Source organism: Ruditapes philippinarum, unplaced genomic scaffold, assembly GCF_026571515.1.
Source record: "Ruditapes philippinarum isolate M1 unplaced genomic scaffold, ASM2657151v2 ctg536_1_1_1_1, whole genome shotgun sequence".
Classification (NCBI taxonomy): domain Eukaryota; kingdom Metazoa; phylum Mollusca; class Bivalvia; order Venerida; family Veneridae; genus Ruditapes; species Ruditapes philippinarum.
Window position 1 is genome coordinate 1 of NW_026855775.1, and position 72,089 is coordinate 72,089.

The 72,089-nt window shown below is 32.2% G+C and overlaps 3 protein-coding genes across 4 annotated transcripts in view; 2 read left to right on the top strand and 1 right to left on the bottom strand.

Annotated features, from left to right (window-relative positions):
- The first annotated feature begins 8,568 nt into the window (after positions 1–8,568).
- On the top strand, positions 8,569–34,915 carry LOC132744338 (BTB/POZ domain-containing protein KCTD3-like). Of its 2 annotated transcripts, none has more exons than XM_060733023.1 (19): positions 8,569–8,668; positions 16,360–16,413; positions 16,901–16,946; positions 18,862–18,935; positions 19,307–19,365; positions 20,737–20,817; positions 21,560–21,650; positions 23,834–24,069; positions 24,517–24,607; positions 25,103–25,296; positions 25,746–25,861; positions 26,804–26,891; positions 27,713–27,829; positions 29,106–29,276; positions 29,822–29,977; positions 30,340–30,436; positions 31,005–31,213; positions 31,903–32,169; positions 33,496–34,915. In XM_060733023.1, the coding sequence occupies exons 1-18, from the start codon at positions 8,628–8,630 to the stop codon at positions 32,145–32,147; spliced, it is 2,166 nt and encodes a 721-aa protein (XP_060589006.1). In that variant the 5' UTR covers positions 8,569–8,627; the 3' UTR covers positions 32,148–32,169; positions 33,496–34,915. The 2 variants fall into 2 exon arrangements, with proteins under 2 accessions (XP_060589006.1, XP_060589005.1); XM_060733022.1 differs by having other exon boundaries at positions 31,903–32,132.
- Positions 34,916–43,552: 8,637 nt separating this feature from the next.
- On the bottom strand, positions 43,553–65,443 carry LOC132744339 (uncharacterized). The gene is made up of 13 exons (XM_060733024.1): positions 65,320–65,443; positions 57,892–58,558; positions 56,090–56,127; positions 55,431–55,634; positions 54,981–55,121; positions 54,135–54,300; positions 51,363–51,626; positions 49,611–49,666; positions 47,370–47,600; positions 47,075–47,230; positions 45,428–45,596; positions 44,963–45,172; positions 43,553–44,783 (listed from the first exon to the last, which is right to left on the bottom strand). Exons 2-13 carry the CDS (start codon positions 58,544–58,546, stop codon positions 44,680–44,682), a joined length of 2,394 nt encoding a protein of 797 aa, XP_060589007.1. The 5' UTR covers positions 58,547–58,558; positions 65,320–65,443; the 3' UTR covers positions 43,553–44,679.
- A 112-nt stretch (positions 65,444–65,555) lies between these two features.
- Positions 65,556–72,089, top strand: part of LOC132744340 (uncharacterized) — a 12,895-nt gene continuing 6,361 nt past the window's right edge. Inside the window, exon 1 of the mRNA XM_060733025.1 lies at positions 65,556–65,694. The gene's annotated coding sequence lies outside the window, so the exon portion shown is untranslated. The remainder of the gene's footprint in view (positions 65,695–72,089) is intronic.

Genomic DNA, 72,089 nt, shown 5'->3' on the forward strand with positions numbered 1-72,089 from the left:
AAATAGAAAAACATGTTATGCATTACTCGTAGATAGCAACCCCTGCGCATTACTTTTGTATTCTGTGTTAATTGCATAGAATAGCAAAAAGGTATCTATGTATATATTTTGTTTAAAATAGTTTGTTTCTTTATTTTTAGCATGATATATTATAGAACCTATTGTCAGGTAAAACATCTATACAGAAGCCTTTAATGGAGAATAATACTTTATTACTACTGTACATGTAGTAGAAAAGTTTTAGTACGTAAAATAGACTCATCAAACAAATATCACAGACAATTGGGGTGTGGAACTCTAAAACGCCTTAAAAATTATTATAGACGTTGATTTATTTTCTTGTTCAGCGTTCATTAATATATGTTTTAGGTTTTTGTACTGGGATTGACAAATATTATAATTAAAATTTGATTTTAAGGCGTTTGGAAACTCCACACCACAAGTATTTGGTGATTTGGGCGGGGCAGGTCGCAGGGGGTGTTGATGTGAATATCTTTGAACGATTAAGTGTCGAGGATGGGAAAACTGTCTTTTCCCCAATCTATATACATTAATTATCTTACTTTTGTTAATCCGTGTATATTGAAATTATTTGGGAAGACTAGCTTAAACACAAGGGAAATGGAAATTAAAAACTATTTAAAATGTAAATATATTTAGGGGTTTTTGCCTAAAATACGAAAGTGACTTTTTTGACGAAAGTGAGCGAAAGTGACTTTTCAAAATATGAATTATAGCGTTTAATAGACTTTTACAATAAAATTGCAGGTTGTAGACGTATATTATTAGAAACTGGATTATATTTATTATCGAAAAATATCATTATTGATTTACGCGCTATTTGTTTGCATAATTTCTATACACAAGTTCTGAGATCTTCATTTCACTTACATTGAAAACTACGAAAGTGTTTATAAAATATTAAATGTACTGTTTAGATTGAATTTTTTTTTACTAATAATGCACTAAGCAGACGTATATTATCAGAAATTGATAATATTTACTTTTCAAAAATAATCATTATATGATTTACTCGCCATTTATTTGCATAATTTCTATATACAAGTTCACAGATCTTCCTTTTGCTCACATTAAAAAAGAAAGGTGACTTTAAAAATATCAAAATATAGTGTTTAAAGACTCATGTTTTCAGAAATGAATAAAATATATTTTTAAAAATAATCATTTTGATCATTTAACATCCATGTATTTTCATAATTTCTATATAACTGTTCAGATATCTTACTTTCGCCCACACTAAACAATACGAAAATGACTTAATCGGACGAAAGTAATTGTCAATATTCATAAATGTTTTTTTAAATAAATAATTAATGAGTCATTTTCATTGTTAATTACGTTTGCAGGGAGACACATACAAAATTTTCATTTCTTTGTTTTGAATTTTTCATTCATTATTCTGTAAATGTCCTCAAAATGAAAACACTAGGCGGTCACAGGAACAAAAATATTCTCCATATAAAGAATAAAATGGTGGTTTTCTAGCCTGACCCACGTCGGTCAGGTTAGAGTGTTAAGATTTTGCAGAAGTGTCACAGTGAACTCTAGAAACGATAAAGAACATGTCAAATGAATGGCTTAGATTTGTTTCAATCATACAATATCCACAATATCTTTGATTGTAACTTCCAGGGTTCGTTCAAGTCACATGACTAGTTTTAAAACAACTCGATGATTCTGTCGGCGCCTAGATTTCGTTCAACATTTATAGATATATTTACGTTTAAAATGCATAGAATTTATACAGGAATTCATGCTGGTACATTCAGAATTGCCATTTTAATGTGATTTGAGTACATAAGATCATTTATATATTTTTGTCATTAATTTGCCTGAGTATCCCTTTGACAGCCACTTGAAATTATCATAGATATATATTAAAGTGACATAACTTTCATTTTATCTTTGCCAATTTATGTTTAATTATGAATTTATTTTAAAAGATTCACATTTATAATGGTGGTTGACCTATATATGATGATGAAATTAAATGACTAGCATAAAGTATTAAAAAATCCTAACTTATAAAAAGATTGCCCCATTTACTTTACCGATACATTTAGTACGATATTTATAGAAATTTCCGTGGATTACTAATTTCTTTTTTTTCTTACTGAAATATTATTTTAACACAATGATGGCAAGTAAAAAGTTATTTTCAAATTAACATGTACGTTGCCCATTTACACTTGGATGAGTATAATAAATGTCACTTAATCTGCGCTTTTATATGGTGGTGCAGAAGAAAAGTTAATTTAATTGTCCACTGAATAAACAACGGGCAAGTGTCATCAGTTACATAATATATACCTTCACTGATGATTGGATTACAAAAGTACTTTAGCGATATTAAAGCGGGCGTGATATACTGTCAATTTAAGTGGGTGCGAAAATGATATGACAACACGTGTTTGCATACAAGGTGGGAAGACGCCTTCCCAGAACAAGGCAATGTACAAACAGTTGGTATATTTTCAATGTTAAGGCTTATGATATAGAAAAGAAATGCAAATAAAGAATTATTTCTATCAAAAGTACCGATTTACTAAAAACTTATATGCATAATAACATATCCTGGACATGATTGTAAAATTGTAAAACAGAATAAATTTCTGGAACAACTGTTAAAAAGATAGGGTAGTAAATGCCGAGTAGACAAGTTTGCATACCAACGAAACAGACGTCTAGCGTTTGTTTAACTTTAAATTTAAAATTTACTGAATACGGGAGATTTGTTGCTCTAACATTAGTTTGAAAGTCGCAAAATAACAAATTTTTCTTGAAAAAAAAATCGATTATAAATATTAAAAAAGTTTTTATGGTACAGTTGAGTTCACACTAAAGGTTACACAAAGTGCACTAGGAGTGCACTAGATGTGCACTACTAGTGCACTACAAAGTGCACTAGTAGTGCACTACTAGTGCACTTCATAAGTGCACTTTGTAGTGCACCAGACCTATTATATGTATTAAGCAGTTACCTTTTATTTCACTGAATAGCAATTTGACTTTTACAAAATTGAGATAGAAAATATAGATATCTGTTTAATAGTTTTTCAATAAAAATTAATTTTGAAATTGTGATTATTGGATTTTGTAAAATATGGCGTAAAATATTAGAACAATAAATTTCAAAGTCATTAATTTTACTGATTTTGTAATTTAAAATTTAATTGTTAGAATAAGTAATTTAAATATAAATAATTATAACTTTAATGTTGATAAGTGCATAAATAAACAAACTTAATTGATATTTAATATGATTCTATTTTATTATAATCTGGTAATGAAATATGAAACATTGAAATGCTAATCAAACAAAATTAAGTCAGTTCTTTTTTGGGGGGGAGGGGGAATTATACCGTAGTATTAGTTATTTTTTATCTTAACTCTATATGGTTGTTTTAGTTAAAGGTAATGATTTTAAGCATTAATAGCCTTTAATACATTAAAGAATTAATATGTTTATAATTGGCCTAAATTTTGTCAATTTTATTTCATTTATAATCTCTCTTACCTTCTCAAACTGAGATTTACCTAAGATTAATATAAATGATATATATTATTCTGAAAATAAATATTTATATATAATGGTGGTATGTATTGATATGTGTGGATTAAGTATTGATATGTACCTGTGGGATACTAGTATACATAATTAAACTGACATGGATATTAACAAAAAGATTAGAAAATCTGTCAATTCCATTTTTTGAGACGACACCAATCTTTTTTCCTTCTTTTTTCATGCATTGTAACATTATTATGCAATATGATTAATTTTATGAGTTTATTATAAATTGCAAAAATATTCATTTTTCTTTTTGTACTATTTGTAATGAAATTTATTTGCACCAACATCCAGAGAATACAGAATTTACATCGCCTAATCTGGCTTATGTTATTTACCCTGAGGGGCTCTCTTATCAGCAGGGTACTATATCAAAACACCTATACACAGCATGACTTTTGACACTTTAATCTCCTGTAACTGTTTTCTGCTCATGTATGATATTAAATTTAAAAAAAAAGAAAAACTGACAAGGCAAATTTGTCAAATCTATAATAGAAAAAAATAACATTTCCCAGTTCAAAAACTAATAGATGCTGCAAATTTTAATGCAGAATTGCAATAAATGTGAAAAAATATTGATACAAAGTCAGAAGTTTGTAGAATAGTTACCACTGACATTGGTTTTAAACCAGTTTTTTATAATAAGATTAGAAAATTCCACTTCAAAGACAATAAATGACAATAATATCTAACGTGCGTATATGACATTAAGATTATTTTTTACATTTGATTATACAAAAAGTATAGTCATTTATCGATGACTTACATGTATTTTGGGGAAAAAAAGGAAATTTTCAATAAATATTGCATACATTTGCATTTTTGTTATTTACCCTGAGGCCCTCTTATCAGCAGGAGACCAGTGTAATGAAAACAGTCGCTCTCAAAAAAATACCAATACACAGCATGACTCGAGACTAAGTTCCTCTTGTATAAAAACATTCCCTCTATACATTTTTTTAATGTAGAAATCTTGAATAAAGTTATCAATTTTATTTATTTTATGGAAAAATTTTGATTATATATATCTTTAAAAAGTATGCAAGCATTTTATGGTTGAAAAATATAATATCACAGTGGTATAAAATGTTTTAAATTCAATGAATTATATTCGTCTTTCAATCTTGAACATGAGGAATTGCCTCTTAAGTTATATATTATCACGGATTTTATTAATAGATATATAGTAATATAAATCCGTGATATTATAATGCAGAATGGCAAGAATGTGGATAAATGGAATACATATAGAAAATTCCGCTTTAGAGACACATAATATCAGAGACATAGATAACATCTATCTATGTCTTCTGATAATATCTATTATGCATTTTATGCCTTTATGTTTTTTTGTATATTTGAATTATACAAAAATTATTGGTCATTTACTGAGTTCGCCAACGCCTGATGAATCCCAGGCTTATGTCTAACAGTGCATTTTGAGGAAAACCAGGGAATTTCAATGCATTCTTATAAATCTGCAGAAATTGACTGTTCTTTGTTATTTACCCTGCAGGCCCTCTTTATCAGCAGGAGAGTGGGTAATATTGAAAAACAGTGTCCCATCTCAGAAATACCAATACAGCATGACTGTTAAGATTTTCCTCTTCAATAAAAGTATTTCCCTTTATACATTAAATTTTTAATATTGAAATAAATGAAATAAAGATATTCAAATTTATTTATTTTATGGATAATATTGAAATTATTTGCATAAAACATATGCAAGCATTACAAAAGTTGAATACTAAATTTATCACAGTATATTGATTGTTTAAATCAATGTTATGTAATAATCCTTTCAATATTTGAACATTGATTGAATTGTCTCAAGTTATATATTTATAGAAATTAATATTTTAGCTTTATATATAACCTTTCCTTGATTTAGTTTGAGCTTATGAAAAAAAGTTTATGGATGTAACAACTTAAATTTTAATTGGGCCAGAATTATCCCACCATTGATTTAATACCATTTGTACACTATAAAAATTGAAATAATTATGGGCCATTAAAAAGCTTTTAAAAACACTTATTTAATTATCCACTTACGGATGCCATATTTAATTTAACCTTATTAAATTCTATAAATTGGATTTTAAGGGTATATTATTTTTCACATTACAGTTAATACTGGTTATAAAAATATGATTACAATAAATGAAAACAACATTTTCAATTTTAGCTTCACATTGATAATCACCTAAAATGTTTAAAACTGCTGATTTTAAAATTTACTTATTTATATTCATTGAATTAGGCCATAATATATTATTTCCATTTTTTTTTCTTCATACAGCAGCGTAACAATTGGATGCCCTCCCCCCCACTTGATATACATGCAATTATTCCATTTAGGTGTCACCTTCCCTGGCCAGCACTGGTCAATATGGGCTTAAGTGCACTAGGAAGTGCACTTCTAGTGACTTCTAGTTCTCAGCTCTAGTGCACTAGAAGTGCACAAAGGTGGGAAGCTTTAGTGTGAACTCAACTGTATATGGTAATATGTAACGGTTCTTGTTCATTTTACATGATTTAAAAAGGTAATAAAAAGAGTTTTATAATCATTACCAATATGTCTGTCAAATATAGCCTTCTTAGATAGTCACGAAATTCCAGGAAATAGCTTTTCTCTTTCAAAAAATTTCTCGGGAGCAAGGCCGCCCCGGACCCCCTCGCTAGGAGTTACATATCAAAAATAGCTCAGTTACGCCCCTAGTTGGTCTGAAACATATGAAACATGCGTCTACAAACTGTTATAATTATATTATAAATTCAAATTAAACGGTATTCAATATTTTATAAGTCACTTTCGTATTTGTTTTTTTAAATGTGAGCGGAAAGAGAAGATCTTCTGTACGTAGTGTGTATAGAATCATTATGCAAATTCACGAATTCGAAAACCTAGCTAAAACGCCGTTTTCCGGGTACTTTCTGTACATAGCTCTGGGGAATTTACCCAATGGAGTGTAATAGCGAACTCGATTTTTCGGTCGTTTTTTAAAATCAAATTGAAATAAAGTAATTATTTCTTTATAAGAAAATAATTAGATATCATTGTATGAATAATTCCATACAAAAAATAAAGTAAATACACAAGTTAACGCAGAAAATAACCTTATTTATTAGCAATCCGGTCAACTCGTCCCCTGGTCAACTCGTCCTCTGGTCAACTCGTCACCTTTTTGGTCAACTCGTCCCCTACTTTTGGTCAACTCGTCCTCAAAGAGTCAACTCGTCCCTAATATGGTCAACTCGTCCCCTACTTTCGATTTTCTTTTTCGTCACTATTATGTTGTAAACCAATGTCTTTAAATAGTTCTTTTATGTAAAATTAATAATGAATTTGATTGATATCGAAATATTAATAAAATAACGTCTTTTTTACGAACAATTTTAATGATCTTTTATCTAAGCGCACGTGCATAGCTTTGATGTAAAACTACAAAGAAAGGTAAGTTTGCAAACATTCAATTAATGTTTAATCAATCGGATTTTCAATGTTAATTAAAACTAAAAATTAGGTCCAACTCTTTGATTTTTAGATTGTATACACGGTGGCAGTCATACTTCTCATACATAAAAAAATAAGTCTTAGACAAAATTGTAGCGAATTTGAGAAATGCCTTCATGGATTCATACATCACCGCATTAAAGAGATAAATATATCTATAATAGTTGACCAGTGCCTATTCTTATTGGTATTGTTATATACTTCTATTATTTTATAGGATGGCTTAGAAGACTGAATGGGAGGGCCGGGGAAACGCCTCCATTCTACCTTTTTGGTTAGACTTTTGTACGATGAGGCCCAGGCAGCGGTAAGGAACTCTGAATTGGTTAGTGAAGGGAGACTTCGCCGCTACCAACGGAAAAAATACACCTTTCTCCAGGGACAGACGCACCAGCTGTGTGACAGGCACAGGAATGGGGAGTTGTCATCAACGGGACTTCTGAAAGAATTCGGGAACTTATTATAAACCCCAAGAGTCGTAAGATGTCAACAACAAAAAAAAGGACAATGAAATATGTGCATGCAAAAAAATGAAAAAGTGAAAGTGAATATATATGACATAATATTGACAAAAAAAGACATAAGTACTATATGATATTTTTTCATTGCATATGAAACATATTTTTATACATTTAATGTTGTTTGCTATTGATAGTCTTTGTGTTGTTTTTTTTCTGTATGTATTTTAATCAGGAATTATGCATTATATATACTTATTATTAGAAAAAAAACTCCAAATATTCGCATACAAAAAGCGTCAAAATATGTCCAATTCAGTCATTTTATCATATATTTTAACAGTCTATAATAATTTATGAAATATATGATAAACAAATAATAATAAAATATAGGGGACGAGTTGGGCACGAGTTGACCAGGGGACGAGTTGTCCAAGGGACGAGTTGACCAAAAAGGTGACGAGTTGACCAGAGGACGAGTTGACCAGGGGACGAGTTGACTCTGAATCATTTATTATGGAAGATTCCACTACGTCTGTTTGAATTTTATTGATTTTCATTATAAACAATTTATTTTTTTGAATAATTTGGAATAGATATTAAAGGAATATTGATAATTTTCAAAAACATCAATTTTTTTCACCTTAAACGGTTAAATACTGATAGAAAAATCGAAATATCACGTAACTGTGTTATGTACTTCATTTGATGTAATTCCCCAGAGCTAAAACGGTAACGTACCGGAAAACGGTGTTTAGCTAGGTTTTCGAAAAGGTCAATAAATGGCGTTAAGGACAATTTTGCGGGAGGAGATATTAATTTCTTTATATATAAGCCTATGTTTTTATATATTTCATGGGAAAATATTTTTAGTTGGTAAAAAAAAATAGTAAATAAAAAAAATCCATCCTAGCATGCGCCGTCCACGGAAGGAAAACATTTGATGGTAGTCAACCTTGATATTGATTTCCGGTACAACAACAACAAAGTTGTAATAATAATTAAATTTAGAATTTTTCAGGAAGAAACGCTTTTAAGTAATCTAAACTTTTTCAAGCAGATGCCAGGTGATATAATTCAGCTGAATGTTGGCGGTAAGAGGTAAGTTTCGAGGTAATAAGTGCCACTGAAGGAGTAACGGTAGACCATCCAAGTGAAAAGTGTACGGATAAATTTATTTTCGGATACTTATAAGTGCATTTATTAGGTAGTCAGACTTTTCTCTCCCTCTCCAGTTCTTCCCTCGATGTTTCCTCCCTGACGGTTCTCTCCCTATTTTGGGGGAGAACCGTCTGCATATTTGCAAATAACCAGACAGTTCCTCCCATATTTTATTTTATACTAATACATTATTATTGAAGTATTTAGATGTTAAATAAATGGGTAAGTTTATTATCAATTAATAAATTAGAAGAAAAAAAAATAATGAAGTGTTTAGATGTTAAATAAATGGGTAAAGTATTTATAAATTGATAAAAATATAGAATTTTTTTTATTGAAGTATTTAGATGTTTAATAAATAAGTAAGTTTATTATCAATAATACACCCATAAACACTTTCAATACCATCTACGTAAATAACCGAGGTATATCGAGTGAAAAATACGAGTTGCTTCCCTTATCTTCGAGTAAAATCGATACCGCTTACAGAGATCTGCCGAGGACGCGATTTTGCGCCATTGGCGCTAAAAAAATGAGAATGGCGCAGGAAAATCGGCAGCAAAGGGCCATTGGTGCATCTAAAATCTGTGCCAGACTTATAAGAAAACAAAACTGTCTGCTGGGTTATTTAGTCATCCAGTCAAAACTGGTACCAACAGCAACATGTTACCCATGCTCCTGTAATTACGCATATTCTTTAGTTTATCCATTCCCCTATAGCTTTTGTCCATGTTATCTACTTACCGCATTTCTTCTCATAATCCCTTTCCCACACAGATACTCATTTCTACTACCGTAAATTTAATCCAATAAAACAAACAAACAAATTATACAACTACTTAATATTAAAATGATTATCGGTAACTGAAAAAAAAGTGTTGCTATTTTAAGAAATGCTGTAAGTTACAGTATAATCTGACAGGTGTTCAACTTGATCAACCCTAAGGTCACTCAAGTTCACGCAAGTTTTGGCTGATGAAGTGTAAAAAAAGATTATATTTCGTCATCAGAATGTTTGACAGGGTGATTAACCAATCAGAGAAACATTATGCATGACTTTTTTCATGATCAAAAGGTTTGTATGCAAATGTCTTTGATGTATGCTGTCTACACAGAGGCATACAAGGGGCAATAAAATTCGTCAATATACATTGGTAAGGGACATTTTGTGCAAAGTAGGAACAATTAAATGGATAATGCACAATATAAGACATTACAAGTAAGAACCAGCAATTATGTGAATAAATTTGCATATCAAATTTTTGAGCAGCCATTAAAAAAATATTTTCATTTTTGCCTGCAATTAATATTAGTTAGAAAGTTACCATGTAGGCATAATTTTTAATTATTGGTAAAGTACTGAATTATAAGTGAACCACTTGTCATAAAATATGATTTAAGTTTTATTACCGGGGAAATTCAATTACATGTATCTACAAACTTTTTAACAGTTATTTTGGTCAATGTTTACTTATTTTCCCAAGGCCCATACTTTGGTAAAAATGGCCCATCATTTTCAGACCAAGTGGGCCCAGGGCCCAGTACTTTCAAATTCTTGGCAGATCTCTGCCGCTTATGCTAAAACAATACAAAATAAGCCATTTTTAAACCGCTGGTTTGTTGTGATTAAATGTCCGATTTTAAAATGTATTACACCAATAGAAAGCTTTGGATCTTAGCTTCATCACAGTATAAACTTCAACACATCTTTTGACTCCAAAGTATTTAAATTAACTGTTAAACCTATCATATGTCAGACCATTTTACATACGATTTATACAGTGAAATACGCAACCCGTTATCTTTACTCGAAATACCACTGATAAGAATAGCCTGTCGTCTGCTAGTTCTGAAAGTGTTTATCGGTGTATTCAATTGATATAGATTAGAAAAAAATATTTTTATTAGATCATATGTATACATTTTAATGTGTTTAGTCATTGAAAATAATTAATGAATAATTTTCTTGATTATTAGAAATTAATTATTGTGTGTGTGTTTTTTTGTTTTTTTTGATAAATAAAAAAAATTTATAAGAAAAAATGATTAATGAATTTAAATGCTAAATATTATACTTTTGTATAATGAAGAAAAGGGAGTTCAATTCACATGTGCGTTAAGTTTGCTGTCAGAGATAATTGAAAGAATCAAGGTGTTGATTACGTTAAAATAGCTGTCAAAAGGTGTTGATGGATAAGTATTTTGTTAGACCTGTGTATATCGATCACTGTCCAATAATCTTAATCTCACAAAATATGCAATATGAAGGTGTTGATAGGATTAACATACCCGAAAAAAAAGGTGTTAAACTTTCAGATAAAACATAAAATGCACTAAACACATCCTTTTAATAATCTTCACTAAGAAATATTATTAGATTAAGTCAAAACTAAAATGATATCTTATTAAAAAAAATGGGGGGAGAACTGTCTGCATATTTCAAATTAGGGAGAGAACCGTCAGGGGAGGAAAGGGTTTGGGGGAGAACCGTCAGGGAGAGGAAGTGGTAAGGGAGAGAATAGTCTGTCATTCTATTTATTATACTCACTCTGCTATTAGCCAATTAACCCATTTGTTTTAATTTTTCCGTTTGGATACACAAGTTATAATTTGGGTTAATGATTTAATGTACACTATGATAAGCTATTTAAATAGAATTTTCGATTTAGAGTCAAGTCGTCCCATAGTGAGAAATTAGAGTAAAACACGTCCCGTAGTCAACTCGTCCCCTTACTTGTCCCCTATTTCTATTATTAATTTATTCTAATATTTGATAAATTATCAGAGAGTTTAAGATATACCTTAAACAAAAACTTGCAAGAGAGATGACAGAAATTGACACAGGGACTCATTTTTTTACCCTACCATGTGCTGTGTTAGTATGTACCTTTATTATATATTAATATAATTAAGTTGAGGTTTATCTTTACGCAATCATAATTATATGCATTATCTGACTACTTGGTTATTTTATCAACTTACAAACAACAGCTACTCATGTGAAATTCAATACAAAGCTTTGCAACTAATGATTTAATGATATTTGGATATCTGTTGATTTTTATACACCCTGGCGGGGGACGGTTGGGCAGCTGGGCGGTGTCCAATTTTGTCCAGAGCATATCTCCTACAGTACACCCATGGAGGAATTTTAATGAAACTTTCATAGAAATGTTCACACGGCACCCACATGAACCAGGTCTCTGATCAAAGGTCAAGGTCACACAAGGTCATTGAAAAAACGCTTGTCCGGAGGAAAACTTCTACATGCCATCGAGGGGTTTCAATATAACTTGGCACAAATGTCACCATTGTAAGGCAGAGTGTCGGATCCCTAAGGCCAAGGTTTAGGGTCACAATAGGAGACAAAGTTTCAGATAAAAATAGGAATATGTGTATTTGTACCATTTAGTTATCATTTTATTGAGGGATGAAAACACAAATGGTCATTATCATGCTGCTGTTGTGAAACATGTGTAATTAAGGTTAATATATCAGTGTTCCCATTCACGCACAAATGTACGTGAATCACGTATAATTTACAAAAATCACGCATGAAATTACAACTAGGTGCGTGCATGCACGTATAAAAATTGAAGTAAAACTGCAAAAAAATTATCCGCAAAGTCGAAGCACAAATCAATAATCTACTCGTAAATCTCTGAAATTGTTTGCAAGACCGTAATTTAATCCGATCAGTCATAACTTAGGTCATAACTCTGGTTTCCCAGCTGTGCTATTTTTAGCTCATGGACTGGTTTATAATTATTAACGACGCTTCTTAACGACAAGTCTACATCCGGGCAATACAATTAAGCCGTCTGAAATATTAAATAATCGCAGGAAAAGTTATTGAAAATGCAACGCAATTTAAATGAATGGTTTCATAAAAGCGATTCCAGCGAAAAATCGCCCACCCTTACTCAATCCTCTAGCGCAAATCAAGAACCAGGCCCTAGTGAAAATAGTGATGAAACCCCCCTAAAGAAACATTGCAACGATTTCAGAACTCCTGGTTGTCCGAAATTTTCATGGCTTAGATTTGACAAAAGACAACGGGAAAATGTTTTTGCTTTAACATTCGAGACATATTTGAAAAACAACTAAAAAAAGTCTGAAATCCGCGTTTACAATTGGGACTAATAATTTCCAGCGGTCAGCATTAGTTAGACACCAGAAATGCGACGATCACAATGTGTCAAGCAATGCCAAAAGCAACAATCTTACATGACTGCTGCTGTAAAAAAGTTCTGAAAAAATAGAATCAATCTTAGAGGCACATATTCTGTGAAGTGTACCCCCAAAAATATGACCTAGGGGGTACATGTACCTCAAATTTAAATTCTAGTGGGAACACTGTATATTCAAGGTCACTAGAAATGATAGTGAAGGTCACTAAAGATGATAAAAAATTAAATATAGAGATTTTGTCCATAGCATATCTCCCACACATATGGAAGTTCGTACAAATGTTCACCATTATAAGAAACAGTGTCATGCGCATGGGGTACCAATGCGCATGAACTAGGTCTCCAGGTCAAAGGTCAATGTCACACTTAGAGGTCATTGAAAAACGCTTGTCCAGAGCAAAACTTCTACATGCATAGAGGGATTTCAATATAACTTTGCACAAATGTTCACCATTGTGAGGTGAAGTGTTGCGTGCAATATTATTAACAGAATCCTGATAAACAAAAATGACAGATGTTAAACAGCTTGCCTTTCCATTGGCATTATTAAAGTTAAAATTTGGGAAACAATGATATTTGTTCACAGGAGAATGGTGGTTGGGCCCATGAAGAGGGGAAAAACAAACACACAGAAATGAAGCTGCCACAGTTTTATTGGAATTGCTGGTTTTTTTTTGAAAGAATGACAATATACATGTTGTATAATGCAGTTCTAATATACATGCTGATGCAGTTTTAAACTTCATTTAACCCTTTCCTTCATGAGCATATTGTGAAAAATGGCCGTTTTCATTGAAAAGCCTCCCGTTACAAGTTCAAACTGCTATGAAACTATGAAAAATGCTTCAATACTAATCAAAACTTGGCACAAAATGTTGACTGGACCATTGCCTTTGCAACAACATGCTCAGTCTTAAATTTCCTGTTACCATGGCAACGAGGGGACATCTCAAAATTGCCAAAAATCACTATTTTGCCTCGATTTTTTCCATCAGTATTTATTTCAAAGTGCTGCAACTTCTCAAGGGATTGAGATAGAGTCAAAGGCTTTTCAGCGTTGGTTACACGTTACCTTATGATCGACCCTGGGGTCATGTTTAGCCTCTCACAAGTCCAAAATTTTCTTGGCGATGAGGGGGACTACCACCACCCCCTTCAAACCGCCCAAACAGAAGGGGGCACATCCCCCTTCTGGCAACCCCCTGATGTATCTTTTGGATGGGGGGTGGTGCCGAAAAGTGCTCACTTTTTTAGCAACATTTCTCAAACAAAAACATGTGTTTGGGGCCCAAATAGGACATTTTTTCACTATTTGAGGCCTAAAAGGGGGGGGGGGGGGTCGAAAGTGCGTTGTTTCGCGTATATGTGAGGTAATGGGTTAAATGTTTAAAAACTTACTAGTCATTTATAAATGCATGCCTACACTATAATTTTTAAACAGAAAATTGTTTGGAATAATCCACTTGCTACTAATGTTGGAGATGTCACAGCTGACATGGGAATGTTATGGTGAAAGTCCACTTGTAAAAATGGGCAAACTTTGGGAACATTTTTACGGCTGTACTTTTTGTCTTATATAATTTAGTATTTTGCATAAGTTTAATTTGATTTTATTTCTTGCATTATTATCATTCTCACTGTAAATTTATGATTTCAAACATGCTTGTAATGATTACATGTACTATAATACTTTCTATATATTAAATCAAATTTTGTTTTTTTTTCTATGAAACCACGTCTAGCCATTTTAGCCAAAATTTATAGCTGCATGTAAGTCGCATATGGCTAACCCAAGTACAAGCTAGTTACAGTTATAAGACATGTTTTTTTTTTTTTTTTTTTTTTTTTTTATGCCCCGCCATGTAATGGCCGGGGCATATAGTGTTACCCTGTTCCGTCCTTCCGTCATTCCGTCCTTCCGTCCTTCCGTCATTCTGTCATTCCGTCATTCTGTCATTCCGTCATCATCAGTTTCCGTTCATTATCTTAGTAACGGTTGCACACATTCAACTCAAATTTGACATATGGATATGTCATGAGAAAATACAGGTCAAGTTCGAATTTGGTCATGGTTCGATGATTTTTGGCAGAGTTATGCCCCTTTTACTTTGAAAATAATATGAAATTTTCAGTTTCCGTGCATTATCTCCTCAACGGTACAATACATTCAACTCAAACTTGACATATGGATATGTCATGATAAAATACAGGTCAAGTTCAAATTTGGTCATGGTTCAATGATTTTTGGCAGAGTTATGCCCCTTTTACTTTGAAAATAATATGAAATTTTCAGTTTCCGTTCATTATCTCCCCAACGGTACAACACATTCAACTCAAATTTGACATATGGATACGTCATGATAAAATACAGGTCAAGTTCGAATTTGGTCATGGTTCGATGATTTTTGGCAGAGTTATGCCCCTTTTACTTTGAAAATAATATGAAATTTTCAGTTTCCGTTCATTATCTCCCCAACGGTACAACACATTCAACTCAAATTTGACATATGGATACGTCATGATAAAATACAGGTCAAGTTCGAATTTGGTCATGGTTCGATGATTTTTGGCAGAGTTATGCCCCTTTTACTTTGAAAATAATATGAAATTTTCAGTTTCTGTTCATTATCTCCCCAACGGTACAACACATTCAACTCAAACTTGACATATGAATACGTCATGATAAAATACAGGTCAAGTTCGAATTTGGTCATGGTTCAATGATTTTTGGCAGAGTTATGTCCCTTTCACTTTGAAAATAATATTGATACATCTGAGGAATAAGCAGTTTGAATTTGGTCGTGGTTCAATGATTTTGGACAAACTTATCTTTCTTGAATGTTGGAAAAATTTTGAACTTTCAGTTTCAGCACTCATACTTTTGTGGAAATGTATGTAGCCATTATTTTGGCTACAAATATGAAATATGATATTTTCAAAAGGTTAAGACTGAATAATTTCAGTGCCTTGAATATTGTATGGAAATGGTTTGTGTTAACATTGAAAAGTTTTAAGGGCTTTGAACTTAAAATGAAATAATTTGTGCAAACAAATTTGGAACTAAATATTATAACATCTGAAATTTTGGCTGCATGCGGGGGCATCCGTGGCATGATGACACATTTCTAGTTTTTTTCATGAACTGGTGTTTTTTTTTTTTTAAATGCTTTATCAGATAATGTTTGGTAATTTTGTGTGAAAGTTTGAAAGAAAATCAGAATGTCCAAAGATACATGTATATACATTAATGGAAGAGCGTTATGTAATTTTGAATTTTTGAATTTAATAAACAAATTTTGCAATTATATAATGAGTAGTTTAGAATTTAATATTTGAGTGAGATAAATCAAAATTCAAATTATGATTTAAAAAAAAATAAAATAAAAAAAAGTTAAAGAATTGCATGCTTATTATTTTAAATATGGTAAAATATCATTACAGGTTTGCAACATCCAAAGAGACCCTGACATGGATTCAAGATTCGTTTTTCACAAGGTATGTGTCATTGTACAACTACAAAAAAGAAATTTGTTGAATTTCTACTAATGTGTATTAGAATTCCTATATCACAAAAACAAGAAAATGGCTATTCATGTATAATACAATTTTTACGTAGTCAAAGATTTATGAAAATTATCCTCATGGTTTGAATTTTAGCTTGCATTCTTATTTTGGGAGCTCATTAGAACATTCTATTATCTGCTATATAAATACATATAATATCAGATTATGTATCTCACAATTGCCAACAACTTCCTTATATGGTTCTTTTGTGGTTTGTTGTTATATCTGAAAATAAATACTTTCAATGTAATTATTCATTGTATTACAGACCTTCCATTATAGACCAATTCACTTTAAACATTATTTTAACTACATGTATAATCTTTTTATTTACATATTAAATTACATATAAATGACTTATGATATGCTTACAAAATGTTTCAATTTGTTGTTTTGTATATTTTTCTATTATTTTCAGTTTACTAAGTGGAAGAATTTCTTCCTTAAAAGATGATAATGGAGCAGTAAGTATATTCTTTTTGTTTTTTTTTTTCATATAAGAGAGCAATAAATATACCTGTCACATTTATAATTTATGACTTGTATTTATTATACCTCGACCCAGTGATTTTTTTCACTGTATTTTACAGCCGGATAAAGGCTGTTTCCCCTAGCCCAAAATAGGTATATTTTCCCCTAAAAATGCATATATTTTCGCCTAAAATGCCTCATGCTCTTCCTTACCAGAACCATGACTTAATATCACAGGATAACATTTTTGTGTGTATTGGGTAATTACCATTTTGTTTTGTGATCTATTGGGTTTTTTTTCTATTTTCTTTGAGTTACTTCTGTATTTTTTACCCTACCCCTCTAACTAATTTGGGTTATAAAGCATGAGTTCATGTATTTTAACCAAAATTTCTGACCTACATTGTAGACTGTTGTTAGGTTTTGTATGGTTATAAAAAGCTACTTATTACTTTGCTTTATGGTTTATTGGCCTAGGAGATTTCCAAGCTGCCTGAAATAAATTTAAAGGTTAAAACAGTATGAAACAGTATGATCTGCCTGATGTACGCAATAAGTAATAATTTACATCATTACGCACCAGTTCAAATGTAGTTTGCATAAATAAGAATTCATTTACTTTTTCTTACCCTTAGTTATTATTTCTATCGGGTTTTTAGACATTTTAATTGGGTAATAACGCAAATACGCATGTTATTTGCAGCCCTGATATCATCAGCTAGAAGACAGAAATCTGTCCCTATAGATAGCGTCTGCTATGTAACATGTATGTTAAATTGAATATTTTCTCCTTCAGAAAGCCACAGGTTGTTTTGAAAATTGGAAAAAAAATCACTGCCACCAAACCTAGTTTCTTTGGGGGGAGGGGGGGGGGGGCTCTATAGGAATCACTTTGTCTTGACCCATCTCGAAAACCGGTGGAGGTATTAACTTGAAACTTGGTACATCAAAGTAATATCACAATGCAACTGTCTCCATCAAGTTTCATAACTCTTATATTTAGTTTGACAGAATTATGTCCCTTATAAACTCAGAAAATATCCCAAAGATGTATCAAAAGTGGCTATTGCTTTGAAGTAAATGACTGAATTTGTCTTCATACTTGAAAACAACAATCCTTTTGAAACATCATAAAATATAGTTCCAGTTTTTAAATTTGGCTGCAGAAGATAATGAAGTTAAGGTGGTGGGTGGGGCATGAATCACGTTTCAGTAATAGTTCTAGTTATTATAATGATGGCTTGATCTTTTCTAGCAAAATGATGGATAATGAAAACATACATGTATAAGTGCCAGGATGCAGACTAGAAAAATTGTAATTGTAAACCAGGGCTGCCATTAATGAAAGTTTGGGAGTCATTTACTCCTTGATTTTAGCTTGGGACTTCTAAAAGCTAATACTTTTCCTCCTTACCTATATAATGTGACTTTCAATATCAGAGAATTTGCAGTCTCTAACTTCCAAATTTTGGAACTTAATGTAAGCCCTGTTTAACTTGAATTAAATTAGCATAGATTTGTTTTCCAATGGACATTTCCAGTGTTTACAGTTTGATGTAAATTGGCTGACTGGCCGTCCGATAACTAAACTGGCTGGATTAAAGCATTGTTACTAGCTCACTAGTTGACCTGGTTAACACAAAAAAACATGGTTTTGTTTGTGATACTGTTTGTGAACAGTGGACCTATATGTTGTAATGAATGGTAAAGGTGGGGCTAAAGTTTTCACAGCTAGAAATCTTCCTAAGCTTACTGGTAAATAAAAATGTCTGTGATACAAACATGAAATTATCAATTTCCCCATCAGAGCTAGCTACAATTTATAACTCTTATTGTATCACTTCTTTCTGTATCAGAATATATTTTTTGAAGCATATTTGAAGCGTAACTTTTTGCTTTTTCTTCCAGATATTCATTGATAGAGATCCAGCCTTATTCACTGTGATTTTAAATTATCTACGGACAAAAGAAGTTGATTTAAAGTAAGTTATAGTTATCACTATTTTGTTAATAAGATTGTAGTTTATTTTAACATTGATTCTTAAATTTGCACATTCATTTTAAAGTGAGTCAGTAATTCATATATTCTACAAAAAGAGGGGCATTATGTCATGTATGTTATCAATAATTTATGTTTTAAGAGTTTTTTGTTGTTGCTTAGATGTTTAAATGATGTTTTATGTGAAAAATGTGTAAAATTAACATTAGTATTATTACTATTTGCATAAATCATGGAGTTAATGGGAGAAAACTTAAAAAATAAGCCAGGAAAGTAAGTTTTTTTTTTCTTGATATCAAGTATTGAATTTGGAATGAATATGTTTGATAAGGTTTATTTTATCTTCAATTTCAGCAATGTAGATATCAGTTCACTAAAGCATGAAGCAGAATTCTATGGTATCAAACCTCTAGGTATGATGTTTATTATTTATTTGGTATATCATAATTTTATACATGAATTAAAAAAATTTCTGCAATATTATTTTTTCGAAATAGATGAATGCGAAATAGTTGTCAGTATACTGGTTTTGCCTTTGATAATGTTTTTATGCCCCCACAGAGTGGGAGCATATAGCGTTGCACTTGTCCGTCCGAGTGTCAGTCCGTCAGTCCGTCCCGAAATCTTGTGAACGCAACTCCTCTTAAACCGGATGGCAGATTTTGCTTAAACTTACAGGGATGAACAACCTTAATGTGTAGATGGTAGTAAAGGAAGGAATTTTTGCTGCTACCAGATTTAACAGAATTATGGCCCTTTGTTGATTTTTTCACTAGATACTATGAAGAAATTTTGTGAACGCAACTCCTCTTAAACCGCATGGCAGATTTTGCTCAAACTTACAGGGATGAACAACCTTAATGTGTAGATGGTAGTAAAGGAAGGAATTTTTGCTGCGACCAAATTTAACAGAATTATGGCCCTTTGTTGATTTTTTCACTATATACTATGTAGAAATTTTGTGAACGCAACTCCTCTTAAACCGCATAGCAGATTTTGCTTAAACTTACAGGGATGAACAACCTTAAGGTGATGATGGTAGTAAAGGAAGGAATTTTCGCTACGACCAAACTTTACAGAATTATGGCCCTTTGTTGATTTTTTCACTATATACTATATAGAAATTTTGTGAATGCAACTCCTCTTAAACCGGATGGCAGATTTTGCTTAAACTTCCAAGGATGAAACGTTTATGTGTAGATGGCAGTAAAGGAAGGAATTTTCGCTGCGACCAAATTTTACAGAATTATTGCCCTTTGTTGATTTTTTCACTATATACTATGTAGAAATTTTGTGAATGCAACTCCTCTTAAACCGGATGGCAGATTTTGCTTTAACTTCCAGGGATGAACAACCTTAATGTGTAGATGGTAGTAAAGGAAGGAATTTTTGCTGCGACCAAATTTAATAGAATTATGGCACTTTGTTGATTTTTTCATTATATACTATATAGAAATTTTGTGAACGCAACTCCTCTTAAACCGGATGGCAGATTTTGCTTAAACTTCCAGGGATTAACAACCTTAATGTGTAGATCGTAGTAAAGGAAGGATTTTTTGCTGCGACCAAATTTAACAGAATTTTGGCCCTTTCTTGATTTTTAGTTTTCAACTTGTGGCACATGAAGTCCAAAAAATATTTGACCTAGAGTCATAAGATTGACAGAACAGTGGCGTGTGGGGGCATCAGTGTCCTATGGACACATTTCTAGTTTTTAATGAGTGAAATGTTTGTGTTTGTGTGAGATAAGTGCATTGTTATACCAGTATGAATACTTATTACAGTTCGAAGGTTGTGTCTGTGTGAGGAATTAGATGCAGCTTCATGTGGGGATGTTCTCTTTCATGGCTATCTCGGACCACCTTGTAAGTTGTTTTATATAACTCTGGTAATATAATTATTTAAGGATATAAGCTTTATATTAAACAATACTTATAAGGTGATCTATTTTTGTTTGTTTAATGTTGGGTTTATTATGAACAAACATTTAAAGTGCATGCTGCAATTTTAGTTTATACAGAATTTTAGTTCAGTTGTAGGTTGCTATAAGCTTATAAACACACTTTGGAAACTAACCAGCACTGAGCAATGGGTGTAAAGTTTCTTGCTCAAGGAAACAACACCTTGCCCCCAGGGTTTGAACCCACGTGACATCTCTCTCTAACTTTCCTTAGATTACTAGTCCAACCATTTACCATGTAGCCACTTAACAATATTGCAAATGTTCTTTTGATTTTGATATTCAGTCAATAAAAAAAGGTGACTTTGCAAATACTTATAGTGTAACCAAACTAAAAACAATAACTTTTATTCAGAAATTTTACTTTTTAATTCTTTTGATTAACACTGAACCCATTCTGTCAATGTAAGACATTTCCATTACACAAACTAGACTCGTAAGGTTTTAAGTGACATGCTCAAAAGTTATGTATGATAGATAAACAGAAAACATTAATTCCATCCAAAACATTTAAAAATGATTTATTTGATTGGAACCATAATTAAAATTAAGAAAAAATGCAATTTTGGCAATTTTTCAGCTTTGATTTTTATAAGAAGTAAATTACTCATTGGCTTAATCAATTTATTATGTTGTTTTTTTCACAGGTCCCCCAGTACCAGATTTTATGAGAAGTAGGTCACAGTCTATTATTAGCACTGACAGTCACCATGCTATTAGAGGGGCGACACCACAAAGGTATTTATGTATTTGTAACTGTTGTTTATTGTATTTGTAATTATTGTTTATTGCTAAATTAAAACATTCAATTTTTAGCTCACCTGTCACAAAGTGACAGGGTGAGCTTTTGTGATCGCTTTTCGTCCGGCGTCCGTCCGTCCGTCCGTCCGTCGTCCGTCCGTAAACTTTTGCTTTAAATGACATCTCCTCATAAACCACTGAGCCAATTTCATCCAAACTTCACAGGAATGTTCCTTTGGTGGTCACCTTTAAAAATTGTTCAAAGAATTTAATTCCATGCAGAACTCTGGTTGCCATGGCAACCGAAAGAAAAATCTTTAAATATCTTCTTTTAAACAACCCTAAGAGCTAGAGCTTAGATATTTGGCATGAAACATCTTCTAGTGAGTGTCTACCAAGTTTGTTCAAATAAAAGCCCTGGGGTCAAAATTGGCCCCGCCCCAGGGGGTCATTGATTTTCCCTATATGCATATAGTAAAAACTTAAAAAATCTTCTTTTAAAGAACCCAAAGAGCTAGAGCTAAGATATTTGGCATGAAACATCTTCTAGTGAGTGTCTACCAAGTTTGTTCAAATAAAAGCCCTGGGGTCAAAATTGGCCCGCCCCGGGGAGTCATTGATTTTCCCTATATGCATATAGTAAAAACTTAAAAATCTTCTTTTAAAGAACCGTAAGAGCTAGAGCTTAGATATTTAGCATGAAACATCTTCTAGTGAATGTCTACCAAGTTTGTTCAAATAAAAACCCTGGGGTCAAAATTGGCCCCGCCCCAGGGGGTCATTGATTTTCCCTATATGCATATACATTGTAGTAAAAACTTAAAAAATCTTCTTTTAAAGAACCCAAAGAGCTAGAGCTAAGATATTAAGCATGAAACATCTTCTAGTGAGTGTCCACCAAGTTTGTTCAAATAAAAGCCCTGTGGTCAAAATTGGCCCCGCCCCGGGGGGTCATTGATTTTCCCTATATGCATATAGTAAAAACTTAAAAAATCTTCTTTTAAAGAACCATAAGAGCTAGAGCTTAGATATTTGGCATGAAACATCTTCTAGTGAATGTCTACCAAGTTTGTTCAAATAAAAGCCCTTGGGTCAAAATTGACCCCGCCCCAGGGGGTCATAGATTTTCCCTATATGCATATAGTAAAAACTTAAAAAGTCTTCTTTTATAGAACCTAAAGAGCTAGAGCTAAGATATTTAGCATGAAACATCTTCTAATGAGTGTCTACCAAGTTTGTTCAAATAAAAGCCCTGGGGTCAAAATTGGCACCGCCCCAGGGGGTCATTGATTTTCCCTATATGCATATAATAAAAACTTAAAAATCTTCTTTTAAAGAACTCAAAGAGCTAGAGTTTAGATATTAAGCATGAAACATCTTTAAGTAAATATCTACAAAGTTTGTTCAAATAAAAGCCCGGGGGTCAAAACTGGCCCTGCCCCAGGGGTGTCATTGTTTTTAACTATATGTGTATAGTAAAAACTTTAAAAATCTTCTTTTAAAAAACCCAATGAGCTAGAACTTAGATGTTTAGCATGAAACATCTTCTTATGGGTGTCTACCAAGTCTGTTCAAATAAACAAATAAAAGCCCTTGGGTAAAAATTGGCCCGGGGGTGGGGGGGGGCCTATATACAGGTGAGCGACCTCAGGGCCATCATGGCCCTCTTGTTTAAATTGAAACTTTTGACAAAAGTTTTGGTATTAATCTTTTATTCTTTTTAGTTACCTGTGAAATATTATTATTTAAAGTGTGAAGATAGCTGTAAGATAAGACCTTTTTTAAGTTCTAGGTTTTATTAAACCTTATTTTAGCATACAATAATGAAATGTGCATCAATAATCTATACATGTATAATGACAGAAAATTAGGAAAAGTTATTTCAATATGGTTTTGATTAATTTATCTCTGGTTTTCAAAGAAAACCATGAATTTAGTTAAAATAAAATCAAAAAAGAAATCAAGGGAAGACTTTTTCTGCAAACATACAAAAGGTATATAAATATTTTATCTTCTTAAACACCTGTTTTTGCTCTGATTGGGCAGTTGAAGTGTTTCTTCACTGAGAAAGCTGGATAGTTGTGGTATAGCACATGTATTATGAACGTTTGTGTCATTTCATCCCATGAATCTAAATTAATCTGTTTTCTATTAATCTTGGTCCCTGTGTTACTCTCCAGGCATTCCTCCGTTGATCCAAGACCTGGAGACTCCAGTCAGGATGATGTTCATACACACGCCAGACAGATGTCCGTTGACTTTTCGGCATTGATGCACCATGGCTCTAGTATAGCCCGTACACCATCGACTCATAGTATGTCACGGTTGTCTCTATCTACAGATGCTAGGAGTATATCCAGACCTGTTCCGTATGAGTCGCTTAGCACAAGACTCGCACATGCACAACCTATGTCTGGTAAATATGTATCCAAACTTTACTATTAGCTATTTTTTCACAGTCTGTTATAGTTCTTTTTGTATATTGTTTCTTTTAGTTGGCATATATCATACATGTATAAGAGCGTAGGATATCTTAAAAATGCCTGTGAAAATTACATATATGTTAGTGATATTTTGATGTATGTTTGAATGTGTAGGGAGTAACAGCCTTATAGTACAGGTAACTGAATTTCATTTAATCAAGGGGATTTGGGTTTGAGCCCTTCTAGTACCACACATGTGACACGTCTTACATGACGCTGTTACTAAAAACAATCCTGAAGGTTCAAATGTTAAAATTTTCAATTTAGCTCACAATTATCTTACCAGCTGAGATTAAATAAATACAAATTAAATTGAAAACAGCTATTAACTTAAGAAAATAAAGTAAAATATACATTTGCATATTTAAAAAATGATTCAGGTTATATAACAGATCCATTAAAGGTGACCATGTTGCGAGGTCATCACAACTGGATTGCTGTAGCATACCCACACTTTGTGTGCTGTTTTAGGTAAATATTGAACATCCTCTTTAATCATTCTCATTGTTTTGTGACATAAATATGCAGTATTAAATACCAATTTGTTTTGGATATTTTACAAGTTATTTGATTTTTATACTGCCTGTGGCTGAGGTGTTTGGTTTAACTGACCTCTTTTCCACTTGCCCTTAACTCCTGTGACTTAAGTTTGAGAAAAATGAGCTAATTATTTTATGAAAAAGCAATCAAAGTCAATGTTTCATATCTGGTTCTGGGATGTTCATGTACATCAAAATAATGTATGAAAAGTGTTTTAAAGCTCTTCCACCACTTTAAAGCTAGAAAGTTACAGCAAAGTTATAGCATATTACTACAATGTATATGACCTAAATATTACCAGGGCTTCTTTAAACCTGGACTTTAGGCATAATTAAATGATGCTGTTTTTTTTTGTTTTTGTTTTTTTATACATAAATCGTGTAAAGTAAATCATTTGTTGATATCGCAATTATTTTATCCTTATAGGATGAAAGATTCTACTGGCTGGCATCTGATCTGGACAAGTTCCTACCTGGATATACCTATTGAACGTATAGCTATCAATGCTAAAGTCCTGTCAGCCAATCAGGATAATACAAACAAAATGGTTGCCGCATCTTCTGCTAGTCTTGTCAGGCTCTGGTCAATATCCGACGGTGATGGCGAAAGCCGAGAAATTGGTATGCGATATAAGTCTTCCTTTATAAAGATTATAGTTAGAAAAAGTCTTTTGAGTACAATGTATAAAAGAAATTTTATACGTTAAATCAGGTTGAGAGATTGCATGTGGCAAAAATCATTGGAAGGGGATGCATTGACAAAAATTAATTGAGGTATCTAATTGACTAATTATTGTGACCTTTACGATAATGGGATTGAGCCCCTCTGAAGTCACAACCAAGTTTCCTTATATGTCACTTATTTGGTTAATCCAGTTAGCGGAATGGAAAGTAATTCATATTAAATGAAAGTTGTTTCAAAATCCAGCTTAACTTAGTATAGTACCAGTGTGTTTGATTTAAACTAAAGCTAAATATTTCAAAAGTTTTTATGTGATGATATGCAACTGTTTGCCCAAAAGGGTTCACATGACTGTTTTTCATTCCCTTTATTTTGTTGTATATTTCAGGTGTGTTCAACTTGAATGTGTCAGTTGATTCCCTGTTCTTTATAGGCAGTCAGCTTGTTGCTCTCAGTAAACTTGGAAAGGTTGGAGTCTGGCACTCCATGACACATAATTGGCAGGTATGTAAATTATGAGAAGGCTGATTTGTTTGGTCTCTTCTAGGAAGAGAATTTGCACGTTAGAACACCTGTGAAAAGAGGTTTAATCGAATGTTCGGCAGTCATTTTAAAATGGCATCAAGTCAGATTTTTCGATTTTAATAATAAATGACCTTTTACCTGATTTGTGATAAAATATTTATTTTTGTCATCAGAAGAAAGTAAATGTGTAAACAACCGCAGTATTAAAATGTTTTATTTTACCTGCAAGCCTTGTTAGCTATGCTGTTTGATTGTGTTACTTTTACCTCTTCCAAGTCTTCAGGTGGAATAGATAGAAGAGCTTCACACAATAAAAGGCGACCAATCAAACAGTCTGGAAGAGCTCTTCTTATTCTAGTAGCCCTTTCATTTTTTTGAATCGTCAAAGAGTAAAATGCATGAAATTATCATTGTCTCAATCACTTTATGAAAAGATGACTTGAAATTAATTGCATTTTACAACTGTTTGAGTCATGCTCGTATTTTAGAATTTCCTTTTCTTCTAAGGAAATCTTCCAGCTAGTTTATAGTTAGTCACTAGGTGTATGCCAAACATATGGAAAAGAGAGGTTCATTTAGCTTTCTTCCACCTGTTAAGCTTAAAAATAACAATATCATGTGATATTAATACTGACTTTGAATCAATGGTCTTGCTGTGTGATTCTCACCAGGGCTTTGTGATTCTTTCATGTTTGGAAGCTACACAATAAGCTAATTGTAGGTTGTTGGTTAAAATCATGCAATAGCAATTGTCTGAAATCACCAAAAGTTGTCCTACACCAGTACAACTGAAAAATCTTCAGTGTTGGTGCAACTTAAACCCTGCCCTAAAAGAGTCTTTAACAGTAACAAACAGTAAAGATATAGTGAATATAGAAGCTTTTAATTTTAAGATTTTATGTATTGTATATATATTTTCAGATTCAAGATGTTGTGGCTATCACTAGTTATGATAAAGCTGGATCTTTTTTACTTCTTGGTTGTGAAAATGGTTCTGTCTATTATATTGGTGAGTAGGATTTGTCTAATTTAATACAGTGTTGTAGTAAGTTTTATTAAACAGTCTTGAATGTAGTCTCTTAAATATGTTTATTTTTCATTTTCTAAAATGTGTTTTCAGTCTTTCACATGTTTTCAGTGTCAAATATGTGTTTTCTTTCTCTTGAATATGCTTATTTTTCTTTTCATTTTCAAGTATATGTATGTGTTTTCAGTTTCAAATACCGATATGTGTTTCAAGACTCAAATATGTGTTTCCAATCTCAAATATGTGTTTCCAGTATGAAATATATGTTTTCAGTCTCAAATATGTGTTTTCAGTGTCTCATATGTTTCAAGTCTCAAATATGTGTTTTCAGTCTCAAATATTTGTTTCCAGTATGAAATATATGTTTTCAGTCTCAAATATGTGTTTTCAGTGTCTCATATGTTTCAAGTCTCAAATATGTGTTTTCAGTGTCTCATATGTTTCAAGTCTCAAATATGTGTTTCCAATCTCAAATATGTGTTTCCAGTATGAAATATATGTTTTCAGTCTCAAATATGTGTTTTCAGTGTCTCATATGTTTCAAGTCTCAAATATGTGTTTTCAGTCTCTCAGATTAAATATGATTTGATTATGAAATATAATTTACGTAGTTTCAGTCTTTACTGTAAGTTTGCTTTGTTTTACAGCTGTGGTTGAATTGTCAAACCAGAGATAACGTTCAATCTGATTAGAATCAGTTCTTAATGATGCTAAATGTAAGAAACAAGTAGATCTAACCTTACGTCAGATAAGGAATGATTTATGTAGGAATTGTACTTATTTTATGCAAACTATTTGAACAGATATGCAGAAGTTTCCTTTACGTATGAAGGATAACGATTTGTTGGTGACAGAATTGTATCGTGATCCTGCCGGAGACAAAGTTACAGCTCTTAGTGTGTACCTTACACCTAAAACAAGTAAGTTCTTATTCTTGAATACATATTCATTATAATTAAGTAGTGATTTAAGGTTTGTAATATATTTGTGTTGTTTTTTTTTTTGGCAATTTTTTCATATGATTATACAAATTTATACAAATTAGCAATAAATGTGCACTTAATGATTAAACTATACTTACTTTGTTTCTTTGTTCAGTTTTAGTATTTAGTTCTTTATTTTACTTCTATAGAAAATTAATGTTGTTTATACATGTAGTGGCAATGCTAATTCAAAAGAGTAAATACTTCTTTTCCTGGTTTATATTAGGTGATAAGAGATCTTTGAATGGCAGGGGTATACAATATTTAGCAGTTATGTTTGTTTATTTTATGATTACTATTTGATTTTACTGAAGAATTTGAATAAAACATTCATATAAATATTTTAGAATTGATATCATTTAACCAAAACCAACTAAATGTGGGTTAGTCTTTGCCACCAGTATAAAGCCAGGCCAGCCTGCACATTCTTGCTGCATGACTAGGCTCTATACTGTTTACTGAATAAATTTATACTTTTACTTTAATATCCTCAAAATTGATAATGGGCAGTTCATATAATGGATGCTGAGCAAGGACATTACACATGTTAAGGGTTAATTAGTGTAAAATGTTTATACCCATCCAAGGTTATGTAGTTTGTGAACAGGTTAAAGTCAAAATAAGTTTACATTTTGCCATAATTCCTTTAAATTTTATAATTTAATTTGTATGAATGATAAATAATTAACAAGACCCAAGTACATTTTTATAAATATCCATTTGAAATAACATGTAATGTTCAATTTAAAAAAAAACAACAACAGATTTATATTTTATCCTGAACATTTTCCAATATCAACTGTTGCTCAATCACCATAATTACAGTCAATCTTTTGAAATATAAAGAGAACTTGTTAAATATTAAAATATTATTATCATTTGAATAAATATTATTTGTATTTATTGTTTATTACCTTCCTTTAATCAGGATTTAGATTTAGAAATTATGCTTTAAAGCAATTTATTATTATCATGCTGTGTTAATTTCTTCAAGAAAATTAGTATCAACATTGTCATTGCCAACACTTCTTGTTTAATGTTCTATAAGATGATAAAAGATGAAAGGAACATGCAATAAAGGCAATTTATTCTTTAATTGTGTTTTTCCATTAGTTTTCAAATAAAGCTCAAGTAGGTTTTAAACTATTGTAATTTATACAAATGCTCTTTCTTTTATAAAGAAAGTTTTATGAATATTGCTGAATGTTCTTAGGTGTGAGTGGAAATTGGATAGAAATTGCATATGGCACAAGTTCTGGCACAGTACGGGTCATAGTGCAACATCCAGAGACTGTTGGGCACGGTCCTCAGCTGTTTCAAACATTCACTGTCCATCGAAGTCCTGTAACTAAAGTCATGCTGTCAGAAAAACACCTTGTGTCAGGTAAGGATTTGCTTAATCTTATAAATAAAATGATGAAAAACTTTTATCTGGACATTGTTTTTGTAATATTGAAAAGTGATTTAACAAAATTCCAAAGGAAAACTGCCTTATCAAAATTGCAAGAACTAAAATCAGTTGTAATATCTAATGCTTAATGATATATGCCATTGTAAGAGTTGGTCTGCATCAGCTATACATGATGAATGGCTAATTTTTTTACCCTAGTGCAAAATGATATTGACATTTCTTGAAATCTTTGTAAATGTACAATTGATACATTCGTTATCTGTATAAATAGAAACAGAAGGTAAAATTGTATTCACCATTAATAAAGACATAACCATCGTCAATAATTTGTGTCAGAATATTTCATCTATCCTTTATTTTACTTTCCAAAATATTGTTAAAACCAATTAATCATCCAAGAATCGTAGATTTTGGTTAATTTCCATCTTATCTCTATTCGTTATTTCTTGACTTTTTTGCTTATGTTGATTTTAATATTTACTGATGTGTATTTTTCTAAAGCTATTATTATATTGCAGTATGTTCTGAGTACAATCACGTACGTACATGGAGTGTGACACGATTCCGTGGAATGATCTCAACACAGCCGGGCTCCACACCTTTAGCTTCGTTTAAAGTGATATCACTGGAGGACTATGATCCAAATCAGAGCTACATGGCTGGAAATGATTTTGGTTAGTATATAATATTTACAAATAACAATGATATTGTTGTATAAATCAAAGCGTTATTTCTTGTTTGAATTGTACCCTGGCAGTTGTATGGTTTTATGATGTAAATTTAAATTTATGTTAGAAATTCTGATACTCTTTAATATAATAGTATAGTTGTGGCCTCTGGTTTATTTAGGATCATATCATTGTGTATGCAATGCAGTATTTTACTTTTTCAAAATACTTAGAACTAGAGTTTGTAGTTTAAAAATTAAAATATCATTTCATGTGTGAGTTTTGACTGTGTATATACTGTACATATCTTATGCCTCTTTTGTTTTATATTTTATCCTCTGTCTAATTTATAAAGACTTATATTCCAGGTCCATTTGGAGAGCAAGATGATCAACAAGTTTTTGTGCAGAAAGTAGTTCCAGAGACTGATCAGCTCTTCATACGCTTATCATCATCTGGCAGGAGGTATGTTCTCCAACAAGTTTTTATGCTCGACTAATCAAAGAATTAGGAGAGCTATTGTACTCACCCAGGTATTGGCATCACACTTCGGGTTAAGTTAAGTTTTTGTGTGCAAGTTGGTATCTTCAGAACTAATAAATGGAATGGGTTGAAACTTCACACACTTGTTATCCATGATTTTCTAACATGTTTGGCATAGGTCATATAGCACTGAGCTACAGTTTACAGAGTTATGCCTCTTTTCTCACTGTCAAGCATTGAGTATAGTCTAATTGACAGCTTTTGTTGTATATAATTGAACTCTTGAGAAAAGTTTGTATGTGGCATCCTTAATCTTTATTTTCTTTACAATCTTGATAATTTCATATAAAACAAAATTTTTGGGGTTACATATTGGTTTTTAAGCATGTTTTAATTTAATTTTATCTAAAAATACAGAAAATAATAAAGTGATAATTACAGGTATTGATTACATGATTTTAATCATTTAATCACAAATGAATGATTCATTTAATACTCTCATACTTTTCTTTGCCTTTGTAATAATGCTTATATCCAATTATATTTGCAGAGTTTGTGTGATTAAGTCTGTAGACGGTACAACGATTAGTGCATTCCGAGTCCATGAGTGCGAGGGCTCAAGTAGAATGGGCTCACGCCCTCGTAGGTTCCTTTTTACAGGTCACACTAACGGTGGTATACAGATGTGGGACCTTACAACAGCCCTAGATCTGATGAGCCCTGTTGAAGAGAGTAAACAAGTTGGGCCAATAAAACCTTGTAAGTAAAGAACTAATTATCTATAAATATTTGTAAAATAAATGGACATTCTTGCATGTAGAAGCAAAATAGATGTATGGCTTGTAGCATTTAAAAGAAATGAATTGTTTACCTCAAATGATGGTGATGGTGGTGATGGTAGTTTTCAGTTTGAATCACGTCAGTAAGCCACATTGAATTTACCAGATCTCAGTTTAGCCACCACCTCAACTGATCAATTGAGTTGCTTTTTATCAGCACAAAGACTTTATTGTAGCCATAGAAAGTATTTTGAATTAGGGTTCTTGAAGTTTGATGAGGAAACCCTTCCATGGCTTAAAAAATCATTTATTTTACTTTGAAAATATTTACCCTCATAGCTATTTGTTCATATCCCACAATGATTTCTTCAATGTGATGATGATAACGTGGTAACCAACAGAAGTCAATGGTTCTGCTCAGGTACCAGCATATGCCTAAAATATTGCACAGAAGAACATCTTAGGCATTCCTAATCTGATATAGCAAGAAAGCCGGCCTATGACTTTATAAGTTTTAATGTGACTTAAACCTGCTCCCCACCTCAAGTAATGAAACTTTTCAGTGTTGATATAAATTATCAACTAATTTCCTAATCAACTTTTACTTGAAAAAAAAAAATTCATGGAGATTTTCCTACTTATTTGATATTTTTTGTTTATGATTTTCAGCAACAACAGAACAAAATCTTGGTGGACCTACACCTAAGGAACTGGTGAAATTGTTAGACCAGTGTGACATATGTCAATCACAAAACTCCACCCCATGTATAAGCCCCTCCCCTTCTATTATTGGAGGAAGTATCCAGAGACCATGTCTAGACTTGGTACATGGGATTTCAGTGCCAAATATAGAGAATTTAGAAGATCAAGGTGCCGCTGGCGGGATCGAGAAGTCTCAGGTCACCAGTTTATGATGCATGCTCTCTTGTTATACAGGTGATTTCTGCTTGTTGTGAGATGTATTGTAAAAAACTGTTCAGCTAACTCTTAACATGCTTAATTTGTGTAATGGATTTGCCAAGCTTTGAATTTGGAACAGTCCATTTAAAGACTTAGGGATCTAGATATTAGTATTCAAAAATTGAACTTCAAACAGTATAGAGCCTGGTCAGACTACACAGATGTGCAGGCTTGCCTGGCTTTATATTGGAAGCAAATGCTATCACTTTTGGTTCAAGCAAGTTATGAGTTAGAGCATCTTTCTCTCTAAATTACTTTTGTAAAATCATTTCTTATGATTGAATTTCATATTTATCCTATATAAACAAAGGAGAATATTTCATTGGGATAAGTTTTAAATTCTCCACATTATTTATGGAGGAGCAAGAGATTTTCAATTAAGATATACACATGTAGTAAGACAATTGTAATTTCAAGATCCTTAAAAATGAAATGCTTTTCACAATATCTTCTCACTTAATATATGTTGTAACAAAAAAAAAGCCTTATCAATTTTATTTTGTTCATTTTTATGTGTAATAAAAATGAATAACTGCAATAGATTATTTGATTGTTCAGCATTTAACCCTTTGTGCATTATACATAAAGCCAAATAATCAAAAAGCTTTCTACTAATATTTAACACTCAAGTTTTGTCTTGTTTTATAGTTCATCTTGAGCTAAAACTTTTCACATTCTGTGCATTAATCAGTTGACACATGTTTTTTAAATGTCAGAATGTCTGTTTTCAACCTATGTCATGCTTGAGTTTTCTAATGGCCTTGTCCTGCTTTGAAACTAGAACTTCTTTTTTAACACTAGAGATTTAAGAATTTTGATATTAAATACTTAAATTGAAGATGTGCCTTTAAAGTATACATATGTAAAGCATATAGTCTGTTGAATAAGTTCAAAACTGTACATGTAGGTCATTTAAATGACTATGAAAGTATTAATTGGTTAGTATTTTTTTATCTGACATTTAATTAGCTGTAGATCTGTCATTAATTTTACTAATCTATGTTGCAATTAACAGTAATAGGTCATTAATATTACTATTACATATTTGGATTATTGATTATATATGTAATATGGGATTTAAATTACTTTTATATGTAGTGAATACAGTGTTTTGATCAGTATAATTACTATTACATTTTATGATTAGTTGATTTTAATTTTTGATGTAGGTTTTCCATAGTAATGTACATAATTATTACATGTTGCTATTACATGATTATCATTATATTTCAGATATATAATTGTAGTATACTAGAAATAGAAATCTTCTGTTTACATAACTTTTACATGTAATGTTTACAGTTTGGACCTGGTGAAAGATACAGACATAACAGAAGTAATAGTTACTGGGTGTGATCAGAAGATTTGTCTCCCTTTGAACTTTGAATTGTGCCATCATAATACTGGATCTGACAGAAGAATGTTTTGTTCTTTTGACAAGAGCAGTTACCATGTGAATCGTGCCATTTTAGGGAATATTAACTATACTTTAATGGATATACCATACTTTATAAAGCACTTAAATAATTTTTGATATAACATTAATGTAATACTGCTTTTTTCAACATCATAGCAACATGTTAAAATGTAGGCTTTTGCAGTATGTATATCACTTAAAACATTACATAATGTATGTATTTTTATTGTATGATAGCTTTCAAATGTATACCTTAAATTTGGTATGATACACACACATGCACTCTTGTGGAGCTGAAAATTGGAAAAGAACAATGTTTCAAATTATATCAATATTGTTAGATAAAATGGCATGTAAACTTTGTTCTTACTATATTAAGCTCTAAAACACTAGAGACTGTTCTTATATTTAATCTGAATTTTATCCCAGTTTATTCAGTAGTCTAGTTCACAAATGATCAAATTGTTATATGTTATAACATACAAAGAGTGCTGAAGGACTAGACTTTCTCATAGAAATTTGCTTTTACTTTGTTTCAAATTGAACTGGTTACTATTGTTACAATACTATATAATGTGAGGAAAGTGTAAAGTGTATGCTAGGTTGTGTTATGAGCAATGATCTGAAAGAATTACCTTTGAACAAAATATTTGTCATGTTAAATAGAGACATTTTATTGATCTGAATTTATTTTCATGGCCATACTTTAGATTGGAGGAGGGGTGGGCATACTGTTTTTTAATTTTTATCTCGTCTTTCTCGTAGGATAAGTTTTACCTTGTATATTAAATTTTTAATTTATAAGCTTGAGCCTTAGTATGTGTATAAAAGATTCCTCTGGATAAGAGCTATATTTTGAGGCATCAAAGTTTGACATTATTCTGTAATGTGGATTAGAGCTCTTTATTTATCACATCTGTAACAATGAACATTCTTTGTTACCTTTACAGTGTTAAAACTTGTACTAAATTGTCCATGCTTTGAAATAAGTATGTAAAAATAATGTTAATACTATGGGGTTTGATATTGCATGCAACGTTAAGAATATAACAGTATTGAAGTTGTTCAAATGCATCAAATTTAGAATTATACAAGCAACTGTATAGAGCTTACCAGACTACAGAGATGTTTTTTTATATCAAAAAGTAAAAAGAAGCACAAAACAATATAGAGCTTGGTCAGACAACAGGGATGTTTTTGGTGTCAAATTTGAAATTGTTCACGCTAGAATTTGGTCATTTAGCTCCAATGTACAGACTGGGTATATACAGGGAGTAAATTATTTAAAATAATTAGTTCTCATTTTACAGAAAAATGTTTTTTATAACATTTTTCACATTTAATTGTCATATTTGAATTTCATGATTTCATGGTTCCAAAATAACGACTTATCCTACATAATTCTTTTATACTCATTTGTGATACCTATTCTTATAAGAAAGGCATCGTCATACCTCTAAAGTTCACCACATCTTCCCCACATCTTAAATTCTATATTTTGCTTAAAGTGGATTGGTCTACAATTGCAACATTTTCCATATTAAGCAGGGCTCTAGCTAGGCCAAAATTTTAGGGAGAAGTGACTTCTCCCTCAGCTCCTATCAGGGAGAAGTTTGACGACATAAGGAGAAGTGAAAAAGTGCTTAGTACATTGATTTGATCTATAAAAAGGAGTTTTACCTATTTATTGATAGTGATATTTGAAGTTTAAGTTCTAAAACCCTCTATCATCAGACCATTATAATGTTTTCTTCCTGATTAACTCCACACACCCCCCTCCCTTAAGAAAATATTCATTGTACAACACATACTGGCAAAATTCACAATGAAAATAAATGTAAACCATACCTTAAGGAATTTTCATTAATAAACTACATTTTAAGTGCTATTGGACACATTTTAACAAAACAAATTTTCCATTTGGTAACTATTATTTTCATCGTAAAAATCGGCATCGCGAAAATATGTGACAAATGAAAATTTGTCTGTTTCCTGCAGAAACACTTACAATTCTAGTTGTTGTTGATTTTGATTATATTTAATTAAATATTCAATGATTATTTTTAGATTGTTATTCATCCGCTATTGCAACAGGCATTGTAAAAGAAAATTTTCAAATTTGTAGTTTACCGCATAATTTACCGAGGTTTATATGTAACTTTTTGAAGACAAAGTTTATCTACTACTGTTTTTGACTTGTCCAAAATTGGTATAATGTGGGTCAATGTTTTTTAAGTTCTTTAACAAATTTCATTTTTACTATCAAACAGGTACTTGTGCTTCTGTGTGTATTAATTTATATGCAAGTAAATTTACACGGTCTGTGTGAGGTTGCGTGTAATTACTGTCAAATATGGTTTATTTAAAGAGCAATTCCGGGTGTAAGCTTTGTACACTCGCTGATAAAATAGTGGCAGGTGTCGTCAAATTATGCCTAAAAAATGTGATGTTTACATCGGCAAATTTCCGATGCATCTGCATATCAAGCGACTCCATATTATGTCACTTAAATGTGTTAATTGATGTCAATTATCGGCAGTAACTGCATGTGCGTCACCAATTCAGTTTGATTTATGCCTGGAGGCGAGGATTAACTTAATTAACATGCTCTGTATGATATAAATGTACATGTGGTCAGTAAAAAAATGCGGCGAAATCGTTTTCGCTTTGATGTTCAAACTCGGCGAAGTTCTGACACTTTAGGCGACTAAGTCGCCGAAATCGCCCAGTTGCTAGAGCCCTGATTAAGTATTTAATAAAAATGTATCATTTAAATTAGCTTACAGAATATTTCTTGAAAAACAATGTTGATATAGTTCTAAATGATTTAGTATGAACATGTATCTCACAAATATCAACAACATCCAAATATAATTCTTTCATAGTTTGTTATGACATGGTACTAAATACTGTCAATATAATTATTTATGTTATAACAAACCTATAATGGACCAACTCACTTTAAGCATATCCTAGTTTGATTATTAAAATCATTTTTGGGCATTTTGGTGAATTTAAAAACAAGAAAAGATGGGCAACACCGATTACTAAATTGAACAGAAAGTAAGGAATTTTTAATCTTTAATGCAGATTATCTTAGGACAAATCCAAAACTATCAACATCTTTTTACTTATAAAATGTATTATCATGATTTGGATGGTGTTTTATTATTTAAAAAGTTGACTCCTGAAAAGTGAGAGGTACATTTTATATTTTTATTCATGTATTTTGGTATTTGCATTTTTCATGATTTTGCAAATTTTGTAAATATTGATTATTAATTGGATGTATATTTTTAGATTTAGATTATGTAATACAAGTTATGCCATTGCTGTCATGACATTGTTATCTTATTTGTAAATGAATTGTTAAGCTTTGAAAGTAGATATAAAGTGCAATAATACACTGTTAAAATATTCACCCTTGTTTGTTTTAAAATATTCACTCTTGTTTGTTTTATTTTCTTGAAAAGTATATAAACTAAAAGTTAAACAATTAAGTCCTGCGTGCAACAAAAACAAACAAGCAAAAGTTGAACAGAAACTATGGAACTATTTTCTGTATCACTTGTCCACATTCATGCCACTTATATCTTAAATTAATTTTAGTAAGTGACCTAACGGCTAGACCAAACAAGTAAAGAAACTCTACAAAATTATTGCCCTTTAATGGTAACTAACTGGAATGGGTTTTGGCTTACATGTTGACAGCAAAAAGAAGAAATCTTAAATTGAGCTTGCCTCTTGCTGTATGCAGATTATTTATGCGTGGGTCGTTTGAACCTGGATCATCTCTAATAAACAGTGGCTCTTTGAACCACAGGAACTTGAAATTCTATCAATATTAATGATAATATCCAAAATATACAATATATATAAATAAATATTTATACTGTATAGGGGGTATATTTTGGATATTATCATTAATATTGATAGAATTTCAAGTTCCTGTGCTTTGAACCCTCAACACTTCCGTTGTATGGATGCTATTCGTTACCAAAAATCCAGCCTTGTTGAATTGTTTGTATATGTTTGTGTATATAACAAATGCTGCTGAAGAAAGCTATAGAAAATTCAAAATAGCTTTTTGAATTTATGATATAGATCTAATAATAAATCGATAGGCAAATATGAAACATATATCAAATAGGGTAAAGGGTTAAAGGGAGGTTACTATTGCACTCAAAATAAAAGTTAATTAGAGAGGCCTCTCCTGATAACATTGTTAATGGCGTAAGAGTTCAAAAGAGAGTCTACTGTTGCGCTCATAATCTAGATGGTTAGAGCGGCCTTCTCTGTAAAATTGCAAATTGGTGGGATTCAAATAGAGGTAAAATAGCGTCGGTTACAGTGATCTCCCATGGTAACATTGCAAATGGTAAAAGGGTTCAAAGGGAGGTAACTGTTGTGCTCAAAATAAAATGGGTAAGAGTGACTTCCCCTTATAAAATTGCAAATGGGGTAAGGGTTAGTGCTGCACTAAAAATCGAGACGGTAAGAGTGACTTCCCCTGATAACATTTCAAATGGTGAAACGGTTCAAAGGGAGGCTACTGTTGCAGGTAAGAGTTTTGGTTTGAGTGACGTCCCTTGATAACATTGCAAATGGGGTACGGATTCAAAGGGAGGTGGCGCTCAAAATAGAGTCGGTTAAAGTATTCTCCCGTGATAACAATGGAAATGGGGTAAGGGTTCAAAGGGGGACTGTTTCTCTCAAAAGGGAGGGTACTGTTGTGTTCAAAATCATGTGATAGTGTCTTCCCCTGATAACATTACAAATGGTAAAAGGGTACAAAGGGATGTAACTGTTGCGCTGAAAATGAATTCGGTAAGAGTGACATCCTCTGATAACATTGCAAATGGTGGTAAGGTTCAAAAGGGAAATTACTATTGTGCTAAAATCGAGTCGGTAAGAGTGACCTTCCCTGATAACATTGCATATGGTGTAACGCTTCAAATGGAAGCTACTGTTGCGCTCAAGACAGAGTCGGTAGAGTGACCTCCCCTGATAACATTGAAAATTAAGTAAGGATTCAAAGGGAGGTGGCTGTTGCGCTCAAACTAGAGTCGGTTAGAGAGACCTCTCCCAAAAACATTGCAAATGGGGTAAGGGTTCAAAAGGGAGGTTACGGTTGCACTCAATATGGAGTCGATAAGAATGACCTCCCCTGATAACATTACAAATGGTGTACGGGTTCAAAGGGATGTTAATGTTACGCTCAAAATAAACTCGGTTAGAGTTACTTCCCCCAGGTAACATTGCAAATTGTGTAAGGGTTCAAAGGGAGGTTACTGTTGCACCTAAAATAGAGTCGGTTATTGTGATCTCCCCTGATAACATTGGAAATGGCGTAAGGGCTCAAAAGGAGTTCGCTTGTTAGAAGTTTTAAAAACTTTTTAGGACAAATAAAATTCTTATTTGTTCTTTGTTTTTAGAAAAGTATATTCAGAGAAGTGTCAAAAGTCCTGTTAAGAACTTTTAGTTTTATATTTATCTTCTAGAGCTCTCTTCTTTTTTTTATTTTAGTTATGTTAATTTTATTTCTCAACTCATCAAATAATGTTGTATATTCTCAACTAATTAGGAATTTGAACGAGCTTCTAGGATAGTAATGTTTAATTTCTCGCTTATTAATGAGTAATAGATTTTTATTTAGTTGTAACTGGTAGTATCAAATAGTAGTAAGTTTGTTTTTTATCTCTCCTATATAGGAGAATCAATCTAATTAGGCTTTTATACCTTTTAATTAAAAGTGAAAAAAGTCCTTATTGGACTTTTGATTCTCCCAAAGAGAAGTGACGAAGTCGTAATTAGACTTTCAACACTCCTTATTACGATTTCTACAGATTTTAAGAATATACGGATTTTGCACAAGACTTTTCCATACAAAAACACCTTTGAAGACGTTATCATTATATTTGAAATTTTCGATCATGCGACCACATACATGCATCGAGGATTTACTTTGAGGAAAGTGACCGTGCGACTACATACACGCATTACAGTATTCCCCTTCTCTTACGAGAAAGGGACAAAGAGTTGTCCGCCCTTTTATTGAAGGGCAGACTTAAAAAGTATTCCATTGCCTTATTGCTATCGATAAGGAGGCTTATTTTCACAGATATATCTTGAATTGGTTTATATACAAAGATTATAACGCAAACCAAGCGGGTTATCAGTTATATAACGGCTTTAATAAGTCCGCTATGGTATTTTAAAAGGATAACTTCATGGACAATCTTTACTTTAAAGTTTTTTCTACTTTTCATTCTATGTATATAACAGAATTATTTTAATTTTGCAAACATGAACGTTTCAAAAACGTTTTATATTGGAGGTATATTTCACACTTTGTTTTCAAATATTAACCTGGGGGCATTTTTGCCAAAGTAATTTCCCAAGCTTGAGCCTTTGTTTGCATAAAGATTAATAACAATGCGAAAAATAGGTAAGGCAGACATATTTTCATGTGCGCAGCAGGCAGATCGTCCGTGTCAGTGTTGTTTCATGCATTAAGATGCTCGTATTATGGTTAGGTACCATAACATTTGACTGTATTTTTTTCTTATTTGACCAGTTTTGTTTGAAAAAGTTACAAATGCGATATAGAATATTTTTGTACACGGGTTGAAATGGAAATTTTTTTTATAAATAGAGGAACAAAACTGAAATAAAAAAGAAATAGAAAATAGAAATGGAAATTAAGAAGAAAAAAATATTCAAATGATATTTTCTCTGAAAGATATATAGTGAATTTGAGTTTGAATGTCTTAAAAATTTGAATATCGTCATCAACCTTTCGCCTCTATTTAAAATCGACATCCACTCATCAGCATGAATAATGCTGAAAACGAAGCAATTTGTAGGGCTTTTGTGCTATAGTAACTAGGAAAGAGTCAAACATAATTTTTCATTTTGAAATTATATTAATAAATGGTACTTTCTAGTGGCCCTCATGCTTACGAAATCGATCTACGCTTCAATATGCCTCAACATGCACATTTACCCACTCTGAATGAAAAAGAATTAACTGAACATTTTAGAGAAATTATTAATATTTTAATATTGAAAGAGAGTGCGGAAAATGGAAAAAAACAGTATCTCAGCTATGATACGACAAATTGGTAAACATTAATGTATATTTTGAATGAACAGATTTTTACTCCCCCACACACGCACGCACGTACGCACGCAAGCACACGTACTAACTTATTAGGTAACATAATCTTACTTTAAATCAATTGATTACGGTTGTTGATGTAACTCAAATTTTGAAGACATTCAAACTTAAATACCCTTTATCTTTAAAAGAAAACCATTTTTGAAGGTAAGGTGACAAAACAAATTGTTGTCGTTTACATATTGTATCTTAAAGTGATTTATTATCATGAGGAAACTAAAGTTTTCGTGACCTTTTAAAAGAAATGCCGCATCTTATCGGAAAGTGTGACTATTCTCAATCAAAATTTACTTAAAGTAAAGTTTGCACAGGGCCAGAAATTTCTTAGCATGCTTCTTTAGATGTTGACTATGAATCCATGACATTTATATTTTCGAACACAGTTGTGATATGTTAGAAATAGATAAAAACTAACCGTCCATCTACCAATATGTATATACTAGTACTTCTGTCAACGCGTTGAACGGTTGTCTACCCATTTGATTGTACGGTGTATTGTTGTCAATCTGAGAGTGTCAACTGGTGCAGGCATTCTCAACGTCATGACGAATTGCAAGTTATACATTTCTAAATACAGTTTGCAATTTTATCTAAGTTGCATGTTACCAGCTTCCATTTTGTCAAATCGAGATAATCAAAACGCTTAATACCAGTGCAGTATGTAACTCTCGGATCGACAATTATACTTTACTTATCTGTTAAGTAGAACCAAAGTATGAGTTGTCAAGTTTCAAGGCAACGAATAGACTGCATCAACCGAAACAAAACGTACACAGTTAAACGCAGTTTCTAAAAATATCAAATTTAAAAGAAATTTTATCAGTTATTTTAATTTGTAAGTTTAAGTTTCAATGAAATACATCAACCCGTTCTAAAATCAAAAACATAGGGTGTTGGAATGAACATAAATTATTGTTAAAATTCCAGCCTTAAAGATGTGTACCGTCTTCATTTTGTACACATTTTTCAATTACGTCTTCAAAATACTCCATTCGTCTTGAATAAGATCCATATTATCAAAAACAGCTTTTTTGTATTTTCATCAAGCATTTGATTCTTATATCTAAAGTTTGTTAGATTTTTATCCATTAAAATGTTTCATATAAAGTTCGTTAACTGTAATCATATAAGTATTTCATTGTATGATTGATTAAAGGCTAATAATGTCCCAGATATGCTTTTATTTTTATTCCCACAAAGCGTTTTGTTTCGGTGTCCTCTTATAGTTTCCAAAAGATTAATAATTGGCTAATAACCCGAGTCATAATTTTTATTCTGTTGTTTTCTTGGTATGAGTTCAGTTATAGTGATTTAGTATTTTGTATGGAAGTCAAAATACTACATTGTTTACATTTAAATACTTTTATTACAGATATTAGTCGTTTACATAATTTTCACATAATACCCTTTCATGCCATATTAAATGTATGAATGATATCGTGTAATGGTCAATATGTAGGACCAGACTGTTCCCTTGAATTTACCTGAACAAAAAAAAAGAAACAAGAATAAAGATCAACAAGGATAAGGCAACGTTCACAAGACGCAGCCCCAGACACACCAAAGTAGGGCACCCAGAAGGCACCAAATAAGCCGAAACTGGGAAATAATAACTATACATGACACTATACTTTCTCAAAATTATCACTTTATCATCGACCTTGTGTTGATCTGAGTACATGTATTGATAAATACTTTGCGACTGCACACATGTTCAAATTTTGAAACGCTCACTTGGAAAATTGAAATAAATTGCAAAGGTTAAATGACCTTTGCTTTCCGCGATGGGAGAAATAGGATAAGATTTTGCTTTAAGTCATACTGTCTTGTTTATCTTGAATGGTTTTCTATACTCTGTTACTTGGTCCAATATTTGTGGAAGGGACCGACATTATGGTGTCTTGGTATGTATGGCTACGTAAGAATCATTATCATTTAAGACAGGCGATTGTAGCACGTTTCTTTTATTTTTATTTGAAAATCCAGGTAACTCCGTGATATATTTCACACTTCTTGTCTTTCAAGTAGGTAAAGAATGATTTAGTGTATTAGACTGAGATGTATTATTCGCATACCCTGTATTGCTTTGCTTGCGGTACTTGAGGCAGTCCTTATTACATAAGTGTTTTATCAGAGGTTACAAAATTTCTTTACACTCGAGCTTAAATATATAATTATTATAATAAAGCAGCCATGTCTTGAATATAACGGCCCTTCATAGTCATTGGGAGCTTCCCGTCATTTTCTGGTTAGTTGTCTGTTTGGCTGGCAATGCTCCCACTTGTTATTTTACTTTAAAAAAAGGCAGATTATCATCAGTGTTCTATTATTATACAGAGGTTTGTTAGAATTGTCCGTTGTATCCAACAATATTCCCAGTTGGCCTCACGCATTTAAAACTTCTAAAACGTGCAGATATTAATCAAATTCGTTCAACAGATACCCGTTGGAAGCACGTAAAATCATTCATGAATTATAATTATATACATATAATTATGTGGAACAACTTTCTAGTGAAACTTCTAAATTAGGAGAACACACCAATGATTAAAGTCAAGATCAGCTTCAAATGCTGTTTAAATACGCTTTAACACCGCTAATACTTCTCATTAAATGAACATGAAAATACTTTTTTTCAATTTCACCGATAAGGAAATTAAAATAAAGAAAATAGCAAACTTCGTGTAAATTGAATTTTATTATTGTATCAATAAAACATAAATATCAATTTTTTTTTTTTTCTGTTTAAAAGTTAATTACTACAGAAAGTATATATTGACTTTAAGAAAGCTGATTAAAACGTATCACTATAATACTCATCATAATATCATTGTTATACTCATCATACAACCTATACATGTATTGATAATGTTAATGTACATATGCCTTACACTGTATGTGAAACCAATACGCATGTATCATATCGGCAAATGCATGATAAGGCTGATGCGGTTTCAATTTAAGAAATTGAAATTATATACTCTCCAAATGCACACTCAATATGTACAAGTAAAATAAATTTATTGTACTTGTTTAAAAGCAAATAAATATTTCATATGAATAGCCAATTTGAATATGAATAAGAATATGGTTTTAGTCAAAGCAAGACTCAAAAGTTATCAGATATTAAGACAATGCAGTTCAAATATATTATACAAATGATACAAAATTTTCTTGGAATATTCAACAGTTACGACCATGAAGATTACGGTACCCCTCGAGTTATAAAGATATGCTGGACTTTTCAATATTTTTGTTCCAGGTAAATGTATATACTGCTCCTTAAAGTATTCTCATATAAAGCTTTTATCTGCTGCCTGTAAGTTTGAAATTTGAAAAATAATGATTCCAAAATACTTGTATGAAAGAAATATGTTTGTTTGGTTTTTAAAAGCCAATAGCGTATACACGAAACACCTTAGACGAAATCGTTCCTAAATTGTTTAAACCATATTAAAATAGCAGAATAATATTTCGTTCCAGAACTTATAATCCTGTTTACTAACAATAATCACGTGAATTAAGTAACAGAGACATTTTGTATACAACTCTATTAACACTATCCAAACAATATAGTTCTACTGTTTATAAACTTTATAGAAATATATCATTATTATAGCTATAAGGCATTTATCCTTTAAATCTCCCTGTTAATATTATTGGGTAAGTTTTATTCCTTGCCCTTGTAAATGAACTTTCAGTTGTGTAAAGTCGTAACTGAGCTCTTGAAATTAGGCATATACCTCTCTGTTGTCTTATCTAAACTTATGTTTAGAGCAACTATGCTAAGAAACAATCATTAATAGCAGGAAGATTTTTCCATTTGTCCGGGTAGGTCGGTTACAAATATTTTTCTGTCGAAATCTGACCAAAATAAAACTGAATGTAACTATGTCTCTGATCCATTTTCTTCATCATCACTGTCATCAGAACCATCCTCACCGATATCCTCCAGATATTCCTTACCAAGCTTGAGAATGTCTTTGAAAGCCGCTAAATCAAAACAGGATATCAGTTTATTTCTTCTCAATAGTTATAGGGTTTTGAAAAAAAGCTCTTGAAAATCAATTACACATGTTACAAGCAAAACAAAATAGCATGTTACAAAATTACTAAAACCAATAGCTCAATATGTCTTATTTTACGTTATAATATAACTAAATCAAACTTACATAAAAGTAAAGCGTCAGATTCTGGTACCAATGTATCTTCATGTATATAGTTTATCACTGGAAACATTTTACTTTGTTTAAACTTGAACATGTCTATCAGTTTGTCTTTGTTTTCTTTTAAAGTTTTGTTTTCAAATACGTGAAGTTTGCATTCGTCAACCACGTCACTGAGTAAATCTCCTTTTGTCAAAATGACAATGTAAGGAATATCTGAAAGAAAATAAAGTCAGAAATTATGCGACGGACAAGTTTACAAACAGAGAGAAGTTAGTTCGTGCCGTCAGATCAGACTCGAAACCATTGGTACTCTGAAATTGAAATTCCATAAACTCTGAACAGACTGTTCCAAATTTAATGTTGAGCAAATTCATTACACATCTTTAGCAGGTTAAAGATCAAATAAGTTCAGTTGAATTAAACGGCGATAAAAATGATATTTTCTGTGTATATCATGAATTATATTACCTTTGTCAAGCAGCCATGCTTGTAGAGATTTAAATATCTTTTGCATTTTTTCTGAGAGCTCGTCAGCAGGTGTAGATATATCAAACACAAAACAAACACAATGTACTTTGTCCTTTTTGAGTGGTCGGGGCTTAAACCTTTTGGAATCCCTCTTCATGCCTTGTATAATCTAGAATTTACAATGAATAGAAAGAGAGGATACAGAATTTTTTCTTCTTGTCTGCAGAAGAAAAAGAAATACATACGAGGGACGGTCAGAAAATATCCGGACTCGTTCTCGAAAACCATTCAACATTGAAAAAAAATCTTTCTACTCTTTTTCAAAATATTCTCCACCTACGTCTACGCACTTTTGCCATCTTCGTGGGAGCTTTTGTATTCAAGCTTTGAACCATGACGTAGACCTATGTTTTAGGTACTGTGTAACAACAGATATCAAAGCCGCCCTGGTCTGATATTTCTTTCCAGCAAGCAATTTTTTCAGTTCTGGAAACAAATAAAAGTCACAGGGGGCGAGGTCTATTGCCATTTGTAAGAGTTGATAACCTCCACTGTAGCTGCGGCGGTATGGGAGGGGGCGTTATCGTGAAGAAGGAGGACACTTTTCTGTACTAACCTGGGACGCATTTGCTTCAGCTTTTCTCTGAGATATTTCAGAATTACAGTTTGACCTTTTGGCGTGAAATGAGTAAGTATCATTCCTCGTGAATCCCAAAAGGCAACAAGCATGACTTTGCCAGCCGAAGGAGACAGCTTTAACTTTTTAGGAGGTGGGTCGTTTCCACTGCTTTAACTGAGCTTTTGTCTCAGGTTGGGAATAATGAACCCACATCTCATCTCCAGTGATAATGCGGTTCAAAACCTTATCTCCTTCACGATTGAAACGACTTAGATGTTCTTTTGCATTGGCTACTCTGGTTGCATTTTGATCTGCGGACAGCTGTCTAGGCACCCACCTGGCCCTTACCTTGCTCATGCCTAGGTGTTCGTGTAAAATCTTGTGTGCCGATGCCTTACCGATGCTAAACTTGTTGGCTACCTCCTCCAAAGTTACTCGACGATTTTTGTTGACAAAAGCTTTAAAATTTGCTACCATTGTTGGGGTCACCGCCTCAGCTGACCGCCCAGTCCTAGGCCTGTCACAAACACTTGTTCTGCCTTCACGAAACTGAGAAACTCAGTTGTAGAAGGTTGAACGTGAAACACATTAAAATTTTTTATCAAAAAATCGTTTTTAAGCCTCTGAAAGATGTGGCAGGGCTTTTCACCTTCTGTAACCACAAACTTTATTACAGATCGTTGTTCCTCTAACAAAGAGTCCATGATAGACGAAACACCTATCATATATCAGAGGGCAAAATACTATGTATACACAACTATCATTGAAAATAAACTGACCACGTTATTGGCGAATGAATGTAGTTTTCACCAATATATAATGTGTGTATATAGCTGCAATCGGAAAGAGAGGAGCATGAAAAGTCCGGCTATTTTCTGACCGTCCCTCGTATATCTGAATTTTTGGTGAATTATTTCCTTCACATAACTATAAAATTACATAACTTACATTTTTTTAAGCAAAAGTGAAACTTTTTATACATGTTTATTTAATTATCTCTTTGATATAAGAGGTGCAGATATATTCACCTTATATTTTATTGGCACATGTCCAAGAATGACATTTTTGACATCGTTCAACTGTATGCCTTCAGATTCTTGAAAACCTGGTATATCTCCAATAAACACATTGCTATCAATTATCTCTTCAGACTCGTGCTTGTATTTCATTTGATGCATTTTATACTGAAAAAGAGAACAATCAAATTGTAACCTTTGTTAAAATGTTTTGACGCGTGCATGCAAACAAGATATTTATGTGAAACAGTACAGAAGATTATTATTATGCACTCTCTTTTCCAAATTATTTGCACTGGATACTTACCCTCTCAGTTGTAGCTACGAAATGTCCATCCTTTGGTTTTCTACCAGTTGCATAGCCTCCCGTTGCTTTAGAATATATTTCATCTCTCAACACAGATGAAATCGAATCGATGAAGCTTGTTTTCCCACTATACACGGGTCCCACACAAAGAACACGTAGAACATTGTCGCCGAGTTCTTCAAGTTCAGCCCTAATCTTCATTAGCTCGATTTCTTTCTCGTTGGAATGCCTCTGTAAAAGTATAAAATAACGATACAAATATGTGCTTCGACTGAATAAGAAATAAAACAAGAACGTGTTTGTTAAAAACAAATGCCCCCGGCTCCGATTCTTGTCAGAGGCAATATTTCAAAAAATGTTTACCCATTCACTCAGTTATGGACAGAAACATTGCCAAAAATTGTAAACACAACTTTATTAAATATATATAAATGTAAGAAATCTATACTGGGCATTGAACTTGACCCACTGACACCTATATAATATCATGCAAGCTATCTTCCTACCAAATATGAAATACACCTGTCAATAAATAAAGGCTGTTTGGGCAAAAATGTTAAAATCTTTTTTGAGCATTGATGACCTTGATCAAACTGACCCCTAACTCCATCCAAGGCAAGAATAACTTGCAAGTTAGCTTCCAACCAAATATGAAATAAATCTGTCAATAAATAAAGGTTATATGAGCAAAAGTGTAAAAATCTATTTTTAGCATTTGTGACCTTGACCCAACTGACCCCTAACTCCATCCAAAGTAAGAATAACATGCAAGTTATCTTCCTACCAAATATGAAATATATCTGTCAATAACTGAAGGCTGTATGGGCAAAAGTGTAAAAATCTATTTTTAGCATAAGTGACCATGACACACTGATCCCTGACTCAATCAAAAAGAAGAATACCATGCAAGTTATCTTCCTATCAACTATGAAATACACCTGTCAATAAATAAAGCCTGTATGGGCAAAATTGTAAAAATCTATTTTTAGCACAAGTGACCTTGACCCACTGATTCATACCCCAATCAAAAGGATGAATACCATGCAAGTTATCTTCCTACAAAATATGAAATATATCTGTCAATAAATAAAGGCTGTATGAGCAAAAGGGTAACAATCTATTTTTAGCACAAGTGAATTTGACCAAACTGACCACTAACTCCATCAAATTTTATGTTCCTATCAATTATAAATGACATCTGTCTATAGAATATGGTTAATTCACCTATAAACATGTAAAAATCTATTTTTAACATTGGTGACCTTGACATTGGTGACATTGACCTTGACCCAAATGACCCCTTACTATACCCAAAGAAAGGAACCTCCCTTGGCATGTTTGTATTAAACATTAAAGACATCAACCGAAAAATAAAGGCTGTAAAAATGTTTAAATTTATTTTCTAAACCAGTGACCTTGACCTTGACCCAAGAGACCGCTTACTCCACAAAAAATTAGAGGACCATTTAAGGTGTCCACCTGCCAAATATGCAAGATATCATTAAATAAATTAAGCAATTAAGATAAATTTACGATAAATCCAACTTGCCGGAATAGGTTAACCAGACAAGGCCCTATTTTTAATGTGAAAAAAGGGAAATAACTGGAAAATATGGATGATGCAGTTATATAACTTGGCAATATCATGAACTTTGTTTTGATAAGTAAGTGTGGAACTTATGAGGCCATTAGTATAGATAGAACTTAAGATATTTCCAACTTGCCGTTTTAGGTTAACCATTATTTATTTTCTAAGTGCTGAAAAGGACAATAACTTGGTAAATATGGAAGCCATAGTTATGAAACTTGACCATATCATGTACTTTGTATTGATTAGTAAGTGTGTAAACTAAAAAGCCATTGGTACAGGTAGAACTTAAGAAAAAATCCAACTTGCCGTTCTAGGTTAACCTCGTACGGACGGACGGACAGACGAACGGACGGACGGTTCAATGACTATATGCCCGGGGGCAAAACAGTATATTATATAATAAACTTGTATATGATTTAAGTGATCATTATTGTCATTGAATCTAATTAATTGAAATCAATAAAATTATTACGTCAATATCACGATTATAAAGTTTTGAGAAGTTGTCAAATGATCTTTTAATCGAGAGGCAGGAAATATTAAAGTAAAGAAAGATGTTTTTACGTGTTTCAAATGACAAAAGTCTTTGATTAACAATCTCAATTTTAGGGTAACGTTATTCTGAAATACAGACAAGGTATTGCTCTTACCGGTATATGTAACTTGCTTGCACGTTCTGACCACCTGTCAAGTTTTGAGGCCATCTCTACAAACGGCATTTGTAATAAAATGAATAGTAAACAAGAATCAGTGTTTGATAAACAGAAATTCCCCCGCGCTTACTATTGTCAATAATTTAACTTTAGAGAGTGAAGTAGCTAATTTGTATGGAAGAAAACCAATCATGTGTAGAAATCTATAACTGGCACCCTTGACCTTGACCAACTGACCCCTACCTCTATTAAAAGGAAGAATTTCATGCAAGTTATTTTCCTACCAAATATGAAATAAATCTGTCAATAGATAAAGGCTGTATGGCCAAAAGTGTAAAAATCTTTTTTTAAACACTGGTGACCTTGACCCAACTGACCCCTAACTCCATCCAAAGGTAGAATATCATGCAATTTATTTCCTTACTAAATATGAAATAAATCTGTCAATATATAAAGGCTGTATGGACAAAAGTGTAAAAATCTATTTTCAGCACTGTTGACCTTGACCCAACTGACCCTAACTCAATCCAAAGGAAGAATACAATGTAAGTTATCTTCCTACCAATTATAATACAAATCTGTCAGTAAATAAAGGCTGTATGAGCAAAAGTGTAAAAATCTATTTTAAGCACTGGTGACCTTGACCCAACTGACCCCAACCTTCATCCAAATGAGAATACCTCAATTTTATGTTCCTACAAAATAAACAAGACATCTGTCGAAAGAATAAGGTTAATACATCTGTAAAAGTGTAAAAAATCTATTTTTGACATTGGTGACCTTGACCTAAATGACCCCTTACTAAAGGAAAAGGAAGAGGACTTCCCTTGGTATGACTATTATAAACATGAAAGACATTAACTTTAAAATAAAGGCTGTATGAGAAGAAATGTTTAGATTTATTATTACAAGTGATCTTGACCTAGAGACGCCTAACGCCACAAAAAATTAAAGGACCGTTAAAGGTATCCACCTACCAAATATGAAAGATATCATTAAATAAATTAAGAAATTATGTGAATTTTTTTGATAAATCCAACTTGCCAGAATAGGTTAACCATACAAGGCCCTATTTTCTAAGTGATAAAAAGGGAAATTACTGGGAAAATGGATGGCACATTTATATAACTTGGCAATATAATGTACATTGTATTGATAAGTAAGTGTGAAAATTATTAAGCCATTAGTTTAGATAGAACATAAGATATTTCCAACTTGCCGGTTTAGGTTAACCATTATTCATTTTCTAAGTGCTGAAAAGGGCCATAACTTGGTAAATATGGAAGCCATAGTTATGAAACTTGCCCAGATCAAATACTTTGTATGGATTAGTAAGTGTGTAAATTATGAAGCCATTGGTACAGGTAGAACTTAAGAAAAAATCCAACTTGCCGTAGGTCAACCTCGTACGGACAGACGGACGGACGGACAGACGGACGGACTGTTCAATTACTATATGCACAGGGGCATAAAAAGAATAGAAAATACTACAAGGTTGTAACTTATTGTTGAATACAATACTGAATTCTGAATTTTGTTGGACGACTACTAAGCTGTAAAACCTAAACTGGACAAGGCGCTAAATTTGTTACGAATGAATACATATTTTAGTAAGACATTTATATAATAAAAGGGTTAAATACCAAGAATGCTTGCTTTGTTTTCTTACTTCATAGTCTCATAAATTCATACAATTCCTCTTTAATCACTCATTAGTGATAAAAGATTGTTTATAACTGATACATATACCTTTGTGGTTTTCGAGGTAATCTCTAGTAAGCTCAACCATAGTATTCAATGCCTGTAGCGCTAGTCTATCTTTGCCGTCTTTTGTAGTTTCGTCATTAACGTAGTTCACAATTGGAAATATGTGTTTTTCTTGTATACCAAAGAAATGTGAAACTGTTTTCGTTGCATCGCGAGCTTTTGGACTTTTGTAGACTCTGTTAGCATCCTCGGATATTTTCTGACAAAGGTCGTCAAATTTGGTTGCAACAACAACCATTGGTAAACCTAAAAACACACAAACATAATTTACGTAATGTATATATAGTATATATCCTTACACATAATACATAAGAGCTAATGCATGTAATGTCAAGTGATAAAGGGGAACCTTTACAGGATGTGGTTTATTCAATAAATATGAATGTCACGTTTTTTGAATTATTTTTGTTATAAACAAGCAAAGTGCTCGTTAAGCTATATACATTGTACAGTCTATGATTTGTTTTCTAATTGTTCTTTTTGTCCTATCAGTGCTAATAGAATCGATTTGGTATTTCACATATTCTATTCAAAATAACCCATAAAAACTCCAAAACATTAAAATTATTTCATATTGATATAAATAACTGATTCTCAAATTGACCCTTTACATACCTTTACTAATAAACTATTTGCCCATGATCGTTCTTACACTAATACCAAAGATTATTTAAAAGATGCTACGGTTATTTTTTAAATGGACAATGCCCACATGGAATCTTATATAACAAACATGTGTCATATGGTGTACTATGTACAAACTACAAGTAGATTAAGTCTATCCTATTTTGGTGCTTATTACTCATAGCAAAAGATACAATTATTCTAGCTAATTTTGAATTTAAAAAAATCCAAAAGTCTAAAACATAAAATTTGAAATTTTTACACAGATCAATTGAAGCACTTAAAACGGAAAGATATGGTAACGATGTTAAAAAATATACTCCGAACTGAATAAAAAGTCTAATTTTTGAGCGTCAATAAGCCCAAAGTGTTTTAACTTTTTTCTTTTTTTTCCTTTTTGGAATATTTTTCACATTTAAAACTAGAACTATCGCTGAATGCGATTCATACCCACACCAATGTCCATGACAGAAGACGACTTGGAAAGGTGGTTAAGGGAATAACTTTAGTGTCACAAATACATATACATAACAAGAAATTATCTCTGGTGAAAAAAAAGACAAATTGTACAGGTAATAGTATAAATATGTATATTGTCACATCATGTTCGAAACAGTTACAAATAACCTTTCATTTTCCCAATGTACTAAAACAAACAAAAGCAGTGAAGTTAAGAAAATAGCATAATTATGTCAAAATGTAATTAAGAGTGGAAAAACTTTGCATACTGAGCTTACTTGTGACCCTATAGTTTCAAGTGAATATATGCTCTAGTTTCAGAAACATTTAAGAATTAGTTGTTATATCAGAACATTTTCTAAGCCTAAAAGGGGCATAGCTTGTATTATACTTCAATGGAATTATAGAATTATTGTCATTTGAGCTTGCTTGTTACCATTCATATAACTTTTAAGTATTAAGCTAATATCTGTTTTGGTTTAAGAAATATTATAGTTAATATATTTAAAGACATAAAAATGGACTTAACTTTGTCATAATACAATACAAAGTTATCCCCCACTTTTTTTTGGCTATGAAACCTGACCTGCATCTCTTACTTGCGACACTTCGTATATATTTGAAGTTTTAAATGATTATCTGTTCTAGTTTTAGAAATATTTAAGTACATGTTAAAATTTCAGAACATTTTCTAAGTCAATTTTTGACCTTCAAGTGTGGCCTTGACCTTAAGCTGGCACAAGGGTAAGATGGGTTCTGCACATTGCCTAGTTTGGGTGAACATTTGAGCAAAGTTTGAAGAAAATCCTTCCATTAGTATAGACTTTATAGAGAAGACACGACATATTGTCTAGCATTGATTGTATGTAAATTTAAAGACTAAAAAAAGGGCATTACTTTGTCGAAATGCAATACAGAGTTATGAAACTTGACCTGCATATCTTAATTGTGACACTACATATATATTTTAAGTTTCAAGCAAATACCTTTTCTAGTTTCAGAAATATTCAAATACATGTTAAAATCTAAGAATATTTTCTAAGACAATTGTTGACCTTCAAGTGTGACCTTGACCTTAAGCCGACAAAAGGGCAACATAGGTTTTACACGTTTCCTTGTGGAGGTGAACATTTGAGCCAAATTGAAGAAAATCTTTCAATTAGTGTAGGACTTATACAGCGGACACGACATACTGTCTAATATTTGACTGTTTGATATTTGACCTCCAATTGTAACCTTGACCTTAAGCTGACACATTGTCAACATGGGTTCTGCTGCACATCCCCTTGTTGAGGTGAACATTAGAGCCAAGTTTGAAGAAAATCCTTCAATTTGTATAGGATTTATAGAGCGGACACGATAATGGAGACGGACGGACGGGGCAATGCGAATCTATTATGCCCCCCACATTTTGTGGCGGGGCTATAATAATTACTCGGGAAAAATGTTAGAATGCGAATGATTTGAAAGTTTGCACACAAGTTTCCGTCTTTTATCAATTCGTAATGAGATCTTGAGCATTTATTTCCTGTTATATAACATGTCCGTTGAAGCACAAGATAAAAGTAAACGTGATAAGACTATAAAAGATACAAATATAAATAGTTCTCAAATGTTCTAGGTATAAAAACAGCAAGTATAGTAATACGGATAGCTATGGTATAATTTTACCTTTCGTGTTGATAGATTTTTGTATACTTAGTATACGTTTATGTAGATCGTCCGTGATAGTGTCTAAATTTGAAGTCCCGGTAACAAAGCACACCAAATGTATTTCATCTTTCAAACTTGCTTTTACAAAGTCACCTTGTTGAATAGGCCCTGGTTGATCTGGAAACTGCAAACATGATAAGAAACCGTATTTAATATGATGTGAAAGAAGTAAAGCTATAAAAAAAAACTAATTCCTAAGCAATCTTTATTGCCTCAATTAGAGTGTGTATGGATATGTACACATCTTTTCTGCAATCAAATGACTGCATACAATATAGATAGGCTGTGCTGAATTAATTTATTGAAAAAACAAAAACTGGCCTCTTTATTGGAAAGGGCAATAGGTTAATAGTGTAGTGCCAATATCTATACTTAGCATTATACATTTTGCACTGATAACGCATTGCAGCAAATTGCATTTAATTGTGCAAAAAAAAAAAAAAAAAAAAAAAATATATATTGCAATTCGATGTCCTATATTGTACTACCATTCTGCCACATTGTACACAATGCTTCACGAAACCTTTTTTGAAACTATTGTACATAGAATAAAGCTCTATTGTTGTTCAAACTACAAATAATACAATGTTTGAATAGCGCATTCTCCAGTTGTTCATTGTTCCAAAACTCAGTTAACATGATTAACTTCAATGACAAATAAACCTACCGAAAAAAAACAAAACCGAAACTTATATTAAAACTTGAACAGGACTTATTAATGACAAAATTGATTTAACAATGTTTTAATTGAGAGTTTTGAACAAATGGGATATTATGCCTTATATGATTGTCATATAAACTTACACTAAATCCAATTGGTAATCTACCGTTCAGAAGTAGGTCAAACTCGTGCTCATATCCCCTTTCAGCTTCAAAACCTCTGATATCAAATATTCGGAGATTTAAAGGCTTTCCACTCTTTGATTTCAGCTCATATGCGTGGATCTTAAATGCAGCAAAAATTCAAACTAGCTAATTAGTTATTGAAAAAGATAATCTGCAAAACTACGAGTAAAACGTTAATAAAAAAAATGAAAAAAAATCTGCTTTAATGAAAGAATTGTACTATTGCATAATACCCTCTTCTTAGCACTAAATGAAGGTATTACTGTCGTTAACTAATTCAAAGAGTCAGAAAATTTATATTTCCAAGTTAAAAGATGAAATGATGTAATAAAAATCTCTCTTAGATTTTTGTTTGCATAACAAATTTATGGGTTGTTTGGGAAAAGGAAATACGTTAAAAAATCTCACTTCGTTTGTTACACTTGTTGGCGCATCCCTTGCTGGTGCGTGAGACTTCACAGCACCCATAAAAACGGTTGCCAGGGTATTATAGAAGCTTGATTTTCCAGACCCGATGACACCCACAAGTAGTATGTTATATGTTTTGATACCAAGGCCTGGCAATGGTTCCATTTTCTCTAGTTTCTTCTTTATTTCTTCCATTTCAGTATCCTATGTAAATCATATATTATTGTAGCAAACCAAGCATCTTGTTTCGGCATAAATCAGTAAACAAAATTGACATGTACTTTTTCAAAAAATTCTTACATTTAATATGTGAAATTATGACAAAAAGAAGAGTAAATTTCCACACTGTATTATTCATTACCGAAAAGAATCAATTCATAAATTTTACTATTTCTCTTCAATACTTTAAATGAATACATAATGTCACTTTTTCTCTTCAATACTTTAAATGAATACATAATAATAATAATAATAATAATAAATAAATAAAATAAAGGTAAAAGTATCAATGAAACCTGATTAGTTATAAATAATAATAATAATAATAATAATAATAATAATAATAATAATAATAATAATTATTATTATAATAATAACAATATAAATAATAATAATAATAATACTATGAAATTTATAATAGAAATAATTCTAAAACATACTGATGGTTTAGTCCTCCATGGTTCTTGAAGCTGGTCGTCTGAAGCATTCAAATATTAAAGAAGTTATTTTTGAACGAATTCAGAATTGCTGTCTTAACATTCGGTATCTGATATTGTCGTCGGATCACGACAGCACGCCACATTGACTTTACCAGAGCACAATTCAGCCACAGCATCGTTCCTGGGCAGGCTGTCAAGCAGTTTACCAGTACAAGCTGCCTTCATTTTCGCAAGGAACTGATAATTTTCTGTACATGCCAAAGCAGAGGTACAGTGCGACCGACCGTAGAAAGAATTTTCATGATCAAACACAACAATTTAAATGTTTTATTAGAGTGAAGATTAAGAAAATATACAATATGTCTAAATATTCTAAAACACATGTAAATCTCACTCTGATACATAAGGTGATTGATTTGTAAATATGCCCATATCAAACATGAAAAACAATTATACAATACAGTCGACTCTCGTTATCTCGAAGTCATTGGGACCGTCCAAAAAATATCGAGATAACGAAATGTCGAGATAAACATATTAAGGTTAGAACAAAGCGAAACTGATTTTTACAAAAGACATGTGCATACTTTATGTCAAATAAACTATAATATCCCTATGTCTTGTTTTCGTAGGCCTAGTCAATATTTGACAAAGTAACATTAGCGGATGTTTACCAGCGGAAATACGGGTGTCTGTGATAAAAACACATAGTGAGGTTTACTCAGTAATACACCAATATAGTGAATCGGATATCGGATATGGTTGATTCGGATATCCTCCCGGATTATTTATCGGGTCTTTCTCGAGATTGTTCGACCGCTGATTGATTTGGTGGTGATGTTGTGAAACAATATTGCAACGATAGCGTTTCTATACTTTCACTATTTCATTTACATTTAAAGTCATAATGAATTGATACAGTGTTCGAATATTTAAAAAGAATGTAAAATTCAGTCATTTTGGACATAAGTCAATCAACACGCTAAATAGATTAACTTTTATTAAAACAGCTAAACTTGTTACAAACATAATTGTCATTATGACACGCGCAATTAATTGAGCAATTATCGTCTAGATTGTGTTTTTCACACGTCTGTAGGGAACAGACGAAAGAAAACTATAAGTCGAGATAAACAAAGGATAATAGTGTGAAAATAACTGTTGGGCTGAAATTTTACATCGAGATACTGAAAATATCGAAATAGAAATATCGAGATAAACAAATATTTCCAATATAGATTAAGAAGGAAGAAAATCGGGACTTTCAAAATTTCATCGAGATAACGAAATATCGAGAAAAGCGATGTCGAGATAACGATAGTTGACTGTACATATTGAAGAAACAATTCAATAACCTTGAAGTTGTTACCTCGCAGCATGTATCTATATATGAATGCACGAAGGACATGTATTGTTAGATGAACACTAAAATATAAGCAAGCAAATCAGCGACGGCAATTACACTTGCATATATAAATCTTACTTTAATATTGATCTCTACAACTATTATCATAACCATTGCCTTCTTACATTACTTTTGACACAAAACAAATACTCAAAAATAGATAAACATCAGATATATATCCAGATCTGAAGAACTTTCGACAATCACTTCAAATTAGATAAAGCCCTGACTGGTATTTGTTTTGAGATAGTCACATACTTGCGCTTGCCCAACATGTCAACAAAACTATCACAAGCGAAGTACGTCTAAACTAAAGTCAGGGAAAAAACTGTACCAATTTAAAATGATTATAAATCATCAAAATGATCAGGGAAACTAAATTATGAATATTTCTTACCTACAACTTGATAAACCTCTATCCGTTTAACAACTAACGCCCCAGCGTTTATGTCTTTCTGGTGTGGAGTTCCTATTGTGCAATTCTCCCTAAAACTATCTTCAAATCTCGCCTCCCTTCTCGTTGCCGAAGCCCCTCTCCTTGGCATTTGGTTATCTTCTAAGCCATACGCGCGGCCGAAATTCACAGTTCCGTTAAGTTTCATATAGGAGCCTGATTCTCTTTCACTTTCTGACTTTCTATTGTCCTTCTTGAACGTTTGAAGGTCATAAGCCTCCCAGAAAAAGACACCCCCTCCGAAAGTTGGTCCGAAGTTTGCATCACATGTTATTGCCCTATCAACATATTTTTCTTTAATTGGTAGGAAAGTACACGTAGCCTCCGCATGATCATTCTTGTAAAACAAGAAGGCGTTTTCATCTCGTTTGGTTCTCTGTTTGTCTGAGCACCACTCTTGGCTTGTGTAGCCGCCAAATATGGTGTTGTATTTTCCATAAAGAACGGTTAGTGTTGGTCCTTTACCATCACACTTGGTATGGAAATCATCAACATAAACCTTATCAACGGAACTGTAGAGTAAATTAAATGACTTCTGGTTATCGCCAACACTGACTTTCCTCTCAATGTCTCTCAGAATATTGGAAGCGTCGTCCATAATCTAAATTATCTGCAAAACATACATGCCAAAAAACATAAAAAACCCAAAACCATTAATGGCTTTAAAGTAACCTTATTGAAAAAGTTCTTTTTAATAAAAAATGTTTAAACACATTTAAAATGATTAAACAAGTATCTTATCATTTTGGATATGCCATTTCTAAGGACCATCAAGATTATCTTGCCCATTTCTTATAGACACATGGTAAGCCTTTTCTTGGTCTACTTTTTTGTTAACATTTGTGCGTACGTCATTTAAAGGAAGCTTAGACCCGAAATAGGGTTTTATAAATTTATGTAATTCCAATAAAATCATATACACAACGCTTTCGTGATAAGCTGTAACTCCTATTTTCAGTTTGGTTTGAGAAAAGCAAATTATTTATATGAAGCGTGTGGATATAGATAAATACTTTTTTCTCAAAGTATTGCTTCAATTTTCAATTTAAGATATTATTGATGTATAATAGTAAACGGGATCAATTTACATAATCTTGAGTCTAAGGAATGAAATTTTAAGTAATCTTTTTTTATTGTGTCCATCATTAAAAGTATGAAATAGTAGAAAATGCAATGAACTGTTCAAAAAGAAGGCGAAAAATCCCATGCGACAGCAATTGTCATAAAACCAAGTTTTCCAACAATAAAAATAGGTTATAATCCTTTCAAAAATGTGTGAGGCCCTGGGCAAAGAAAAATATAGTGGAGACCAGGATAATTTTTGCTTATATCTATTCTGGCATAATATGTCAGGAAAGTACACACTTTTGATATGATATTTAAGAACACCCTTCAGTTGATTTAAACACTATAACAAAATTAAACGAATCAAGTAAATACCATATATTTAAAGACATTCATACCTTTATAGTAAATCAAAATACACTCAGACAAATTTGTAAAATCCAGTCTATATCGTTTGATTCTGGTAAAAATCAGCAATGCACAAGTTTGAAAATTTGCATGTGTATTTTCAATGTCATTCATGAAAACATCGTGTTTTTACAGCGAAGTGTATTTTCCAGGAACTTAAGTCCCAATTATATTAGCACGTGCATTTCATGCACAAAATGGTAGTAAGTTATTTTCAATGTAAAATTGATCTAACTAAAAAAATCATACAATATGACTAGGATGAATGTTCAAGATCGTGGACGGGCCATTGGTATGATACAAGCTGGTTCATCTATCCGACAGGTACGTCACTTAATGTATAAAATACACAGTTGAGCGCATTGGATCGGTATTTGATCAATATGAAATATAATAATTTACAATAATACAACTTTTTATGACCCGAAGGCAGGCAAATATTTTTTTTAACTGTCTCTCTGTCCGTCGGTCCATCAATCAGTCCGAAAACCTTAACATTGACCATATGTAACTATTTAAACAATGTATTCCCTTCTCTATTATTAAAAATATATTTTGTTGCTCAAGGTTTACGCTCTTCTTTCATGAATTTTAAAATGTATTTCACTTCAATGATTTCAGGTTGCCCGTATTTTCAATCGAGCACATTCCACCATTCGACAGCTTTTGTTGAAGTTCAGGTTAACTGGTAGTGTTGTTGATATACAACGACGTCCGAAGAGAAGAGTAACAATACAGCAACTTGATCGTTTCATTGTTCTCAGTCACTTACGGGATCGTTTCATGCCGATAACAAAAACAGCAAGGAGGCAATTACTTGGCATACATTATCGTCCTATTCAGTTAGAAATCGTCTTAAAGCTTTACGAACGCATCGCCCAAGGAAAGTCCCAACTCTTACTGCAAGACATGGGCTAGATTGGATTGGACAAGACGACATTTGAGGTTCACAAGTGCTGACTGGACCAACATCTTGTTCGTTGATAAGACCAGAATTATACTTCGCGGACCCGATGAACGTGATCGTGTGTATAGGCGACGAGGGGATCGAAACACTGAGGCATTCTTATTTCAGGCTGATCGGTTCGAAGGTGGCTCTATAATGATGTGGGCTGGTGTATCTATGCACACGAAGACTCCAATCATCCCTATTCAAGGCAATCTAAATGCAAGGAGATGAAAAAACAGACATCATCCAGCCAATTCTTATTCCACATGTTCGCGCGAATCGTGGAATGATTTTAGCCCAGGATAATGTACCCTGTCACGTTGCTAGAGGTACCGAAGCTACGTTTGCTGCCAATAATGTACGGATTCCCAATGGCCTGCAAGAAGTCCGGATTCAAATCCTATCGAAAATATTTGGGAACTTGTAAAGAGACGAGTAAGAGCCTGGAAACAACAGTTAAATATTGCCGACCTAACGAGGGATTTTATCCAGGTATGGGCTGCGATTCGCCAGCAGTATCTTTAAAGATACATTATATCAATGATGTAAAGGTGTCGTGCCGGAGAACACACAAACCTATTGAATGTCAAGCTGAATCTGATAAAAGACAATGTTATTTTTCTCTCTAAGGGGCGTTTCGTTTCTTTAAATGTCTCTGATTTAAACATGTATTTATGTCTGAAATTTTCATTTGATATTTGGAATAAATATTCTATCATATCATGGAATAAAATAATAAATCCTAATCTAATTTGTTTTGTTAAAATTCTTTAAAATATAAGGTGGACGTTTCGAAATTCGGCTCAGTGTAGTGACTATTGTAAGATAATAAAAATTATTCAGTCGATAGATATATGGTTAATACAAATAAATACCCTGTTCTTCATCCTGACATTACATTAATTTATATAAAAAGGTTTTGGACTAAACGTATTATCTAAATTGATTTTAAGACAGTGTAAGATGTTATTGGCTCTAAGGCAATACACTGTAGTTCACAATATTGCAAGATATAGCGGCAATGCCAAAAGATTAAATTATGGTTTCGTTCTCATTTGCCAAGTTGACAGTCCGAAGCTGATTGTTAAGCGACAGCAACAACTTTACTGTCCTTAAGATGGCTTTGTTTTATAAATCTTGTAAAATTCCGGATTGGTCATCTATAGCGACGAATGCGCGAATGTGCTGAATTGACTTATTATTTTACCCGCGGCAATATAATATTTTATCAACAACTGGCAGCTGAACGTAGCTAGGTGAAGGTACATAGGTACATGGGCACATGGCTCTGAGGAAGTAAGGAAGTCTGAATCTGTTTGAAATAACGACCTTTCTGATGTATGTACTCTGTCGACAGTCCATCTCGTCCACATTCCAAATACTTCTGAACCTGATACCCCCACTGTCTAAAACTATGAGCAGTTTATCAAGAGCACTGTCATATTTCATCTGTAAATGCGCTTTATCATTGACACACTTGTTTCTTCCTTCTGGAAAGCGTATCATTGTATTAGATCTGAATTTGAATCAACTATCACAGTTTTGCACAACGGTCACATGTGTACGTGGGCATTTTCGATCTGGTTAGATATATTATCAAGGAACAAGAAAAACAGTGGGAGCAAAACGCCACTGTCGCCCTGTTTTGCTCCGTTACGACACATGACATTTGACATTGAGTCTAGTGAAGAGGTGGCAATACTATGTATAAAATATTTTCGGGTATCATTAATAAACGTTTATACGATTGGGCTGAAGAAAATAATAAGATTGATGGATCCCAGGCAGGCTTTCGGAAGGGTTATTCAGCTGTTGATAACATTTTCTGTTTACAATCAATGGTTCAGAAGTATCTATCTAAAAATGTGGTCGTTTTTATTGTATCTACGTCGATTTCCGCAAAGCTTTTGATAAATTTAACCATAATAAACTATTTGTTTTTTTTAGAGAAGAAGGGAATCCACGGTCAATTTATGAATATTCTCAAGTCTCTTTATACGGATTTAAAATCATGTGTCAAACTCAATAACAATGTCACTGATTTCTTCTCATGCAATATCGCACCCGCCAAGGGGACAAAGCAAGTTCGACAATTTTTGATCTCTTTATAGATGAGTTGTCTGTCCTTTTACGTGAAAATTGTGATAGTGGCATTTTTATCACAAATGATATTCCAGATATTTTTTGTTTGATGTTTGCAGATGATGTAGCAGGGTGTGCCGAAAATGTATTTAAGCTTCAACAGCAAATAAATATTATTGACAACTTTTGTTGTGATACTGGGATGGAAATAAATATGGATAAGACTGAAATTACAGTTTTTCGAAATGGAGGTCCTCTTTGTCGATATGAGCACTGGTCGTATCATGGGACACAAATCAATATTACCTCTCAGTATAAGTACATGCCTTTTATAAATTTGTTAAATATGATACTGTTAGACAAATGTATTTATTTAGCTGGTTTATACATGGAACACAGAACTTCAAGATTTCTATGCTCTTTTGTCTTCTCAAAACCCTGACATTGTTAAAAATATATCTATTTACATCTATCAACTTATGAATATAATTAATGATACTTAAATTTCACAATATACAACTACTTGCCATTTTATTATATGTTATACCTTATGACGTATTTTGGGCCGGAGGCCTTTATGTACAAATAAATGATTTGAGTTGAGTTGAATAGCCAATTAGTTGAAATACGACTTCCAGGTTTAATAAATACTAGTAGAGCGGGTGTGGGTATTACCGAACATGCGTGTAGTGCCGAACATAATTTTCTCTTCACCATAATCTTCTTTATATTCTTCTAATAAAGCAGTGACATCATAAACATGATGTCACTTCCTTTCCCGACATATTAGTTGTATTTCCATCGTGATACTTGACAAAGCAAACATTTTCAAGACTAAAATACCACGACGCTTGAAGTATGTACTCCGTTACAAATATTCTAATTTTAGATACCTGACGTCGTAAGGTTATATGGTCACGTGATTTCGATAAATCACATGTGTCTTGTAATTTGTGAAACTAATGTTACAGTGTGTAATTTATATAGATGAGTCTGACCTTAATTTAGTGGTTTCATCCCTTTAAATCATTAAAATTTCATGACAACTAAATCTAATAAACACTAAACTTTGTGTGAGAGTGTATTACCAAACACAGTGCTTACAATGATTAAAACAACACAGGTAACATTATTATAGCGTTATAAATTTATCTAAATACAGTCATAGTAGTAAAATAAATTATTTTATACATCTATATTAAGAAACAAATAAATAAATAAATAAATAAATAAGTGAAATAATCAATCAATTATGAATCAATTGATTAAAATTAATTAATTAATTAATTAATTAATTAATTAATTAATTAAATTATTAATTATTTGATTACTTCGTTTTCATTCAATCAATCATTTAACAAATATATAGAAAGATAAATAAATGAATAAGTAAATATAGATAAATAAATAAATAGCTCTGGTAAAAAAATGACCAGACAGACATAGAAAATTTCTTTTAATTTTCTATCTATGAATGAGCAGGCAGATAGACTCAAAACGGCAGCGTTTTTCAGCAAAATTAAATAATTGACCATGTAGCTGAATTAATTTGTTTAAACTTTGTTAATTGAAACCAAGCATAAAAAGTATGGGTTTCCAAAGTCCCTCACAATACTGTCCCTATAATACACTGGTCATAAGTTGGACAGTTCTAACTGAGTCTGAGGAAAGTCGTATTGTCGAATGAATTGAAATGCACATATCACATATCGGCTATAGATGCACAAGACAAGAGCTTGCACACACTTGAACTTGAAATTACTTGATGGTGAAGGTTGCTGAACAGTGTTTCGTGAAAATGAACCCGGTAGATCTTGGCTGGAGGGTGACTTTCGCCGCAACCCTGAACTGACCCTTCGAACAACCATTCAGCTTGGTAGAGTACCTGAGTATCTCACAAGTACTGCTTTTGAGTACAATTATTGTAAAGATCACATGGTCAGCTGTTATTGAATAAATTTGTCTTTAAATTATTTAATATTTACACATTTGAACACGTAATCTATGTCTCTGGTAATACATTGTTCAACAGTGAATACTTGTGAAATATATAATGCCATTGCTTGCAACAATAATGAAATATTATTGTTATAAATCTATCTATATTTCAAGTGAAGGTTAACCTTTTTTACAAAAAAAAGTTAGCTGTGTTCGGAAAAACACGCATTTGTGTAATTTTTTACACGCATATGGTCGTGTAATACATTAATAAAAATATGACACATTTTTATTGTACTAATAGAAGCAGTCAGGTCTAATATGTAAAATGTCATAGCTCTTTAGATAATGTGCGTAGATATGTGTTGCTTGCATGTAAATGTAAAGGAAAACTCATATTCGTCAAATGCCAATTGAAAATCGTAGGTACAGCGTGTATTTCCAAATACTACATGTACTTATTTCACCTTAAGTGTTTGGTAATACCCACACCCGCTCTATTATGATAAATCTTTCTTTAAATGTCATAGAGCTGTGTTAGTGCTCTCATTTATGTTGCCCGACGACATTCATAAAACTTATATCTAAACAGTATCTTAAATTAAGAACACTTGTTACCCCACCCCCATCACCACCACCCTATCTCCCAAAACACGGACATGCATGCACGTGCACATAAAACAAAACACCCCCCCCCCAAAAAAAAAAAAAAAAAAAAAAAACCAACAACAAAAAACCCCCCAAAAAACAAAACAAATCGACAAACAAATTAATCTTTTAAAATTGTTGATGATTTTAACAGGCATATTATCTATTATTATTAGATCTAAATTCAAAAACGCACAGAAGAAAACATATCGTAAAATAATCTATGATTTAGACACGCAAATTTTCAAAATTGTTGCACGTGAAGAACAGTAATATCTTACCTGTATGGCAAACGCAATAAATTAGATTACATAACACGTGATTATGATTCCTTGCTACAATGCTATGTATTAAATTTAAAAATGAATGTTCTTGACACGCATTCCTGAAGAAGTTAACACATCTACGAGTCATAAAAGGCGTATTCGTTTGAACTAATACGCACCGTGTAGTTTTCTCTACTAGCTACTTTACTTTGAGTTAAAATTTATTTTCGTACCAACCTTTACATACAAATCGAGTGGACCCACTCGATACCGAAAGTTGTATAAGCAGTGATTTTCATTGAAATTGTGAACATTGTACAATTCTACGTCCTCGCGAGTGGATTGACAGAAAAAGAAGATTGATTGTTATCAACTGTTGTCTAAATAAAGGTAATGTTTAATTACATAGCAGAATCGCTTTAAAATATATGTTACTTATTTTTTTAATACATTTGTGTATCAATTATTACTAAAATAGTCAGGGGACTACCTCGGCTTAGTTTGAGTGTACGCCGAGTGCTGGTTTTTGGCCAAAGGATCGCCAGAGACTTATATATCAAATATAGCTATGATTTAGGGGATATTTAAGCTAATTGTACTACTATTGTCTTTATCTATAGTAATGAAAATAACATCAAGTACATATATTGAATGTAAGAGAAATAGCACGAAGTCTAACGTGTACACTGTTTTAAATAGTTCAAAAGTTATTTGCTTTTAGAAAAACAAAACATAGCCAGGTGTCTCTCTTGTAAAAAAGATGGGTTTTATTTCCTTTTGTAACAAGTTTAGTTTTTTCTTTGTTATTTTTCTTTTGTTTCACCATAACTTAACGTGAGATATAATCAAGGAAAATATGCTTTAAAATGATCTGTATGACTTTAATACAAACACAACAGCTTAAATGTTTAGTGTAACGAAAAGTTATCGTATTCACAGCTAAAATGTAGTATCGCACGATCATTTAGCTTCCTTAAAATATTTTTAATGCGTATTATGTCAATGTTGTAGACAATAAATATTGTCTTTAACATTTTTGTTCTCAACTCTAGTCTTTCAATTTCCATTCGAAATATTTAAGTTATTTCATTACGAAGTTAAATGCCTCACGCACAAAGAATTTAGACATAATGTGTCTTATATGGTTACATTGTTCTCGTTGTTAAATATGTATAGATGAGACTACGTATAATAAAAATTGCGGAAGCCCTGGAAGGACATTTGAAATTAATATTTAAAACTTAAAACTTATTATTAAATTCTGAACATTGACAATTTAATTCTTAATATTTAAAAATTAATTCTTAATACTTAAAGGAGGACCAGAAATAAAATATTGTTTAATGTACTAGTTCTATCTACGGTACTACGGAAGCCCTGGAGGGACATTTATTATTTAAAAATTATTACTTATTACCTATTATCTATAATTTATTATTATAATAAGTGATAAATAATAAGTTATAAATAATAAGAAATATATTATAATTGATAATTATGTTCAACATATTAATTAATAAATAATAAATAATAAGTAATAAATAATAATTTTTCTTCCATCGCTTCCGTAATATATGACCTTAAATAAATGATGTTCTTACGGTTCTCCTTCATCTTTTCCGGTAACTGTCTTGGTGTAAACAGAGATTTATTTTCCGGTAATTGTCTTGGTGTAAACAGAGATTTTTCCTGCCAAACATGGCGCAGTTCAATACTAAATATAAGTAATAATCTGTAAATAATAAGTGATAAGTTATAAAGAATAGGTAATAAGTAATAATTTTTAAATAATAAATGTCCCTCCAGGGCTTCCGTATCTATCAGGTTCTTCTGATTATGGTGTTAATGTTAATATGTAGGATATTGAAATTTGCCAAGAACTATACGCAATACCTAAGCAAAAATGTATCGATGCTTTCCAGGAGTTGGCTTACATTCTAAAGACAGGCCTACAGATGCCTAGTAATGCTATTAAAACATTTGAGTTGTATAAAGCATTACTGGATGCATATGAAGAACTAAATGTTGATGTTTCATACCCAACATTGTTTCAGTAACTAAAATTAGTTTAGACATTTCATCTTAATTAATTGACAAGTATTGTTTAATTTGATAATAATATATATGTCAGGTGAGTTGGAAGCTACTTGTCCTATTAAATCATTCCTTCCGCCTCTTTTAACCAAAAACAATTATTTGGTTGCTGTGATAACATCAGTGATAGTATAGTGTTCCAAACATCAGTCTTTTGATGCCTACCTCGCATTTTAAAATGTAGCTCATGTTTTTATTATATCCATATAACAACAGGTTTTCGTTTTCGTATCACGCCTGGTTTTCGTAAACAAGTGTCACATATACGTTTACGATATTAATGAATATGAAACAAATCCAGATGATTGAACATATAAGAAGACAATTATAAATATATATTTTTTAATGAATAAACATGGATGTTCATGGTTTTCCGAAGTATGTGTTTTTTATGTTTATCTGCTAGTTAAAATTTCTAGACCGACCTCGAGTTCGTGTGTTACTTATTGTTGGAACAGGTCATAAAGCAAACGAAAAAAAAAAACAACTTAAACACGAGACCTCTCTTGAAACATTCTGATTCTACATTGATGATTGCATGACAAATCTGAATTAGCGTAATCTAAGTAAACCGTATGTAGGGAATTAGAAGATAAACCTTATGAGCTCTTTGTAGGCAGTACTAAAAATTTGCCAAATGTTCTCCAGCAGGGGCAAATTTTAGAACTTTTAACCCCAAAAGAACAAGTTTCAACTTTGACCTACATATATGACCTATGATAAAGTTACAAGTTGTTCCAGCTAAAAAAAGACCTGCAATGTTTTTCTTTGATTTGACCTATTTTTTACCCTATATGACCCAGATTCAAACTCGACTGAAGACTATCCAGACAAATATTCTCACAAACTTTTAAGTTGTTCAAGATAGAATACAGCATCTAAAGTGTTCTTTATGTTTTTCTTTGATTTGAACTAGTGACCTAGTTTATGACCCCAGATAACCCAAATTGACATAGAAAATCAATAAGATAAACATTCTAAACAATTTTAATGAAAATGGGATACAAAATGTGACCTGTATTGTGTTGACAAGGAAATTGTTGAGAAACACACCGACAGACGACAAACAGCGGGAAATGGCAGTAGCTCACCTTTGAGCTGATCTAAAAAGGAATAAAATTAAATAATATTTTCTCTTAATTGAATTATACACAGAGCTCTTTTCATTTTTGAACAGTTTTCAATGCAAAAAGTTATACATATAAAATGTTGTTTTAAAATAAACTGGCAAACAAACTTTTGTAAACTACTGTTTGATCTACTAAGTCTGTGACAAGCTTTTAAACCATCTATATTTTGTTTATTTTGCGTTTATTGTAAAAAAAAATCTAACTCTTGTGAACTAAAATGGCTGAAATTAACAGTGACTAGCTAGCAAACCCAGTGAAACAACTTTTACTCTTTAATTACAGTGACTAATCAAAGTACAAAATCAAAGGTATCTACACTCATCAATGAATAATCGTAATCGCTTCAGGTTCAACTTCCAATTGATAACAATCTGGGGTAGCTACCTACAGCATACAACATAAAAATAAAAGGGTATTCATAACACGATTTATGTTTTCAGGTAAAGTTAAAAACATAGCAAGTTTTGCCATGTGGGTGAGAACTGAATGCTCAACTAGGCAAACTCAACAAAATGATTATTTTCAAATAATTAGAACACGAACTGTCACTAAAAATAAACGTATGCCACAAATGTGCTTTGAGCATTTGGCAGGTACAAAAAACTAACCTTTTACATTGATAAAAGTGTTTAAGAACCAAACATTATTATAATAACCAAAATCACATCTTAATATATAATTGTCAATTAATTTGTATGTTTATGATTATCACAGGGCTACATGATATGTCAGTTGCATACAATTTCACATAAAAACAGAAAAACGATTGTTACCACTACAAAATAAATTTCCGTTTACCAACCATTTTTAAATGAATGTAATTATTATTATGAACAATTATGATTTACCAAGGACCAAACAATTGCTATTTTGAACTAAAAATTCAAATACTTGATTTGGCCCAGTCAATACAAAATGTTGCTGCGATGAAGCTTCTAGGCAATTATAAAGGTTTCCATATTTTTATAGGAAGACTGTGTTCTGTACTTTTATTCTAGAAACCACATAGCCATCTTCAAACGGATCATATTCCATAGAATTCTATGGAAGTCCTGGAGGGACATTTTTAAATTAATATTTAAAACATATTATTTAAAATCTAATTCTTAATATTTAAAATTTAATTTTAATATTTAATACTTAAATCTTATCATTAAAAATGGACGCGGAAACCATTTATATTTGTAAATAGTGTACTGATATATTTTATAAATACTGGTATTCTTTTTTACGGTCAATAAAGCAAAAGTTGAATTTGGTTTGTGACGATGGGTGTTGGCAATAGTTCACTTCAAAGATCTGATTCATAGTGTCAAAACTATTCTACATAATTTGAAATGAATATAAGTTGAATGAATATTACTAACTTAAAAATAATATACTGATTTATAGTTAATAGGTAAAATATAAAAAGACATTCCATACAGCTAACTCACTCCATTCCATTGTGCTGCAAACGCCAAGTTGCAAACAATGAAATAAATGTTTACTTTTCACTGATTTGATTCTTCTGAAAAAAGAAAATGATTGTAATATACTGGACAACTTCTTATCCTTTTTGGATTTTGACGAGGTTTATTAGCATTATAATGCTTAACTTAAGCTGAAAAAAAAGAGAAAATTCCAAAGAAATTGTTTATATCATATTTTTACTACCTTTCTTCATAATTGAAGTTTTGATTATGCAAAAAAGGTAACGCATATTCGAAAAAGGTAACATCCTAAGCATACCTAAGAATCAATTAGTAGCTACGAATATGTTGATGATCTACGCCCAAATTAATGATTTCATTTTTGAATTTTATTTTTTTTTCGAAACCTTTCTTTTTATACGCCCGTGTGTATTGGCGTATCGGTAGGTACGCCACTGATAGAGCCGTATAAAAGTAGTTCTTTTATTAATAAAGTAGTTCTTTTTCAAATAAAGCGAGCATGTACAATTACTTTATGCAAAGATAACTAAAAATAAAAGGAATGCACAATAGCTTTTTTAACGGTAATATCGATTTTCAAATCAAAGAAGAGACTGAAGTGCTATTGATTCATTGTGATTTAAAATTCAACCGAATTGTTACTTATGTTTCACCCAGCAAATTATGTAACGTAAATATGCCTTTTTTGAATGCACGGTTTGAGTTCAAATGCGTAGTAATATAAACACGAAAGCCGATAGGCCTGAGTGATTAATTACAAAGCATTTGAACGAAAAAAACGTACATTATTTTACTACATGTATATTATTCCTCATTTGCATACGCCTTTCTATATTTGATATGACGTCATCCGGTCCATAAACCGCATACAGACCGGGGGCGGTCCATAATTCTTATATGGACTGGATGACGTCATATCAAATATAGAAAGGCGTATGCTAATGAGGTATAATATTTTATTTTGTTGTTAAATGACTCTTTTTACTGAATTTATTGTTTTGTTTCACATAAACTTATTACATGTTGATCAAAAGTTATGATTTGTCTTTAAATTGAAAATGATAATAATACAAAATCCGACTAGGGTTTGAGATATTTCACACACTGAACAAATAAATTATTATTTGAAAGCAAATTATAGTAAAATGACAGCAACAAAATGTATGAAAGGGTGAAAGGATTTAGATTCGGTATAATATAACAAAGTCGACAATTGTCGTTACTTTCCATCATTATCAATTAAGCGTCTATGTGATAAGAAGCCTGTGATCAATCAACACGTTGGTGACGACGTTACAACTATACGAGATATTAAAGATTCGGTATAATATAACAAATAAAACATGGCCTTTCGGGCAAAATGCAAGTTTACGGACTGGTTGGTCAGACCTCGGAAGGAATATGTCCCTCAGCTGCGCTTCGGGCCATATACCTTCCTCAGTCTGACCAAGCAGTCCGTAAACTTGCATATTGCCCTCAAGGCCATGTTTTATTTGTTAAATAATGGTTTAATAATGTAAAGTCTTTAAATGACGTTTAAAACATTGTCATTTATACATCTAAAGCTACGGTCTCACTTCATCCCGGCATAGCCCCGGTAGACGTCCGGGGTGATCCGGGAACGACCGGGGTACGACCGGAAACAACCGGGGTGGTCCGGGAAGTATAGCTTTGCCGGCTTCATCCTTAGCTCTGCCGGGAACGACCGGGGTTACACCGGGGAAGCACCGTAGCTCTTCCGGCACAAACCGGGGATGATCCGGGGTATGATATAGCCAGTAGAGCTACGGTAGAGCCCCGGTGAATGCTGGCAGAGCCCCGGTGAATGCCGGCAGAGCCCCGGAGGATGCCGGCAGAGCTCCGGAGGATGACGATTGAGCTACGGTTGATCCCGGTAGAGCCCCGGCAAAGCACGTTCATTTCATAAGAATCACGACAATTTTCGATGATTGAACTTGTTTGTGTTAAAACCCTTCCCATTTCCCTTCTATTCAGTCTTGCATAAGGATTTTTCAGAAAATCATCATGATATACTATTCTGGAACAATAGATATATTAAATAAAAAATATGTATCAATGTAATCATTTTCGCGCGTTTACAATCCACCGGGGTTCTACAGGGGCTCTG

Coding starts and splice junctions, on each gene's coding strand:
- LOC132744339 (XM_060733024.1), bottom strand. CDS start 58,546: ATGGACGACGCTTCCAATATTCTGAGAGACATTGAGAGGAAAGTCAGT. Junction 55,635..56,089: donor CATGGAGGACTAAACCATCA/GTATGTTTTAGA, acceptor TGATTTACATAG/GATACTGAAATGGAAGAAAT. Junction 55,122..55,430: donor CAACAAGTGTAACAAACGAA/GTGAGATTTTTT, acceptor GCTGCATTTAAG/ATCCACGCATATGAGCTGAA.
- LOC132744338 (XM_060733022.1), top strand. CDS start 8,628: ATGCCAGGTGATATAATTCAGCTGAATGTTGGCGGTAAGAG. Junction 8,669..16,359: donor CTGAATGTTGGCGGTAAGAG/GTAAGTTTCGAG, acceptor ATATCATTACAG/GTTTGCAACATCCAAAGAGA. Junction 25,862..26,803: donor CCATGACACATAATTGGCAG/GTATGTAAATTA, acceptor ATATATTTTCAG/ATTCAAGATGTTGTGGCTAT.